Here is a 72,089-nt window from a genome sequence, read left to right as displayed (position 1 = left end):
AAATAAGATGAGCAGAAGCTTTTGAAGAATTGATCACTGCCTCCTTCTAGACACACTTCTTTCAGTTGATTGCCAGGATACTTCTCTCTCCAACAATTTTACATATGTTTAATAGCTAAGTGTATGAATTAAACTCAAGAAAAATATTTTCCATTAAGTTAAAACATTTAAAATCACTGCTTTCTTTTGCATTTTATTTTACTTCTCTCAAGTTTAAAAAATGACTTACTAGATTATAAATTTAATAAATATTCTGTATAACACTCTTCAAGAATACAAAATTTAACTGTGCTCATGTATGAATATTTACAGTTGGTAATTGTTAAATTTGTCCAAGTTTCATTATGACTTTTGCAGTAAACAATGATAATGTGTCAAATAGTTTTCTTAATATCATTGTTGTTTAATTTTGAAAGAAAATTTCATGTTATCAAAGATAGTATCATAAAGGTAGAATTGTTTAAATCTCCAAATAGGATCTCTAATCAAGCCCACTGTATTCAAATGATTTAGAATTCATTTGACTCTCATCTTTAACATGAAAGAGACGTTTTTATCTATCATTCAAACAAATTTTGGGGAGAGGTCATGAGAAGTACATCTTTAGGTTGTTCTCTACCTCTCCTTTTACTCTTCTGAAAGGATATAGTTAACAAGAATGTAATTTAATGATGTCAGAAATCAATTTTTTTAAAGTTGTCTATTCAGTAGATTCTGGCAAATATTCTGGCAGATTCACTCTTTCTACTTCCTTTGTGCCTAAACTTCATTCCTCTTTACTGATCATGTGGTACTCAACGGGCAGACACAATTCTGTTGCCTCTATGTTTATTTTCTTTTCTAGAACTGATACCACTTTGTAGATAAATATCCTCTCTCATGTTGGATTCGGTGCTATAATAGGAATAAGAAGAACTGTGAATGGGTGCTAAAAAAAAAGTGAACATGTGATTAAACAAATAAAGAAGTATTCCACATTAAGCATACTTTCTCATGATTCCAAAAAAGAATTTCTAAAAAATAACATTTTAAAATTTCATTACCTTTTTTTTTTTTTTTACATTGAACTCTATATTAATCAGATTCTACCTGGGAACATCTAGAAAATATAGACCCATAAGAGTGAATGACAGTAAAAGATGAAGAAAAAACTGAACAAAACCCTTTTTTATAAGATTGTATTTTGTTCTTTGACCAACAGAGGGATTGAGAGTAGTGAAGGGAACAAGCAGATGAACCACACTTGAACAAATGAGTATAAATACCAAACCTAAAAGTTGAGGTTGTAGATCATATGGCTATTTTGAAAAGTAGCATCTACAGACAGAGGGAAGAACAAGCGCAAAGGACCTGAGGTAGACTCACGCCTCATGCATTAGAATAGTAGTAAGGAGGCCAAGCTGAATGGAGCAGACTGACCAGGAGCTGTGCAGGACATGAAATGTGAGAGAGGGGAGAGGATGAGCATAGATCATTGTTAGAACTGTGCCTTTTACTCATGCTGAATAATACGCATTGTTTTTCCTCATGATCATAGGACATTTGAAAACTTGAATTCTCCTTGACCACAAAGAAAATACAGTAAAGCTTTTCTAGACCACAATTTCTGATCACAGTCCAGAAGTTTAGAATTCAACAGTAGATTTAAAAACACTTAACTGTCTGTAAATAGAGAACCATTTCCTATCTAACAACTGGATCAAAAAGGAAATTAACTCAAATTTAAATATCTAGAAAGCAATGAAAAGAATAGTAAAAATAACTTGTATGGGTCACAACTAAATCTACAATAAGAAAATAAATGATTTTAATAATTTATTATTTATAAATAATATGTTTTAATGATTTAGTATTTTAAAATAAAAATCTATAAAATATGGGTTAATGATTCAATTTAGGAAAAATATAAAATGAAAAATAGAAGTCAGGAATTGATTAAAAAATCTAAAATAATGAATAAAAAATCAGGGCAAAAATAACAAAGTTTTTTTTTTAATCTGTTTCTTAATAACAGTAAAACATACAAAAACCTGGAAAATATAAATAAAAAGAAAATAAAAACACAACATTCAATATTGTATAGATTTTTCCACATTTAGAATTCTACAAATATAATTTATTAAGAAACATATGTAGAACCAAAAATCTTATAAGAAGAGTAATTTAAACTATAAATCTAATTAAATAGCTCCAGAAAACTGTATTTCAATCAAGAAATATAAAAGAAAACCTGGACATTGGTTAAAAATAAAATAACTTATTGGAATATAAATCAATCACAAAGAGACATGATTTCACTGCAATTTTTAGATAAAATTCTTTCAATTTCCACTTAGAAAAATGATTTGTCTATAGTAGCTAAGAAGTCATGGTCGAATTCTGAGAATTATACAGAGTGAACTGCACCAAATCATTCGTATGTGCAGGGACAGCCATTAGCAGTTAGACTTAGTTTTCTTGACAAATCACACAGCAATATCCTACTGGATATTTGGAAGAGGAAAAAAAGGAAAATTGATGGTTGATAAACAATCAAAAATGTCTAGTTCATCATGTAAAATAAGGATTAAAAATTGTCATGCAAAATGTAAAACAATAAGCAATATGAAGTATAAGTGTAGGAGAGCGTTTGAATAAATTTGTAGTGCTAGAGACCTTCCTAGTATTTCTTTGCAATCAAATCTTTTTTCTAGTTATACGTAAACAATTTGTTTTCTACCTGCTTAATTTCACATCTAAATGTTTCAGTTATATCATCATTATCCTTTTCAAGAAAATAATGTGAGTGACAATTCAATTCTTTTACCTGATACAGACTAAATTTGCTAATATTTTTCATTGTGGGTATTTGATATCTGGCTAGACATTTTGGTCACTGACAAACCATATTTAATTTCCTCTGAATTTAAAACAATTAGAAAACAAAAAAATGTTCCCTAAAAATGGGCATAAGTGTACTGTGTTTTATGAATTGTAAAATACATTTGTTTCTAAAATTTTAACATTTTGGAAATCAGGATGAGTTTTTAAAATATAATGTATCATATTTTAATTAGGAGAATTGCTTTCTTTCATTATAGAAGCTTAAATGATGTATCCTACAGTTGATTAGCATATATCTTTATTTTCCATGTAAGAAAAAATCATCAGTGACCTGAAATTTGGATATTTTATAAAACATCAAGAAGACCATCAGAAGTTATATAGAATGATGCTTTGATTTGCAGAAATTAACATTTATGAAGAAATAATTAAAGTAGATATAGAATAAACTATTAAGACTATAAATTGCTCTTTAAGCACTGCTTTCACAGTTTTGTATGTGTTTTTTTCAATGCCATGGAATTGTGTTTTTTTTTATTTCCATTAATTCTTCTTTAACCATAACTGAAGTATATACTAAATTTTTCAAATATATGGAAGTTTTAATATAGCTGTTTGCTATTGACTTCTAATTTGTTTTTGTTGTAAAAGAGAATGGACTATCTGTGATAATAATTCTCCAAGATTATTTATTGATTATTTATTAATTATTTAAGATTATTATTTATTGTAAGGCCATAGTTATTTTTTGTACATGTTACTCCATGTACTCTTTAGAAAACTGAATATTTTTCCATTGTTAGATGTATAACTATCTGTGCATTAGCTAAAACATTGACTTTGTTATTAATTTTTCAACATATTTTTTAATTGTTATCTGCTTGACCTATCAATTTCTGAAAAAAGTGTATTGAAATCTCACACAAGGATGTTAGGTTTTCCAGTATTTTCTTGTAATATCCTTTATTTTTGTTTTAATTATTTTGATATAATTTTTAGATGTCTATACTTTAAAATTGTTAGAACTTTTAGATAAATTCAACTTTTGATCAAAATATTTTTACCATGTTCTCAATGATGCCTTTTTATCTAAGGCTATTAGTTTGAAAGTAAAACAGTTTTATTTATATTTATTTCTTCAACATGTATTACAATACTGAACTAATCATAAAAACTCAAGATATTTTTGTCAAAGGAAGATTAGACATATTTATTATTTATATTTAAAAGACTGATTTTTAAGTGACTCTGAACTCAATGTAAGATAATCATCTTTCAAGTGAACATAAGAATATTTCGCAGCATTGAAACACTTAGCCATTGATTAGTCAGGATACCTTATTTCAACCTGATTTTTGGCATTTTAAGCACTATTACTTTAAAGACTTGGATTTTGACTCCTTGCTTTATTATCAGCTTCTTCTCCCCTAGCCTTTGTAACTGGTCTTTTGAATGTTAACTTAGTATATTTTAAGATGTTCTGTTTAAGGACCCTAGATTAACATTTTTAAGATTGCCCTCCGTGAACTAATTTCATACTCTTGGTTCAACTTTACCCCCTTGCAGTATTTCTTGTCTAGTCTACATATAGCTGTTTTGCTGGCAAATCGACATACAGAGAGAATTTCCAGTTAGTTCTTTGCTGCCACCTCTTGGATTGTGAACACTATGATTAGTGTAAGCTTAAGTGATATTTTTTCTAGTTACAGACAGGTTACTCATTTGGAACCAGGAGTTTAAAGTGGACCACTATAAAATAAAAATACTGTTAACAGCAACAGGTTTCACTAGTAATTAATACTTCTAGAAGTATTGCTAAATTATCTTGTGTGGCTAGAAATAGCCATGCGGAAAGAATGGGTAGAGAGACTGTTTGTCTAAGGGTATGATATGTATGGTCACATTTCACAGGTATGCAAATTAGGTATAACTTTGTAATTGGAATAATAAGAATAACAGAAAGATATATACTAAGAAAATTGAAATAAATGGCAATTTAACCAAGTGAGCTTGGTTTGTTTATGTCTTCAGACCATTACTGTGATCTTCTCTAGGTTTATTTTCATTTGCTTTGCAGGGCAATGAGCTTTGGATAAATGCTTGCTTATTCTTAACTGATACAACTACTTTACTTGAAAAATCTTTCAAAATAATTTTCACATAGCCAACGATAGCTAGTCATTATTTGTATGAATCTGTGGCTGACTTGCAATACTCTTATAAATGTAAGTATCACTTAAGTCCACCATCAATCCTCTCAGCTATACCGGCCTTTAAAAAAAATATTTCACTTTTTCCAGTGACTGGTTAGTAAGAAAAATACAGCTATTGAATGTGTGTTTAACAGGATGAATAGGAGAGCTGGTATTAGAGAGAGTGTAATTGAAATGTAAGTAATTGAAGGATAACAAAAATCACTGGTAAAGGCTTTTTATCATTCCAGTGAAGAGTTCAGTCTAGCCTTCAATTGCTTCCTATAATTTCTGTTTATAAGAATTCACTTGCTCGTTTTCTCATAGGAAACATTTGTGATGCCAGAATTACAACCTGAGCTTACAGCACTATGACATCTTCAAGCTCTTCAAGGTTTGTCAAGCACAGTAATTATATTTCCTAGAAGTCTCTCACCTCTCATACCCATGTACCTTAATCATACACACAGTGGAACTCTGTAAAGTGTGCAGGCCTGCAATAAAAGGACTGTGTTTAAATACTGCCTTTAAGGCAAAAAGATATGTCTGAGATTTTGAAAATAGGATAACCATAATTTTGTATGCTTTAGTTTTTTTCAACTATCATGAAACCTAACAAAGGGATTTTCTGCATGGATTGCTGTAGCTCAAAAAATCTATTTGAAGGCTTTAATCAGTTAAGCATATTTTAACTGAGTTCTGAAAACTTTCTATATATCATTTTGAAATATTGTATGTTTTCTGTTACTGAATGGATCAGAATTATTTTTATATAGTGAAGTTAGCAATAGAGAATTACAAGTACTTCTAACTGAACTTTGTGATGCTTTCAATGCAAAAGATGCTGTTCAGAAATGCTTTAAAACCAGTATATCTGAAATTTTGTTAAAAATTATAAAATTAATTAGAAAAATAATTAATAGAATTTAATTCCTCTTTAAATTAACAACTATACTCTCTGTTTTGAATGGTGTGTATATTGGGAATATAAAAATGTGAAGGCAATTGGATATGGAGCTTCCATTTGTGACAAGAAACATAAGAGAATTTATAAAGCAAACAGCATCTGAGTGACCATTTGGTCACTTTGTAAACGTTAGTTTCTAAAATATAATGTAAACATATACAAAGATATGCACAGATATAATTTAGTATTAAAGTATTTGGGAAACTGCTTCTAAATATTTATTTTATTGTCTGTTTTATTTTTAGTAATAAAAATAACCTATATAATGAAGATAAGAATACAATATAGAATTTTAATTTAAAGATGTTAATAATATAAAAGTAAACATTTTTGCTCTGTGAAAGACAGTTAAGAGAATGAAAAGACAAGCCACAAACTGAGAGAAAATATTTGCAAAATAAACGTGACAAAGCATCATATACAAAATATACAAAGAATATTTAAAACTCAACAATAAAAAAATCCAGTTAAATAATGGGCAAAACATCTGAACAGACACTTTATCAAAGAAGATATACAGATGGAAAATAGGTATACAGAAAGATTCAACATCACTTGTCATTAAAGAAATGCAAACTAAAACAACAGAGAGGTACTATCACACACCTAAAAGAATGGTTGAAATTAAAAAAACTGACAGTCTCAACTACTGGTGAGGATGAAGAGCAGCCAGAACTCTCACACAGTGATAGCTGGAATGCAAAATTGTACAACCACTTTAGAAGACAGACTAGAAGTTTCTTATAAATCTTAAACACAATCTTAACATACGGTCCAGCAATCTTGTTCCCATATTTACCCAACAGATTTGAAAACATGCTCACACAAAAACCTGAACGTGAATGTCTATAGCAGCTTTATTCATTATTGGCCCAAACTGGAAGCAACCAAGATGTCCTTCAAAGAGAATGGATATACAAATTGGAAACTGTGGTACATCCATACAATGGAATATTATTATGCAATAAAAAGAAATGAGCTTTCAAGGCACAAGTAATGTATATTACTAAGTGAAAGCAACCAGTATGAAAAAGCTACTTACTATACGATTCGATTTATATGACATTCTAGAAAACACAAAATGATCCAAGCAATAAACAGATCATTGTTGCCCAGAGTTGCAGGTGGGGTTTGAATAGATGAAGCACAACAGAGGATATTTTAGGGCAGGAAAACTATTCTGTATGACACCAGAATGGTGAATTAATGACACTATGCATGTCAAACGCATTGAATTTTACAGCACAAAGATTGAACCTTAATGTAAGCAAATAAAAAAATTAAGTGGTCAGTAATTTCCAAGATGGAATGCAGACTGTGACAAAATAATCTAAATGAATTATAAATGTGTGAAATAATCAAACTTAAATGGGTAGTAACTCTGTAAATGAATGAAGATGGTAAGATTAAAAATGAATAAAACCGTACGTAAGCATTGTATTTGGTAAAGTGTTTTAATATGGGGGTATGACAATTCTGAAATCATTGTACATGAATACATATTAGAATTCAATAATGAAATAAACGGATGGCAGGTGTTAGGAGACAGGTTTCTCACTGTTGGAGTGGGTAGTTTCTGACAAGTAGGGTGACAAAGCTAGAATGATCCACATGTTAATGGATTAGAGTTGAAGATAGTATGAACTCATGGTTAGCTTAATGCAGACACAAATGGATACATATAGAAATATTTATTTCTATCTTGGATGGAATCCTTGCATAGAAAAAAGATATTAGGTAAAAACTAAGACTATCTGAATAATGTATGAAGTTTAGTTAATAATAATGTATCAATATTAATTCATTAGTTGTGATTAATTACCATACTAATGTAATATGTTAATATAGGGAAAACTGAATACGGATTTTATAGGAAATATTTGTACTATCATTGCAACTTTTCTGTAAAAATAAAACTACTCTAAAGTAAAAGTTTATTCTTAAACTATTTAATCTCCACTTCAACCCACACATGTTATTATATACTTCCTGTTAGTAACAAATCTTCAAATTTTGGTGTATTCTTCCACTCATTTTTTTCATTTCATATAAATTTAAGCAAACATCAATGCTTAATTCTTTTGGGAAAAATACATTTTGTATCTACAAATATATCGATTGTGAAGTCTATTTTTATATACTAAGCAATCTCATATTGTTTTCTTATATATGTTTAGGCATAGAGTTTCAGTGGATGCATTTCCAGCAATTAAAACTTCATTAATTTTGATTCAAAATTCAAAAATTTTAGTAATTCACCCTAAAAGTTACCCTGCTTCTGCATGATTTTCACTGATGCCTTGCTCATATTGGCAATTGTGCACTCACCATTTTCAAGATCTGAAATAGAGGTAACTCCCTCACTACTGCTTTATGCTCAAGAAAGTATAATTCTCCTGCATAACAGTGGGTTCTTTACCTGAGATACATTACTGAGAGTGCCAATCTAAAATGACTGAGGGATCATCTTCCTCCCTGACATAGTTGATACCATCATTATCTTGAAATCAGTTTATATTTGGTGGTCAGAATATGTGATGGTATATTATACCATCATCAGCTGAAGAGAAAACCAAGGTGAATCATTTTGCTCAGTTAAATTTAAGTATTTATGTGATAACATATAGGAAAACCAAAAGTCAAAGAAATTACATAAATTTGTTATGAGAAATGAAACAGGATCATAGTCAAAGGTATGACTGACACCTGACTCATGAGTGATAAGGGACAATGAAATTTATAAACATGTAAAATATGGATTATCTATATGGTATAGTGAAGCAATTAGTACTTAAATTTTCCTTAGATAGGAAAAGAAATATTATACAAAATAAATTAAAAAGTACAAACAGCCTAAATATTTTAAGAAAAAAATAGAAGGGAATTCTTAGATTATTTAATCTTCAATTAACTCTAACATGCATACATGATTCATTTACTTATGACCCGTTAAAGAATTTTTACCATACTCATGCTTTCCCATTGAACAAAATCTAAATTTCTTAGCCAAGTTTTTTTTTAACACGCGATTAAAATTTTTCTCTGAAAATATTTCTCTGCTTGGATCCTGACCTTCCAGATACAGAGAAAAATATACTCCAAATAGAAGATTGTACAAAGTTACAGATCCCACTTTTAGGTGAATCTTCAGTCTATGAAATGAAAATGAAGAAATCATCCTCATAGATCCAAAAATCCAAGAGATACTGATAGCTTATGCAATGCTTAACATATACTGATGTGACATTTTGCCAGTATTTGCATCATTTATTTATTTTTGCCATTGTAATAGACACAGACACTGAATACATATGATTTCTAGTCCGAATTTCCTATCTTAAGTCCTGTGTTTACAGTTTTTTCCTAGTCAGTGGTTAACTGAAACTAGGTTGAAAGTGGAATTTAGTTCATTAGGCTCTAAAGGGGTTCTTTGGGATGTTAAACACATTCTCTATCTTGACTGTGGTAGTAGATGACCCAATGCATACATCTGTCAGAACTAATCAGTGCATTTTTGTGTGTAAATTTACCTCAATAAAGTTAATTTAAAAATTACAAAAATAGAACAGTCATGCCATAAAGTAACAATTATCATTAGCTATCTGATAAGCAGTAAGCTCTTAGTTATACGCCATATAATTGATAAAAAAAATTCCTGCTTGTAGGTGCTGATGAATTCTTTCACATGACTCTCTTAATTGTGAATTGAAGTATAATTTAAGGATAGACTAAAGCTTATAAAATAAGGGATCATCATTCATCTATTTTCTATATGTCTATTGTTTTTCTGATTTTTTAAAAAATTTATTTTGTTGAAGTATAGTTGATTTACAATGTGTTAATTTCTACTGTACAGGAAAGTGATTCAGTTATACATATATATACATTCTTGTTCATATTCTTTTCCGCTATGGTTTATCACAGGGTATTGAATATAGTTCCCTGTACTATATAGTAAGACTTTATAATAACTACATAATAGTTTGCATCTACTAATCCCAAACTCCCAATCCATCCCTCCCCTACCCCCCCTCCCTGCAACCACAAGTCTGTTCTGTACCTCTGTGAGTCTGTTTATGTTTTGTAGATAAGTTCATTTGTATTCTTTTTTAGATTCCACATATAAGAGATATCATATGGTATTTGTCTTTCTCTTTCTGACTTACTTCACGTAGTATGATAATCTGTAGGGCCATTCACGTTGCTGCAAATGGCATTTCTTCATTCTTTTTTATGGCTGAGTAGTATTCCATTGTATATATATAACACATCTTTTGTCTATTGTTAATTAATCTCTCTCTAGTTTCCAGGAATTGCCATCAATATACTTAATGAAATTCTATTGTTTTGATATTTTTTCAAAATATGTCATCTTATTAGATAAGCAGATACAGTGATGGTGACACATAGCATTGTTTTTGCTGACTTATAAAGCCACACATATGGATGATGTATCCCACTGCCAAGTAAGTTTAGAAAATAATTATTTAAATTTGCAAGAGAATTCTCTACTCTAGAACTTCTAGTCTTTAATATACTCATGTATTTCATGATTCATTAGAAGGAAAATATACTATGCAGTGTTTACCATTTTTTGAAAACAATAGTTTTTTTGTATAATATTTCTTTGGCCTTCTGTTTTATGAAATAAGTTTTGGGGAAAACTGATATGAATATTTCCATTTCTCCAAGGCACAGTCATGTTTCTATATATTTTTCATTACTGATGAGGAATGCAGTGAAATTCCCCAATGGCAATTTCTCTCTCCCACTTTAAACAGGACTCTTTGGTAAAAGAGAACAGAATGCGCTAAGTGGTTTATGAGTCTTAGAGAGCACCCACTATGATTTAATAAATGGTAGCTTATATCAGTTAAACTAGCTTGAATGCAAAGCCCCACCCCTGCTAACTATTCTCAAAAAAGTAACTGTTATATATAATACAAATTTTCCCTATAAGTGAACTTCAGCCTTTCCCAATGTATGCAAGCAATAACCCTACAGCTTTTCATTTTTCTATAGGCATGGTTATCTCCTTGTTTCCTCTGAACCAAGACACAGAAACACTTTGTTGTTTTAGTTTAGCATGATCAGTAATTTTATATGCTCTTCTGGATACCTGTGCTTCTATCTAACTTTACTGTATAATTATAAATACTTTCTAGAGCATTACTATTAGTAACAACTACTAATGAGGGAATTAGATATGACTAATGAGGTCTTTCTCCTTGTATTTATGCTCTTAGAAGACATTTTCCTCTTTGATGATGATATAGCTATATATTTCATTTTGGAAAATGTCTGCTTGAAATTTAGCTATGCAGGTTAACACCTTTCATGATCTTAGATGTGAAAATATGTATATATTTATTATACACATTATTCATATATAATATATTTATATTATATATAATGTTATATATTATATTCATATATATTTCATTATATATTTACTCATTACATGTATATACGATGAAATGAGGAAAAGAACAAGTATTACGTATTGTAGTCATAGGAGTAGGCCATAAGCAAGAAATAACTGATTTTGATGGTGACAGTCAAATGATTCTATTGTCTCCCTGCATTAAAAAAAAGCAAAAAGAAAAAGAGTTCATCTTCCTGCATGGTTAGTTATCCATTACTCTTCAGGTTCCTAAACAGAATGATATTGAAAAAAGAAAGAAAAAAGCCTAACCAATGATCAGAATATAGGTGTCTCAGTTTACCATATTTTCAGTAATAAGATAAATGATGCAAAGTTGAATTTTTGTTGGGTGTTTGAGATTAATACATGTGTGTACTTTGGCGGTGCTGCTGGACACTTGGTAACAATATGTCTTACATTTTCAGAAAAAGAAAAAAGGTCAAAATATCTCATTGTTATTTTGGGCACATTCAGATAGTATGCAGAAAGGTATTACTGGCTTAAGTTAATATTTGTATTTCTATATAATGAACTATGTAGAAATAAATGATACATGCCTTTTATCTGTCTCCAAAAATTAATGTAAATTGGTCCTTTATCACCACACACTTGAGAATAAAACCATTTATACCATGTTAATGTATTTTTTCAATAAGAAGCTCTTTATATGTATTGTGTAGAAATATTCTCAAAGTAATTTGTCTACTTAAATATGTTCCCATGAGCCTAAGTATAAATGTCTAGTTCTTTATTCATGAAAAGAAATGGATCTCCTTAACAGGGTTAACTGATTATGATGTGACTGCAATTCTAAAATGCACAGTGTTACATTTATACATTTATGTGTATAGATATGTTTGCCTTCAAATATCTCATGCATGAATAAGCTAAATTTTAAAATAATACTAACATACAACAATAAAATTATACTGTTAATGATTTTAAATAAAAACTTTTTAATAAAACCTTTTTCAAGGAAGGATGCAACAGGCTATAGAATCATAGAATCAACTTGCAGTAAGTTAAGCAAATAAAATTTGTTCTATAAGCAATACATTGTAGTATTATTTAAGACTGTATATTTTCATAATATTCTATGTGTCCATTGATATAAATATATTTGTTCTTATTTGTGTAACAATCCATCAAGATAAGTATTGTTAACATTGCTTTACAGAAGCATGAAACTAAATTTTAAAAAGGATAAGTAGTTGTTCAAGGTTATAAGAGTCGTGTTAGTGCAAGGAAGCAAAAATGTGAGGTATAACTATACTTCAGTTTAAAAAAAAATGTGAGGTATGCCTCATTCTTAAGTGCATACAGGTTCCATTGTGTACCTTTTCATATTTTTCCTCTGTGGAATGTAGAGTGTTTACAACATGATATAATATTAATAAATGATATAATATTCTGTACCAGGCACTGTTCTAATTTTCTTCCATGTATTAGCTGATATAATCTCAGTAACAACCCTATGGATTAGGAACTATTATTACTTCCAATTTATGGATGAGGAAACTGATGGCTGGAGGAACTAACCTGAGTAACTTGCTAAAGTTCTTACCACAGTTAATTAATAGAATGGGGATTTTTCCCTGGCATCCTATACTTGAAAGTGAGTCTAGATAATATCACAACTCTGCTTCAGAATGATCTAGATGGGTGTGAGGACTTTCGGCCCCTTTTTTTACCTGCTTCATACTACCAAGTGAGAATTTACACTTCGTGATGACTAATTTTGTTTCATCTTGGCCACATAAGGTTGCAAAGATAGTACAGATAATTACCTCATGTCCCTTACCCAGTTTCTCCCATTGTTAACATATTACATTGGCACAGAAGATTTGTTGAAACTGAGAAATTGAAATTGGTAAATGTGTCAGCTAGGTGGCAACTGCAAGACTTTGGCAATGCCCTTCATCTATATATGCTCTAAATATGCATCCTATATATGGTACTCTTTTTCCCATAACCAGGATTTTGTGGTCAAGTAATCAAGATGCGGAAATGGCAGCAGAATCATTCACTACACTACTTGTGATCCACTATCAAAAATTTTGTTTCTTGTCCTTGTGACTTTATGTTCTGCTGGTCTAGAGGTCTTAGTTCCAATGGGAGGAATGCTTCCAACAGTAGACACACAATGATTGAACTGGCAATTAAGAGAGCCACCTGGCCACTTTGGGCTCCTCATGCCTCTGAATCAAGAGAAGAATGGAGTTACAAATAATGGCTTGGGTGACTGATCCTGAATACTAAGAGGAAACTGGGCTGCTATTATACAATGGAGGTCAGGAAGAGTATACCTGGAATAAAAGGGATCACTTAGAGCATCTCTTAGTACTACCATGTCCTGTAATTAAGGCAATGGAAAACTAAGGCAACCCAATCCAGGCAGGACTACTATTGAACCAGACCCTTCAGTAATGAAGGTTTGGGTCACCCCAACAATCAAAGATCCATAACTGGCTTAGGTGCTTGTTGAAAACCAAGTGAATATGGAATGAGTAGTGGAATAAGGTAGTTATAAATACCAGCTACAATGAGATGACCAATTGAGGAAATGAGGGATGTAATTCTGTAATTTTTATGAGTAGATTTTCCTTATTTCATTATGAATATGTGTGCATAATATATATTTCAAAAATTTTATTCCCTCTCTTGTCTACTTATCATTTAAATAAGATGTATTAATAATACTTAACTTTTTATCACATTATTTAATTTACAGAATTGTAAAGAAGAGTGAACGTCACCCAAGGACTTTGCATCTGCTTCTGGGGAAAGGGTTAACAAGTTTTTGGTTGTATGCAGGATAGGTATGTCATGTTAGGTGGAAGTATGACTCTGTTATTGTCTTCTTTTGGTGATTAAGTGTGTTTAAGGATATGTGTATGAATGCCAAGTTGACAAGGAGGGAATGGTGATGGTTAGTTTTATGTGTCAACTTGACTAACCTATAGTATCCAGTTATTCTATTAGACATTAATCTAGGTATTGTTGTGAAGGTATTTTGTGGATATGGATACCATCTATAATCAGTTGACTTTAAGTAGGTTATCTTCAATAATGGTGGGCCTCATTCAATCAGTCGAAAGTCCTTAGAGAAAAACTGAGGTTTCCCTGAGGATAAAATATAACTGATTTTCCCCATTCAGGAAATCACAGGATAAGAGTATCCTCAGCTATTAAAATTCCTGAGACCTTGGTCAGGTTTGCAGCCTTTTCCTGATCATTTGGATCGATAGGAAATGAAATGTTTGAGAGGAAAAGGAAAGGAGCATGAGTGGAAACTACAATGAGGAAACTTTAAGCTTACTCTACCTTATTCATAATCTAGGAACACACCTAATTAGCCCAGGGGTCTTTGAATATACCTTTGGAAGGTATTGGCATACATTTGGATTAAACTCAGACTTTTCAAAATAAGCCCTAAATTTTAGTAAAGAATTTCTTTGTCCTCAAGACTGCAATATCAGCTCTCAGCCAAGAGTTTCCAGCCTGCCCTGTGGTTTTGGATTTGCCAACCCCTAAACCTCAACCCCTACAATCACATAAGTATTCGTATGTCCCCTTCTGGCTCTGTTTCTATGACTCATTTACTCCCAGGTTGGAGACGAACACAACTAATTATGTCTCTTAGAAGAATCATATCTTCCTTTTGACAAGTACTCAGCAAACAATAGAATGGTATGTCAATTATTATTTCATGCTGAAACTGACTAAATAGCCTCTATATTTCTTAGGGAACTAATCATATCAATAATCTCAATAAACTTTTTAAACCACAGGCTGACAATTTCTGGTATTCATGCACCTTCAAGTAAACCAAAAATTGTCAATTACAAGCTATAATTCTCAGTTTTATTATCTTAAAGGTTGTAATATGTCTCAAATTGATTGCTATTAATAGTAGTAATATTGTTTGTAAAGTGCTTTAAAAGTCCCTTCCTTATGTGAGACATTATGGATTAATCTATACCAGTTACTATCATAAAGTAAAATTATATAAACAAACATACCAATATAGTACTACACAAAATAATACTTAATTGTATAATGCTGAAGTGTGATACACTTGAGCTGTATTCAGCAATGATTAAAATCAAATAGTTATAATAACAATAAAAAGACAACTTTTAAGATGCTCCAAAAACTGTTTTATAAACAGAGGCTCACACTAGTAGCAACTTAATTATTTAAAGCTATGCAAGTGGATTAATTAGGAAAGAGTATCAGGACATAAGTTGGTGTCAAAGAGAGTGACTGGAGACATGGGCTTTCAGTTGCCAAAAGACAACTGGCTAAAACTCAAAGGACTAATTAAAATTTCAGCTCCAAATAAAAATGGTACTACAGCAGAACATTAGTCAACCATGGCAAGACACTCCACAAACAAACATAGAAATACACAAGAAAATAGAGTGCCCTTGGCCTCATTGTTCTTCACTTAACAAAGAACAAAGTGTCCCTGAGAGAAATGTATTGACTAAACATGCCCCAACCTTTTCATAACTCAATCCTCTTAAGGTGTTAATCTACCAGAAAATAAATACATGTTTGTGTTTGTGAATGAATGTTAATGCTAATGACCATAGTGAAAATTGTAATTACATGTGCTTTGCCTAAGCTTTCCTCTTAAAGGAGTTGTGCTTGTGGAAATAATTATTCACCAATCTGATTTGAAACTGAAAGATGGCAGATGGTCAGCTCATGGTTAATATGATACTGACAGATTATCTACCTGAGGAAAATGTTGTATTTCCTAATATTGTAAGACAAATTAAATATTTTTGAGAAGAGAATTTGAGAACAAAATGTATATTTTTAATACACAGAATCATTTAAAAATGGCCACAAACAATGGCCATGTCTTTCCATTTTATATAGCTTTCATAGTACACATAATTCAAATGAGTACAATTCTTAAAAATAAGCAATCCACAAAATTTTTAAGAAAGATTTTGCATAAAGGGCTTAACTATGGTACAATTTGGTGCTAACAATCCACTAAGGGATTGAACATTGTGAAACTTAATCCAATTTAATAACATTACAATTAAAAATGTGACTGGGGATTTGGGAATCAAAAGAAAAAGGTATGATTAATGCATTTAGAGATTTTGATTATGATCAATGATCATATACCTGGTGGTTGAAGGTTATTTTCAATCAAAATATTATGTGACACACAAACTTACATATAGATTTCTGATTTCATGCTCTCTGTTGAAAGATTATATCTTTTCTTCTCTGAGAGTATTCAGTGTTGTTAAAATAAGCTGGGCAAAGAAAGAATGCAGATATGACCTGGTTAAGTAGAAGTTATACATAATGGTGATTTAGGTTTAACTTACTCTGTAAAAGAAAACACATTGTCATATATCATGGAATCTGCAATATTATCTAGCTTAAGACATATTAAATTAATTATCATTAATGAAAGGAAAAAATGTAATTAGAATTGTAAATTTTCACAGATTTTTAATATCCAGTATGATTTAATACAATTTAAAATGTAAAAAGAGAGCATCTTAGAATTGATAAAATACAATTTTTATATCACAAATAAATTAGTTATAAATATTTATAAAGAAACATGAGTGTCATTGGGGCACATAAGCCACAATCACCTAACTGGAATATTTGTGTTTCTTTCCCTTTTTATTTTCTCTGAGTTAATACAACTTGCCTTGAGTTAATGATGCCAAAGTTCCTAAGTGTTATGGGCTAAATCGTGTCTCCCCAAAAGATGTTGAAGTTCTAGATTCCCAGTACCTGAGTGTAAAATTTTCTTGAAATATCGTCTTTGTAGATGATCAAGTCAAGATGAGGTCATTAGGGTGGGCCCTAATCTAATATGACTTTTTATAAAATATTTTAATAAAAATTTTTAATAAAAATTTAAAATAAATTTTAAATAAAAATTTTATAAAATTTATAAAATAAAAATTTCCCCTTACGAAGGGGAAATTTGGACACTTGAAACAGATGCACACAGGGAGAACTCTACGTGAAGATGAAGGCAAAGACTGGAGTGACGTATCTACACATCAAAGAATGACAAAGACTCAGCAAATCACCAAAGTTAGAAAGACATGAAATAAATTCCCTCATACAGCTCTCAGAAGTAAGTAAGACTGCTGACACTTTGATTTCAGACTTCTATCCTCCAGAACTGTTAGACAATAAATTGTTTAGCCACCCAGTTTGTGGTGTTTTGTTACGGCTGCACTGGAAAATTAACAGACTAAGATAACTTAGAAATACTTTAGCAATATATGCTTGGTGCTATTGTTTGAATAACAGAGATAACAATTACAATTTGTTTCTTATTACTCCAGTTAGGAGAGTAACTTATTCGGAACCCAATATCTCCAGCGTTTTTATACATTGCCTGCTATTGACTGTTACTCTCCTCCTACAGCATGATTATGTATTTAAAGTTATGAATAAAGGATCTGAGAAATTAATATTTACTACTACTAAGCAGGCAAATAAAAAATGAGAATCTAAAATCATGTTTCCTTAAATTGGCTAATATTTATCATAGTGAAAGTTTCCGTTAATGCCTCATGCTGCATACTGCAATAATTTTACTTATTTTAATATGTATGTGTCTCTGTGTATGCACAGAGTGTGAGTGTGTGTGTGTGTTTGTATGTGTTTCTGTGTTGAGGAATGTGGGGATTTTCAGGTTTCCTTCTTCTACTGTATCTTTTTGTTTTGTTTTGGTTTGGTTTTGGTTTTCCTTTCCCTCACAGGGCCTACTCTTCAGATCTTCATTAGTTGGCATTTAAAAAAAAATCACATGTTGACTAAATTAGTCAGAGTTAGATGATTTGTGCATCTTAAAAGAACAGCTGTGGCTTAAACTTAGTTTTTATCTGTTTACACATAGAGAGTATAAGGGAGGAAAGACTTTTCTGCTAGGTTCTGAACCCGCCCAGGTTCTGTAGGGGAGGAAAAATAATTTTCCTTCTCACCTTCTGAGTTTTTTGGCTGAGACCCCTGTGATAAAGACAGGTTAACAAGAGAAAAACAAACAGCAGTTTGTTAACATGTATACCTCATGTATATATGGGAGCTACCCAGGGAAAATGAGTAATTCAAAGAGACAGCTTAGAATTCCAGCTTATATAGCATCTTCAACAAAAAATAAATTTGTGGAGAAATGACAGGACAGAGGGAAGCAGTTTTAGATCTCCAAGTGTTGAGATAAAAGCTAGTTAATAAAGTTTGTTATGTAGATTCCTCTGGTGCCTTCTCCAAGCTGACAGTGTCTGATGGGGTGATTAACTTTTGTCCTTTCTGATAGAAATGGGAAGAGGGACAGCTTTGAAAATGTATGTCCTGCTTTTAAGCAGATAGGGGAATGCAAGGAGGGTTTTTTTTGTTTTTCATCTCCTCATAATAATTCCTATGTCAAAAATCGCCTATTTGTGCTTAGCTCTTTGGTGCCAACCAACCAAGAGCTCCCAGATTCCTCAGAATTACTCCCCGAATGGAGGCCGCCAACCGCCTGCTCAGCCCGCATCTGTGGGTCTCCTACTCTTACCTCTCTCTCTGGGCTTCGGTTTCCACCGCGACTCCGTGGAAGTGGCATATTCTACTATCTTCAATTCAATAGCTGAGTCTAGAAAATAAGCAACAAGCAAATTAACAGAATGGATATACAAATTTATTATTTTTTAATATTGCATGCACAGGGAGTTTCATAGGAAAGAAAATAATAAGTAAATACCCAAAAAAGTGGTGACATTTGAGAGCTTATACATCATTTTAATAGGGGAAGGGGGATATGGGAAACTTGAAAGTAAAAGAGGAGAGTAAAAGGTTTCTTTGTAAAGATAACTTGGCCCTTTCTAAGGACTTTTTGTTTCTCTTTCTTTCGTGTTAGGGCTTTATAGTTTCCAGCTGGGCCATGGCTTGGGCGAGGGCTCCAGAGTGGTTAAAAAGCTGCCTGGCGGCTGCAGGGAAACACTCAGACAGAAACCCTGACCCCAGGGAAGCGCAGAGGCGTGCCCCAAAGGCCCCTGGGCTGCAGAGGCTCTTAGTCGCTTGCTGGTGAGCCTTTTTAACAGATGCTCCCCCCCAGCCTAGAGCCAGCAGCCTGCAGAGGTTAGTTAATTGGTCGCCCATCTTCTAGATGAGTTTCACCCTCTCACCTAGAAAGTCGCTTTCCCGGACGGCACTGAGCCTGGCGTCTGTGCGAATCCGGGGCGCTGCAGATCCCAAAGGGCCTGGTTCAGCTTCTTTTCCAGGAGCGGGGCGGCTTCCATGGCGTCAGCGTTTTACCCCGCTCATCCTGGGACGGCTTCTATACTTTCTGGAAGATGTCGTGGCCCCCTCGCTGGTTTTCATTTTCAAGAGACGCTGGCGCCCTCAGGCTTCTCCTCAGCCAGCTTCGGGGAGTGGCCCGCGCCCTCCAGAGCCACGGAGTCGCGGTGGAAACCGAAGCCCAGAGAGAGGTAAGCGTAGGAGGCCCACAGATGCGGGCTGAGCAGGCGGTTGGCGGCCTCCGTTCGGGGAATAATTCTGAGGAATCTGGGAGCTCTTGGTTGGTTGGCACCAAAGAGCTAAGCACAAAAACGGAGTTGCCTGGTGCCTGAGGCAGAGAAGGGCCGAGAAGATTGTCTCCGAGGTCGTGACGGGAAAGGAGGTAGGAGGCTGGAAGAAAGGGAGCCGCGGGGTCTGTTCCATCCTAACAGCGCTGAAGTAAGAGAGGCGTCCCAAATGTGCAGGACCCTCCAGCACGTTGCCTTTCTTTTTTTCTTTTTTTTTTCCCCTTCAGAACAAAGAGTTGTCTCACACTGTGGGTAAACTGGAGCCTGTGGGAAGTGGGGGAGAAGGTGGAAGTGTGACGTTGGAGAACCCTGAGGGTTGCGGGGAGGATGCAGAGGATCTGCCCTGTGGGCCAGGCCAGGCCAGGCTGGGTAGAGGCTCACTTTTTGGAAAAGGTGAAGAGGCAGGGGCCAGATTCGCCACTTTCCACTCCTCTCTCCCACCCCCCACGGCATTAAATGAACAAAAAGCAACTCTGTAGCACAAAATATACAAGGAGGGCCTTCCCCCAAGCCCTGGACTGTGCAGAGTGGGAGGGGCAGCTCTGGAGGACAGGGTTGGGGCCTCCAGCTTTTGATACCACCCCAGGCCCTTTCCCAACACCATGGGGCCAGGACGGGCAGCTCCGACCAGGAAACAAAATGCCAGCTTCCTCTGAAGTGTGTGTGGGACTCCTGGGTCAAAATTTTCCTGTTCTTCTCAGACCCCAGAGCTTTCTCAGGGACAACTGGCCTGAGCTTCTAGAATAGATGGGAGGTGTGATAGTTTGTGCTTAAGTTTGTCTGGGTGTGGTGTACACTTGTAGTCTACTGTCCTGAGATTAGTAAGAGTCAATCTTCCCCAGGTGGATGAAACTCCTGGGGAGGGGATTTAGAACAATTGAGCTCCCTCTGGAGGATCTGTTCTTAGGCAGATCAGGAGAGATAAGAGAACGTCCCTCCTGACATTGACTGTAATTCAGATGCCTTCAGCTCAAAATGTTACCAACCAGGGTTCTTGGCCTTCCCCAATCAATAGAAATTGACTAGAGGCCAGACAAGCTATTCAGGCACGGCTTTATTGGCGCCCCTGCTACAGCAGGGGGAGTGAGAACAAACAACAGGTTTCCTTGCTTGCTTGCTCCCTGAGGGGGGGCAAGCTTGTTCCTTACATGGGGTGAGGGTAGGGGTGTGTCCAGGGATCCATCGGGCCAGAGGGGCGGCTTAGGTGTTTCGCCCACCCCTTAGGTGGTGTTGTGTGCAGGGGGCATGCGCAGTACCCTGTTTTTGCTCCAGGCTCTTCAAAAGTGGCAGTTGGATTTTTGGGTCTCTTTGTATCTTTTGGGTCCAGAATTTGCCCCGACTGCTGCAGGTAGTTATTTTTAGTCCCTTATAGTTTCTTTGTATGTTGTTGCTGGAGGAGAGGTGTTTCCAGGTGCAAGCATTGCAGCACTGCAGAAAAGGGGCCCAGGTCCCAGCCTGTCTCAAAAATAATATATCAAAGTGGCATATTTGGGGATGGCAAGTCTTGACCTGCTTCTAGGTGATGTAGTTCTAGAGAAAATATCAGCAATACACTAAGTCAAAATCAACATATGAAAAATATCAAAAATGTTATGGAGGACCATTTATATAATGTATAACTACTATCGTAACGCCAAGGTTTTTTAAAAAAAAATTAACGTCAATATTTTCAGAACCTATACCACAAATATCAGTATTTTGTTGCAAATAATTCATTTCAGAAATAAATTTGAAGCAATGGAGAGATCCAGTCAAATGCCTCAGTGATGAATTAAAGGATTACATTTCTAACTTTTTCCCTTGATAAGCACAATGGTATATGTTTATAATGCCTTAAACGTGTGCTATGTCAAAAATATGCTATAATTTGAGCTACATTTTTGAGCATTTAAATTTTGTTATGAAATTTAAAAACTGTTTCAAACTTTGTGGTATTTTTCAAGATTAGCGTACCATGATAAGAACTGCTTTGGAGGGAGCTCTACTTCCAGAATAGCTGTGTGAGGAGCTCTTTCGCCCTCATCTCAGCAGAATAGCCATCACAGATGAAAATTATAAAAGACATGACCATTTAAAGTTTCTGCAAATTCTCCTAAAAACATACAGAAATTTTTTTTTTCAAAAAAGTCTAGATCTCATGGCACTTGGGGTGCAGTTCTTCTCCCAGCTCCCAGTTAAGGGCTATTATATCTCTCTGGGAGGGTCAGGCTGCCATCATTTTTCATACTTCCCCACCACTGGCTGTTTGGGGAAGGGTGGATTTGCAGAGGTTAAACTTCAGTCAGGTGCAGCTGATAAACCGAGGGCTCCTTTCTTCCATCCAGCCTAACTTTAGGGTGAGGGTGAGGCAGGTGGAGCAGGATGAGAATAGTTTGGCCCCAATTTCCCTCTCCGCAGCTCTCTTATATTGCAGAGATTCCTGAAAGAGGCAGGTGGAGAAGATCAGAGGTAACCACCCCTATTGCACACCCTGTTTAAAGTGGAGCAGTCATTCCAAGGAAAGTGGGCCACTCTTCTCACCCCCAGCTCCATAGCAGAAATTCAGAGATTTTTTTTTTTTTAACTCAGGAAGAGAGGCAAGCTGTAAGAACAGAGAACAACAAAGCTCTTCTCAGGAGAGCTATTTTTATTTGGGACATAGTTTGGGAAAGTTCTAGCCTAAGGATGCTATATTAAAAAACAAAAAACACAGTGGAGATTTTGATGGTAACACATTAAGATAAAGCTGGTGGTTGCATGAAAGGAGTGAAATAAATCACAAGCCAGCTAATTTACCAAAGAGAACTAAGGAAAGGGACAGCTAAGAATTAGCTGACAGCTGGCAAATAGTGGAGCCTAATGGTTGGATGTGATACCAAAAGAAGCAGAGAGCATAACAAAGATCAGGGAAAGAGACAGAGAGCTCTGCTAAAATTTACACTGTCATTCCATGAGTACTGTGTGCATGTACGAAACTGTACTCTCTGAGGTTTGGCATCTTCAGAGGCTTTATACTGTGGGGGAAATAGATTTAGCTAATGTAGTCCATCCAAGTCAAGAAATAACAAACAAGCCCCAAAGAGAGGGGTATCAATGTCCAGAGTCAGATGCCACCGTTGCAGCTGCTCCTATGAGATTTTTGACTTGCTCTTGCCACTGGACTCTCACTGCTAATGCCAGTCCCTCAATGATGCCATCACACCATTAAAATACCATTGCTTCCATTGTAAATAATTTCTGAACCCAGTTTTCACCTACCTACATTCTAAAGGTATTGCAGTTGGCCAAACATGGTTTAAATAATTATTTGTAATATTTTAAAAAGATTTATTGATATTTCCCAAGTGATCAATTACCAAAGATAAATTTATCAATTTGAGGGTGAAGATATAGCAAAACATTATAATATATTAAACATTACTCCCTCCCTTAAACATAACAGATACTTTATAAGCACTATTGATGGTGCAGCAGCTCTCTTTTCATTAAAAAAAATATATATAATTCCAGTATTTAATTACAAAAACCCTAAAATGTTGCTAGCTACCACAGAATAAAGCAAAATGACGGCAAGGTCCCTAAAAACTAATTACGAAAAAAAATTTAAAACACAACTGGAAATTTTGTATTTATATTCAGTATCTCAATATTTGAGGATATTTTTGAGAGTAGAAACCAGTGACTGCGTATTGGAACTATAATTTGTAGCCTTGAGAGAATTGGGAGTATTTAAAAATATCAAATCTTTGGGAGAATCTTTCATTTGTTATAGTTTTTTGAAGCTCTTTTTCCAGGTACCATTACCAAAGGATAAAGAAACACAGTTCAAATGACAGCCACTTCACAAGGCTTTGTAAAACTTGTGAAAAGTATATTTCAAAAGAAAGAAAAACTCAAGTTATCCCATAAGTACATACCAGTGTGTTCTGTTGCTATTTTTGTTGTCTCCCCAAGTTAGAAGTTTAGGAAGGGAGCCCGAATTGAAATGGGTTACTAGTTTTGGTTATAATTCAAGGGGTTTTATAATCAAAATTAAATGAGATTAGAATCTTTAACTGCAACCTATAAGGCTCTAAAGCAAATGTCTGTATTATTAAAATAGAAATTAAAAAATGATTGCTAGTAACTACTTATGACATTCAAAATTCAAACATTTTTTCCCTTATATCTTTCCATCTTTCTAAACTGGAATGAATAAAATATTTTGAGTTTTTTTGTCATAAATATTTCATGTACAACTTTATTATTTGATAATTTTCTTTTAATTTTTTAAATGTCATCATAAGTGTCACATGGAAACATATAAACTTTTGATTAAATGTATTTTCTTCTAGAAATTAATGAAAGCTTCAAGACTTTTATTCCTAGGATTGTAATATTGATGAAACAGAAAATTTAGTCCCACAATATTAAAAAGGGGCATCAACTTGATTAATTCACTTTAAAAAACTGAAAATGTCTCCCAAGATTAAATATCTTTTCTGAGTTGAATTTTTATTTCAATTTCCATTGTGGATTTTTATCTATTAAATAGCCTTAACTCTCAGACTTTGGTTTTCTAACCATCATTTTACGATCTTACAAATATGTATTTATTAGTAAATTATAGTTTGGAAGTCTACAATGAGTAAAAGGGGAAACAAGTATTCTATTTTCAACTGTAACCTATTACGTATTTTTTTTTCTTTTTTTTTTTAACATCTTTATTGGAGTATAATTGCTTTACAATGGTGTGTTAGTTTCTGCTTTATAACAAAGTGAATCAGCTATACATATACATATATCCCCATATCTCTTCCCTCTTGCGTCTCCCTCCCTCCCACCCTCCCTATCCCACCCCTCTAGGTGGTCACAAAGCACCGAGCTGATCTCCCTGTGCTATGCGGCTGCTTCCCACTAGCTATCTATTTTACGTTTGGTAGTGTATATATGTCCATGCCACTCTCTCACTTTGTCCCAACTTCCCCTTCCCCGTATCCTCAAGTCCATTCTCTAGTAGGTCTGCATCTTTATTCCCGTCTTGCCCCTAGGTTCTTCATGACCATTTTTTTTTTTTTTCAGATTCCATATATATGTGTTAGCATACGGTATTTGTTTTTCTCTTTCTGACTTACTTCACTCTGTATGACAGTCTCTAGGTCCATCCACCTCACTATGAATAACTCAGTTTTGTTCCTTTTTATGGCTGAGTAATATTCCATGGTATATATGTGCCACATCTTCTTTATCCATTCATCTGTCAGTGGACACTTAGGTTGCTTCCATGTCCTGGCTATTGTAAATAGAACTGCAATGAACATTTTGGTACATGACTCTTTTTGAATTATGGTTTTCTCTGGGTATATGCCCAGTAGTGGGATTGCTGGGTCGTATGGTAGTTCCATTTTTAGTTTTTTAAGGAATCTCCGTACTGTTCTCCATAGTGGCTGTATCAATTTACATTCCCACCAACAGTGCAAGAGGGTTCCCTTTTCACCACACCTTCTCCAGCGTTTATTGTTTGTAGATTTTTTGATGATGGCCATTCTGACTGGTGTGAGATGATATCTCATTGTAGTTTTGAATTGCATTTCTCTCATGATTAATGATGTTCTTTCATGTGTCTGTTGGCAATCTGTATATCTTCTTTGGAGAAATGTCTATTTAGGTCTTTCTGCCCATTTTTGGATTGGGTTGTTTGTTTTTTTGATATTGAGCTGCATGAGCTGCTTGTAAATTTTGGAGATTAATCCTTTGTCAGTTGCTTCATTTGCAAATATTTTCTTCCATTCTGAGGGTTGTCTTTTTGTCTTTTTTATGGTTTCCTTTGCTGTGCAAAAGCTTTTACGTTTCATTATGTCCCATTTGTTTATTTTTGTTTTTATTTCTATTTCTCTGGGAGGTGGGTCAAAAAGGATCTTGCTGTGATTTATGTCATAGAGTGTGCTGCCCATGTTTTCCTCTAAGAGTTTGATGGTGTCTGGCCTTACATTTAGGTTTTTAATCCATTTTGAGTTTATTTTTGTGTATGTTGTTAGGGAGTGTTCTAATTTCATTCTTTTACATGTAACTGTCCAGTTTTCCCAGCACCACTTATTGAAGATGCTGTCTTTTCTCCACTGTATGGGCTTGTCTCCTTTATCAAAGATAAGGTGACCATATGTGCGTGGGTTTATCTCTGTGCTTTGTATCCTGTTCCATTGATCTATATTTCTGCCAGTATCATACTGTCTTGATTACTGTAGCTTTGTAGTATAGTCTGAAGTCAGGGAGCCTGATTCCTCCAGCTCCGTTTTTCTTTCTCAAGATTGCTTTGGCTATTTGGGGTCTTTTGTGTTTCCATATAAATTGTGAAATTTTTTGTTCTAGTTCTGTGAAAAATGCCATTGGTAGTTTGATAGGGATAGCATTGAATCTGTAGATTGTTTTGGGTAGTAGAGTCATTTTCACAGTGTTGATTCTTCCAATCCAGGAACACGGTATATCTCTCCATCTATTTGTATCATCTTTAATTTCTTTCATCAGTGTCTTATAATTTTCTGCATACAGGTCTTTTGTCTCCTTAGGTAGGTTTATTCCTAGATATGTTATTCTTTTTGTTGCAATGGTAAATGGGAGTGTTTTCTTAATTTCACTTTCAGATTTTTCCTCATTAGTGTATAGGAATGCAAGACCTATTATGTATTTATTGCAAACGGCTAGTAGATTACAATTTAAACTAGTCCTAACTGTTGATGAAAGATGTGTTTCATTCCTTGTAATGTTGGCTTTGTTTGGTGTCAAAAGTACTAAGACAGCAAATTTTCAAGCCCTAACGTACCAGAAAGACAGAACTACCTTTGAAGTGGTTTTCAGAAGCCAGTAAGAGCACCTACAGAACCTTGTACTATGTTCTTGGCTTGCATACCAAACACTGAGTAAAAGATTTGATTTCTGGTGTTTCATTCCTCCTACAATAACAGCCCTTGCCACTATTAATATAAAAAAGACTTCCGAAGTGAATCTATTAAAACTATATAGTCTCACAACAGAAATAACTTTTAAAGAGTTATAGTAGATTCTCTTTCTCATGGTTATTTCATAGGACTAGACTATATACCTTTGTTGTTTAAAGTAACAAGCTTCAAAGTACTTTATATTTTGGAAAGGACAGCGTGTAATAGGTGCCCCCATGTGTAACAAGGTGATCAAAATGAATTAAGATGATAAAGTGTTAGAAAAACATGATAGTATTTCATTTCTTACTTTTTTCTAGTTTTATTGAGATATAATTGACGTAACGTTGTACAAGTTTAAGGTGCACAACAGAAGGGTTTGATATATGTATATATTGCTCAGTGATAGCCACAATTAGTTGCCTTAACATCCATCACCTCACATAGTTACAAATTTTTTTGTCCTGTGATGAGAACTTTAAGGTCTACTCTGTTAGCAAATGTAAAATATACAACACAGTATTGTTAACTAGAACTTATAACTGGAAGTTTTTACCTCTTGGAAACTTTCGCCCAATTCCCCCACCTTTGTGGTAGCCACAAATCTGATCTCTGTTTCTGTGATTTTGAGTTTTTTAGATTCCACATATAAGTGATATTATACAATGTTTGTCTTTCTCTCTATGACTTATTTCACTTAGCATAATGCCATCAAAGTCCTATTATAAATAATGCTGCCATGAACGTGGGGGTGCACATATTTATTTGGATAGTGATTTTGTTTGCTTTGGGTATATATCTAGAAGTAGAATTGCTGGATCATATGCTAGATCCATTTTTGGAAGAGACTTGTGTTTAAATAAATATTGATAAAGAAAATGTCATAAGTCAAGAGAAAGTAGTGGGAACCGTGCGAACTAGAGAATGCAGGTGCAATCCAAACTGTAAACAATTTTCAGTATCAGCCCATTGTTCACTCATGGCAATGTGGGCCCAGTGTTGACAGATTTTTCTTCTTTATTTTTCTCTTAAGAGAAACTGGTTTTGTGGAATTTTATGTTGATTTACCAATTCTTCAACTGTTAAATGATGGATCACTTTTTAACAATTTTTTAATGGTATGACACACAAAACCACATGAGGGCCAAGTTGCTACCATGGATTAGCAATTTGTAATCTCCGGGTTACACACTTCAGACATATAAAGCTGCTCTTTTGATTATTTTTGTGTTGAAGTATAGCCAATCTACAGTATCGTGCTAGTTTCAGGTGTATAGCAACGTGATTCAGTTTTATATCTATATATATAGATAGATAGATATAGATATATAGATAGATTCTTTTTTAAATTAATTTTTATTGGGGTATAGTTGCATTACAACGTGTTAGTTTCTTGCTGTACAGCAAAGTGAATCAGTCATACGTATAGATATATCTACTCTTTTATTTTTATTTTATTTTATATTTTTAAATTTTTATTGGAGTATAGTTGCTTTATAATGTTTTGTTAGTTTCTACTGTACAGCAAAGTGAATCAGCTATATGTATACATATATCCCCTCTTTTTTGGATTTCCTTCCCATTTAGGTCACCACAGAGCACTGAGTAGAGCTCCCTGTGCTCTACAGTAGGTTCTCATTAGTTATCTATTTTATACATAGCAGTGTATATATGTCAATCCCAGTCTCCCAGTTCATCCCACTCCCCCACCCCCTTGGTGTCCATATGTTTGTTTTCTGTGTCTGTGTATCTATTTCTGCTTTGTGCATGAGTTGGTATCATTTTTCTAGATTCCACATATAAGCGATATTATACAATATTTGTTTTTCTCTTTCTGACTTCACTCTGTATGACAGCCTCTAGGTTCATATATTCTTTTTTTTTTTTTTTTTTCAATTTGTTTCCATTATAGGTTGTTACAAGATGTCAAACATAGTTCCCTGTGCTATATGGCAAATCCTTGTTGTCTGTCCATTTTATGATTTTATGTAGGAGTATGGGATTGACAGATACATACTACCATAATTTATCCTTCTCCCACCCCTCCTCCCCTTTGGTAACCATGAGTTTGTTGTCCATGTCTGTGAGTTTGTCTCTGTTTTATAAGTTCATTTGTACAACTTTCTAGATTCCACATATAAGTGATGTCATATGGTATTTGTCTTTCTCTTTTTGACTTACTTCATTTAGTATGATAATCTCTAGGTCCATCCATGTTGCTGCAAAAGGCATTATTTCATCCTTTATTATGGCCAAGTAATATTCCATTGCGTGTGTGCATATATATGTATATGTATATATATATATAAAGTTACTGTCTAACAGCCTTTTGTTTCAACTTGAAGGACTTCCTTTAGCATTTCTCATAGGGCAAATCTAGTTATAATGGACTCCCTCAGCTTTCGTTTATCAGGGAAAGTCTTAATTTTTCCTTCATTTTTGAAAGTTTCTTCTGGATACAGTATTCTCAGTTGACATATTTTTTTCCCCAACATGATATATGTATATATCATCCTACTGCATTTCTGCTGAGAAATTGCTTATAATCTTATAGAAAATAGCTTTTATGTGATGAGTCACTTTTCTGTTGCTGCTTTCAAGATTCTGTATTTGATTTTGACAGTTTGATTATAATATTTCTTGGTGCCTAACTGGTTTATCCTTCTTATAGTTAATATGGCTTTTGTATTTGTGTATTGAATTATTTCCTCAAATTTGGGACTTTTTGGCCATTGTTTTGTCAAATATGCTCTCTACTCCTCTCTCTCTCTCTTTCCTTTTTTTGGATTCCCATGCTATGTATATTGTTCCATCTAATAGTGTCCCATAAGTCCCTTGGGCTCTTTTCACTTTTCTTTATTATTTTTTTCTATTTGCTCCTCTGACTTGATGATTTCAAATGATCAGTCTCCAAATCCACTAATTTTCTCTTCTGTCTGATAAAGTCTGTTGTTTAACACCTCTAATAAATTTTTTAATTCATTTATTGTATTTTTTACTCCAAAATTTATCTTTTTTTGTCATTTCCATCTCTTTTTGATATTCTAATTTTGTTCTTAAATCGTTGTACTAATTTTGTTTACTTGTCTGTCTCCTTTTTTGTTTTGGTCATTGAGTAAATTTAAGACAATGTTTTCACGTCTTTGTCTAGTTAGTTAGAAGCCTGAATTTCTTTAGGGTTAGTTTCTGGAGATTTATTTTGTTACTTTGAATGTTACTGTTTTTTTTTTTGTACCTTGTGATTTTTATTGAGATTTGGGAACTTGAAAAACTAGCCATTTCTCCCAGTTTTAATGGAATGGCTTTATGTAGAGGAAGACCTTCACTAATCAGACAGTCCCTGCCCATAATCTCATACCCCAATTTTTCCATGGAACTGCAGACTCCCTGCAGCTCCAACAATACCTTCCATTGCTTTTAGCAGCCTCCAGTCTGATATCCAAAATATGCCACCACTCTCATCAGTGTTCTTAGTCAAGCAAGCAAGAAAGAAATCCCTCAATCAACCCCTTAGACAGGCCAGAATGTTATAAGAAAGCTCCATCCTTTTCCTTCTGTCCCAAGGTAGAAGTTGAGATTTGAGCTGTTTCCTCCTAACCACACAGAGCTGTAGCATGAAGGAGGTTGGGAAAGGGTTGCAAAATGCCACAAACTTCCTGCCAGTTTGAGTGCAGCTTCTTTGTTGGGTGTTCACTTGTTTGGTGCAGCTTCTTAACTGTTTTCTAGAGTTCTCAGAAAACCATTTTGGTCTGTAAATTGTTGTTTATTCAGTGCCATCTTGCTGAACTTGAGATCTGTAATGTTTTTGTTTAAACATATTTAAAATATGATTTTACATTTGTTCTTATGTAGTTGAGATTTTTGTCTTAAATAGAACCTTTAAAAGAGTCTTTCAGCCTGTTTGTTGCTATCATTTAGAAATGCAAAATTTTATTTTAATTTTTCCTATAATCTTGCTAAACTTATTAATTGTAATAATTTATCTACAGATTTTTTGAGGGAGTATTTCTATCTACAGACTCAACGTCTGTAAGCATTTTTTTTCTCTCTTTTTATTCCTTATGCATTATTTCTTTTAGTTTTTATACTATACTGACTGTGACCACTTTTAAATTTTTGAGGAGAAATAGTTATATGATACATCCTTGAATGATTTATCATCTCAAAGATAAAACTTTCAATATCTTACCATAAATTATGATGCTTGCTCTAGGGTTTTTATATTTAACACTAATTATAGGAAGGAAATCCTACCATGATTCCTTTTTTTTTTGGTCTAGCATGAAAGATGTTACATTTTATAAAATACCTTATATGTATCTATTAGGAATGTGTTTCTTCTTTATCCTATTATACTGTATAGCAAATTACTTTCATTTCTTGAATATATCCAACTTGGTTTTGGTGTATTATACCTTTAATTTTTTAACAGACTTTTTACACTTAAAAATAGCTTATTACTTTCCTTTCTTACAACGTTAATGTCAGGATTTTGTATCAAGATTATGCTTGACCTCATAAAACAAGTAGTTTTTCACTCATTTTTAATTTTTTTTGTGTTTCTCAGTAATTTTACGTAAAATAGTGTTATTTCATCAGTAGAAGTTCAGTGTTACTGCTAAATTCATCACAGCAAAGAATATTTGGTGGGGGGGATTTTAAAAATTTATTTATTTATTTGTTTTTATTTTTGGCTGTGTTGGGTCTTCATTGCTGCGCACAGGCTTTCTCTAGTTGCAGCGAGCGGGGGCTACTCTTTGTTGTGGTGCGTGGGCTTTTTGTTGCAGTGGCTTCTGTTGTTGCAGAGCATGGGCTCTAGGCGCATGGGCTTCAGTAGTTGTGGCACATGGGCTCAGTAGTTGTGGCTTGTGGGGTTAGTTGCTCTGCGGCACGTAGGATCTTCCCGGGCCAGGGATCGAACCTGTGACCCCTGCCTTGGCAGGTAGATTCTTAACTACTGTGCCACCAGGGAAGCCCGGTGAGGGGGATTTTTAACTGTAGATTTAATTCTTTTAGTAGCTAAATTTTTAATCATATATTCTATTTCCAAATACATTCCATTCACTATTTCTTTTAAAATATAGTGATGTAAAGCTTCCTTATTCATCTTCTTTTTTTGTTTAGTATTTGTGATTCTCTCTTTCCTCTTAATTTTTTTAAGTTTTTATTTTGAAATCATTGTAGATTCACATACATTGGTAAGAAATAATACAGAGGGATCCTGCATATCCTTCACCCAGTTTACCCTAATTAATGGTAACATCTTGCAACTGGGGTAATATTTTAAAAATAGATCATTGTGTTTTTATTGTCTGCATTTGTGTACACATTTCTGCCATTAACTCAAGGTCTTTACCTGCTTTGGAATTGGGGAGGAAGAAGTGGACAGAGGTAGAGAATCCAGTAGCATTGTTAAGCTAGGAATGAAATAAAAAGAAGTAGTTATTGACTTGACACTAACATCATAAATAGAACTTCAAAGCAAGACATAATCTTGAAAGTTTTTACCTAAAAAAATGGATTTACAGTTGACCGTTGAACACATGGGTTTGAACTGTGTGAGTCCACTTATATGTGGATATTTTTCAGTAGTAAATACTACAGTACTACAGGGTCCTGGTTGGTTGAATCCTATGATACGCGGATATGAAGGGCCGACCATAAGTAATATGCAGATTAACCTTTGCATTTTTCAAGGGTCAATTGTATTAAATTTACTAATTATTAATAATATATTAGAATCAAATTTAATGACCTAACATAAACATTTAATAAGAAAATTTCTCAAAAAACAGAAAGTGGGAGGGAGCTGCTATGCCCTTTCTGGCCCAAGAAATAGGGGGGAAAAAGGAACAGAATTAGGAAAGACAGATTGATAAGTATATGCTTTCCACTCTCTTGCTTTTAGTTGAAAGAAAGTTTTAGATGAATTGAAGGGAACACAGAGAATAGGAGATTTTTGCATCACCCTATAACCTGGATCTACAAAGAAATAGCATTTTATTCTTAAAAGTAACATAGGATAGCTTCTTCATAGTTTGTCAAAGTAAATTTGGCAGTATAGGATAATTGTGTATATGAAGGCAACTATTAAATCCTTTTCTGAAGTCACCATCAAATTCTCCTTTGGCATGAATTAGACCCCAAATTTCCCAGATACTTCCAATTGATGTTATAGAGATTAGTGGAAATGAAAAGCACCAGAAGTGCCATGAGACCTGCTAAAATGAGGATTGAATTAGACTGAAAAAAGTGACTTGCTAGAACATGGGTAAGAGCTGATTAGCACATAGAACACGTGACGGCTAAGGTGAGGCCAAATCAGCCACAGATTACGTTAGACCTGGATAGAGATACAAGACCACAGATTTTACAATTTAGCAGTAAACCCCTGCAGAGGGCTTGTAATTGAGATCACTTATGCCTTAGTGTTTACCAGTTCACAGAGCTTATCACTCCAGTGACTCCACAAGAGACCAGGCAACATGAGGAATCTGCTGAGGTTTTCTTTCTCTTATGCTGCTAATAGGACATAAAAATCAATATTTCACACCACCTTGGAGAGGCACAGAGAGACAGAGATACAACTCTGAGAGAATAAACAGTGCTAAGCTTAACCTTTAAAAAATAAACATATTTAATGGATTAGAGTAAAATTAAGTATCTTCACTGCCCCCTGAGTAGACCTTAAAGATGAGATCAGTTACGCATAGTATAAAGGAACTTTTTATTTGCAGTTGTGGTATATCATGTGTATATGTTTAATCCAGGTATGCACCTATTGCCCTGTATTTTCTCTTACTGCTCCACAGCTCATATGTCCCAAAATAGTTCCTTCACTCACTCCCTCACGTGCTCACTAATTGTCTTTTTTTTTTTTTTTTTTTCTTTTTTTCCGGCTGTGCCTCACGGTATGCAGGATCTTAGTTCCCCAACCAGGGATCAAGCCTGTGCCCCCTGCAGTGGAAGCGTGGAGTCCTAACCACTGGACCCCCAGGGAATTCCCTCACTAATTGTTTTTTGACTTTTATTTGTACAGTACTTCTTTTTTGATCTTTTCTTATACAAAGCATCACATATTCTTCAAAATCAAGGGCCTCTCTCCTCCACAAAGACTTCACTACTGACTTCAACCCATAAAATTTTTCCACTTTTCTGAAATATTGTCTGTGGTTACTGTTACTTAGTTTAACGTATAATTACAAAAAGCTTCATATATTTCACAGTTCTTTTTTCTCTCCCATCTAGCTCATATAAAGTACACATAATAGTGCCTGGTACTTGGTAAGAAAACAATAAATTTTAGAAAGAAGTATTTTCTTATGAAAAGTAGTGTCCAGTGTCATGTCTTAGAGATTCTCTGGGTTTCCCATAGTGTCTAGTAGTCTGACTCCACCTATTTAAATAAATATTATTGTGTTTCATATATTTTCATAAATTAATTTCTTTACCTAGTTTCACAGAATTTTGAGGAACTGTAAAATGTATGAAATGTGTGAAGTCTTTAAAACTAGGAATTGCTGCACAAGACGTCACATGCTGTTAGATTTATTTACTGTCTTAACATTGGTGTCATCATTATGAACACTCAAAAGATTCATGCTATTCGATTACGCAGCCATATTGTAAAATTATTCCTTTTAAAAATATTATGAAGTAAGCAAAGGAAAAAGTGATTTAAAAATAATTAAAAACTTCAACCAATTAATAATTTTACTTTGTCAGCTTGACACCAAAGTAGTTAATACAAGTTTTTACTTTATTGTCTGACTGATGTATAGTCAGGGTAATAAGTACTGTCTGGTTTCTTCTCTGTGTAACTGAGAAACTTACAACTGTGGTTAATTCACTGTTAACCTTGTGTGTTTCTGCACAGTTAATCATGAAGGCAGAGGAGATATGTGTGACTGAGAAGAGACAGAAAGGGAGGATAATGGAATTTATGATCCTTTAATAATGCATATTTCCCACATCATTCTTTCTCCTATTTGCCTCATATTAGCACTGAAGAAAAAAAGATATATATCATAGCTTTATAAAATATACCACCTTTTAATACATATAAGCACAATAATATTAGTTTGTCATTTTATAATTTTGTTTTTTACAAATGTTCTTATTCCTTTTACCCCATCTTCTAAGTCAGAGAATGTTTTTAAAGTGAAAAAAAAAATAGAATATATGTCTTTTAAATTTAATCTTCAATCACCTCACTTGGTATGCAATAAAAAATTATGCAATAAGAAAGTTTATTGACATGCTTTGAGATGAGTCATATTCATTTTGGTTTTATTTCTAAATAATTACACTTTTTTTTTCACAGACATATTCATAAGAGTGAATAATGTGTGCTTTCTATGGAATATAAGTTTGAACCCATTTGTTATGCTGAAGAATTTATTATTTAGTATCAGTTTAATTAAAAGTCAGAATGTTGATTTAGGTCACAAAGTAGGGATTTTAAATTAGATGCTGTTGTAAAATGCAAGATAATTTCCCTTCAGTCAATATTTTTTATTTTTTAACACTTTCTTCAGTTTCATAAGTGGTAGAGATATTGATTATACATATATTTTAATGATAAATAATTCTCTGCAAATACAATACATATATCTATATCTGTATCTCTATCTATCTAATGCGTGTATGTATAGTTAGAAATTGTTCCCCCAAAGTGACATCCCACTACTAAGAGAAAAGATAAGACCTTAAAAGTATTTTTTATAGTCAAAAAGGATGTACTCTTTCATGGTATTTGTTAAACTCAATATGTCTCTTGCCATTTTAGTAGAAAAATAGATTGATAATTAAAATAATCTCATTTTATGAGTTCCTTGTTTTTTTCCCTTTGGCAATGAGACCAAAATAGTTAAAATTTACTTTCTTAAAGAAGGACTATAAATATTATTTTAAATGAATCTCAATATTTTAAATACATCCAAGACTGTTCTGGTTAAAGAGATGAGTTCATCATAGTTGTGCATGTTCATTTTCCTGTAGAATAATTTCTTAAGAAATATGATTAGAATTTACCCAGCATAAATTATTTGTACTCATCTCATTACTTGCTACTTTTGGTGGCTGACAGGTCTCAATAAATCAACAGTTATGTAGCTCTAAATTTTCTAATATCTGATTGCATGTAAATGATTAATATATTCTGCTTTATCTACAATATTTAGATTAAATATAAAATATCTTGATTAGATAGGTTTTATTAAAATAAGACCAGAAATATTAATACGAATGCTTAAATAAATGCATTTGGAAAGCATGCTCACTGACATATAAGAAGGATGTTTCTTAATATAAACGCAAATAGCAGAGAATTTTAAATGCCTTTTTGAAAAGCAATATTAATAATCTGAGCTTTAATTTTTTACTTTTCACCTCTTGGGCTCATGCTTTTTATTGAGAATACAGATTTGGTTTGAGAAACCAAGAATTAATGCAATTGTGAAGAATGTAGAGCTCTTTTATTTTTATTTTTTAATGTAAAAATATATTTTTTTATTTTTTATTATGTAAAAACCAAATATCTTGGAAAAACAGGAGAGGATGAGTCCCCACATAATATTTTGCTGGTAGTATAAAGTATTACCTGACCAAATTTGAATTATGTATTAGAAGCCTTTATTTAACTCTCAAACAATTCATTTTAACTACCTGGTCAAGACTTTTCCCTAGAAGTAATGCTAGAAATAATCAGACATACAAGCTAAGGTTTGTTTTCAAGGCTGATCATCAGACTGTTATTTATGAGAATGAAAATTCTGGAGGAAACAAAATAGCGAACAATATAGAATTAAAAAAACATTTATAAAATTTTTAAAAGTTACTTTCCATTTACAGTTACTACAAAATATTGGCTATATTCCCTGTGTTGCACAATACATCCTTGAGCCTTACACTCAATAGTTTGTACTGCCCACTTCCCTGCCCTATATTACCCTTCCCCACCCTCCCCACTGGTAACCACTAGTTTCTTCTCTCTGAGTCTGCTTCTTTTTTGTTATATTCACATAAATGCATATATACATATGCATATATATATACACACACACACACACACACACACACATGCATTGATGAAAATAATTCTTAGAAAGAAATATACAAAATATTAGTATCAGAATTAAGGTTACTTTTTAAAATTAAATTTAATGTACAAATATATTAAGAACACATTGTGAGTTCCACAGTGCTCATAAACTCATCCCATACTCTCTCCTCTCTCCTCTTATAGCTCAATTTACAGATATTGAAAAGGGCTACATCAAAAATGGTCACAGTTTTAAATTCAAGTAGTATACAATCATACTCTTAACCTACAATTGAGGTTAAAGAAACATTGTAAAATATGAAAATATAATAAGACTTATGTGGTGAGGCATTTTAATTTGAATATGAGATATCAACTGCTTGGATTCAGTGTTTGGAAAGAAAAATTACAGGGCTAGCCTGTCAGAAATTAATTGATGAAGAAATTCATAGAAGAGTATTTATCATAAAGAATAGATGAACTGAGGTACAAATAAAAACTTTGGCCTTGATGGGGAGAAATGATTCTAACTTTGTACTTGAAGGTGTACACTGGACCAGAGAATGGAATGTAAAGCTTCTCATCAGCACATGATGAAACACAATTGAAAAATGCTGGCTTCCCGAATTGTTATGGAGAAGGTGTCAGATAAGGTAAGTTCCAAAAAAACAGGTCTCATACTTAATTATTTGTAATATATGAAGATTTCATATTATGTGCAATTATACATTTTATACTTTTTCAGTTTGTTTCTTATTTTCAGTTATTTGCTCAATACAAAATAAGGTATCTGAAAAATGTGGATATATATATATATATATATAAATATATATATATAAATTAATGTAATCTTTGATCATAGCATTATTCACAAAATAATTCATATAGCTATTCACAAAGGAGTAGAGGGAGTCATAGGAACAGTTTTGTGAGGAAGATTGAAGATTATAGGAGATGTTTTTTATTTCTTCTGATTCTTTCTTTTAATGGTACACAAAAAAAGACTCAATACATAAAATGTGCTGAGAAGAAAATCCCTAAAATGTTTTTAAAAAAGTTTTCCACAAATACACTACTCCTGTTTCTCAACCATTAACATAGATGACTTTATGCTCATTTAGTCATCTCTACAATCACTTTTTTAGCTAAACATTTGTGTTTTTTTATCTTCTTTTTCTTTGGAGAAACTATCCAGAGGGAGCCCAGATGTTGGACTTAGAAGAAAATAAAAGCACCTATTATAAATATGTTCTCAAAATATGAGTACTATAGTACTAGTATAATACAAAGTATTATAGATATATTCAAAGAAACCGTATTTAATATTTAAAGGAAAGTTTTATGCATTGAGTCAAGAAATTAATAATATCAGCAAAAGATAAAAGAATTACACTAAAAAATGAAAATTCTAAAATTGAAAGTTAAATAACTAAAATAAAAAATTGACTGTGGGGCTTCCCTGGTGGTGCAATGTTTAAGAATCTGCCTGCCAATGCAGGGGACACAGGTTTGAGCCCTGGTCCGGGAAGATCCACATGCCGCAGAGCAACTAAGCCTGTATGCCACAACTACTGAGCCTGTGCTCTAGAGCCCGTGAGCCACAACTACTGAAGCCCACGCATCTAGAACCTGAGCTCCACAACAAGAGAAGCCACCACAATGAGAAGCCTCTGCGCCGCAACTAGAGAAAGCTGTGCGCAGCAACAAAGACCCAATGCAGCCAAAAATAAAGAATAAATAAATTTATTTTAAAAATAAATTGACTGTAGGTGCTCACCAGCACATTACAGGTGGCAGAAGGAACAATTGGTAAACTTGAAGACAGGTCAAAAGAGATTATCCAATCTGAAGAACAGTAAAATTTAAGATAGTTTCTCAGAGAACTGTTGTACACATGGCAAAGCACACATAATGGATAGACCAGAGAAGAGAGAAAGAGAGGTACTGAAAAATATTTCAAGACATAATGACTGAAAACTTTCTAAATTCAAAGAAAACATTAATCTACACATCTAAGAAGGTCAACAAACACCACAGAGAATAAACATAAGAGAGTCACAACTAGACAGCACAAACTGTTGAGAGCCAAAGACAAAGAGAAAATCTTGAAAGCAAGAAGAGCAAAACAATTCATTATGTGTAGCAAACCACAGTAAGATTAGCAGCCGACTTCTCATCAGACATATTGCGGAATTCCTTTGAGGCCTCATATTAGTAAATAGTAAAGCAGATGTACAGATTTTGTGGTCATCATTTAGACTAGATAAATACCATTTTTCCAGAGTTCAGTCAATGTCACAAAATGCCTTACTTTCTTGGTCTCTGGAACCAAATCTTTAGAAGAAGACTGGCTTGCTTGGATCTGAGTGTAAGCCAGAACTTGAGGAAATAGACAATCCAAAGATTAAGTGAGAATACCAAGGTTGGTAACCTAAAGAAACTAATATAAACAATTTGGTTTCAGATATAGCTGGTGAGCCAGAGTACCAGGGCATGGAAGAAATACATAGGCAGAAACCTGTTTCAGTCATTAGAATAGATGAATGAGAAGATCATTTGGAAAGACTTGGAAGTAGCATAAATGCCCCATGATTAGATATATTTTTTTTTTTTACTAAAGCACAATGCACAGTACACAATGCACATATGCTGGATCATTTCAGTGGTCAGAGTTGTAGTGGTAACAATGACCTAATCCTTTACTAATAGTAAATAAAGGGGAATTTTCTTGAAAGACTGGCATTTCAGCAGAGAGTAGAGAAGAATAGGAAGGGCAAAATAAATATAATCTTCAAAAGACTGGGATGTGCTGTGATGTTATTAAATATCATAGACAAGCTAAAAAGTGTAAGAAGTCTTTTAAAATGTTGGATATTACAAGGTAACTGCCAAGAAAGCAGTCAAAGTGCTAGGAATATAATCCAGAATTTAAAGGGAAAGTTTTGAAAGAGTATGAGCAAATGTAGACCCACAGTAGATATATTTCTGACTCAAGAAATTTGGGAAGACTTAAACCAATTTTGAAAGATCTACTTGAAAAGATGTGGGGTTTTTAGGTAAGTACTTTCATAGGTCATAAAGATGTGGGGAGTGAAATAATTTGATGGCAGAAAATTATGAAAAATAGAAGGGGTTTAGGACAGATGCAGGAATGAAGACCAACATGAGCAGCATTTTAAATTCTTACACAAGAAGGGAAGCAGTGTAGACTACACAGTTTTTTGTTTTAGATTCCATATATATGTGTTAGCATACGGTATTTGTTTTTCTCTTTCTGACTTACTTCACTCTGTATGACAGACGTAGATCCATCCACCTCACTACAAATAACTCAATTTTGTTTTTTTATGGCTGAGTAATATTCCATTGTATGTATGTGCCACATCTTCTTTATCCATTCATCTGTTGATGGATATTTAAGTTGGTTCCATGTCCTGGCTATTGAAAATAGCTGCAATGAACATTGGACTACACAGTTCTTTGAGACTTTTTAGGAAAGGAGTAAAGAAACAAAAATTTGACTGTTTATTAAAAGAAATATATGCACTCTAATATAAAAATAACTAGCTGTATTAATGTGAATATTTTTGGATTATATGGAAATGTATTTCTTGAGAATAAGAAATTTGAGGTAGTAGAAATCATTTGTCCTCTACTATTACGATTTGTAATACATCCCAAAACTTGCAGTAATGGCTGGAAATTTGCCTCTTTGCCTTACTATTATTTAAATGTACATTGGTCATTAGGTAAACTGTGGACATTCACTTAGAGTCCACATTAGAATAATCCCAAATTGTATTATTTGACCTAGATGTTTTAAATATTAGAGTGGACTTGTACTTTTACAGTTGTGATGGGTAAGCAGGTAGAAGATTTCTGTCAAATCAAAATCATTCTATAGACATATTTTGTCTGTGACACATGCAAAGCTCAAGTGCCAGATTTGGGTCTTGAACATTGAGATGTACACTTTGCATTTTCACCATCTCATTATTTTGACAGGGTGTCTGGGAGAGCTGGGATACACTAGCTGTAATAGGAGTTGTGAATGTTGGCAGTGTAAGCACCCAAACACATAACTCCAGAAAACTTTCTTGGATCATAATAGTCTGAGAATTCCAGCAGGTTATGACTCATCAATTAGAGAGTTTGCCTTATAAGTAAGGAAAATAAGGCACCAGTGTAATATTGCTATTTTGGGTGGATCTCACTGTAAGCCTTATGGCTACTCATAATTAAATATTTATGTGTGTGTATATATATATATATATATATATATATATACATGTGTCAAATATAAATGTAGGTAATTACTAGAGCAAGCTTGACATTGAATAATTGAACTCCTGTGAGAATACTGTGGTTTTTTTAGACTTCAGCCCCATGGTGACTGACATTTTGCCTCCATTTTATTTGCTGCAAACAGTGTGGGGACTATTAAAATTGTGGGGTAATGAATTCCCTTTGGTTTCTCTCTCTCCCCCATGAATGCCTCCCATGCTTTTCCGGTTGCTTCCTGACCAGTCTCCAGATGCCAGTGGCCAAGTTTTAGCTCCCTTGCCCTTCTTCTTCGAAAACGGCTTCATCCAAGCTAGCCTTCTGCAATCAGCCTTATTTCCTGATACCATCTTCTCACGAGAATATAATTTTAATTCCTTATCTTAACTAAGATTCATTTAATTAAACATGTCTGCATGTTAAATAAAATGAAAGCCAGTCACACTCATTTTAGTAAGACCAACCTCACCAAAATAATCACAGTGAGGAAGGTGTGTATTCATGGAAGGAATTAATATCTTTATAGAAGCATTTCAGGTCACAAGGCAGGCAATCCATGGAGATAGTGTGATGTGCATTTGTGCAGATGGTGGGGGAAGTCTGTGCCTCACTTTTTTACCCATGTATGCCAGCACCTGTTTCATGTGGGAGTAAAATATTCCATGGCTTAAGTATGACAATCCCAATTTTGGAATAGCACTGTGTTGCCTTTACTGTACTGCTGAGTTTTTTTCTTTGTTCTGTGTTCTTGGAAAAGTCTCCAGGGCTTATAGTCCTCTCTTTGCAAAGCCTCTTCTCCACTTTCCCAAGAGTAGGCGCATTGGCTTCTTCTGTTTTGTGATCCAGCTCTTAGCGGGGTGCAGGCTTCAGGATGTGCTCGTAAATACCTGCTCAATGAAGAAAGGAAATTTAGCTGAGTGACTGACATATTTATTTAGAAGGACTTTTTAAAACCCCTGAAGAAAACGTGTATAACTTTGTCAGAAGCTCAGCTGAGCTGGAGAGAGCTAAATTCTCAGGTATTCAAGTAGCTGATCAAAGCAACAAACCCCAAATGAAAGTAACTATCAAACCTTTAATAACTTACTCGATAGTATACGCAAGATGCTAAAACCGGAGATTGTGCCTACTAGATCTGATCATTACCCCCTGCCCAAGAGCATAGGAGGTTCAGCAGCTGAGGGGCAGGTGCATTAGCACCTCACTGTCCAGGGAACTCTGAACCATGACTCCTGTAGTTTTATGGACCCTGGGGCAGGGGTAAGGAGACTCTAGAGGCTAGGAGGGGAAAAGTACTGAGTACTAAGTCAGAGAAAGGAAGAAATGTATCTTCAACACTTCCCCCTCCTCTCCCACCTCATAAAGGTGCCTGTGGAGGCCCCAATAAATAGACCTAGGAATTAAAGTGCCTAGGCTAAAAATGCAGATTATGCGTACAGGGTGCAGGCGGAACCCACGCGGGCTCGCAGGGCCAACTAAGGGACGACTGTATGTACCAATACACAGAGGGCCCTGAAACCTTGACTGCAAGTCTCGTGAGACTCTAATCCACTCGCTGTGCACCACATCTGACATTGGGATGTTTTCCCCATGAAGCCCGTCACGTAAAGTCTTTGTGGTAGTCTATGGTCGGGCCTGGAAAACCACACATAGATTTTTAACCAGTATTCAGGTTCCTCAAACTTAAAGTGAATTACTAAAAATCTGCATAAATGCTTTAGGGGTTGTTTGGGGGGGGGTGCCTTTCTTTAACCTTTCTTCTCTGTAGAGAAAATTATAAAACATTTTGTTGACTATGAACATTTTTTTCTACCAATATACAAGGAAGATGACATATATTTTAAATAAACAATGTACATGTTTCTTTCTGAAACAGCTCACGTAAATAGCATCCACAATCTTTTACATTATTTTAAGGAAACAAAGAAAACCTCGTTTTATAGAATTGCAACACTGAGGGTTCTGTAGCAAGCCATTTTCTCTTTTAATGGTCCTTATTTATGCCAAAACACATGCAGTGTTTATTTATCTAGGCATGACACCTCTCATAATCTCTCTTCTCCCTAATTTTGAAAACGAAATATAACATCTTTTCTTTACAAGTTAATTGTGTAGAAAAAATGGTACTACATTCCTGAAGACTAGAAAAGAGCATTTAGGGAGACATGTACTGCTTTAAATATTTTGAAGAGCATCTGGAATAATCTCAGACTTAGTCACTCTTCACAGTTTTCTAACTCTCAAGATGATGCACAGTATACATCTAATAAATAGTCACGAATGCATAAATGAATGAATGAGCTCCTTCGTTTTGCTGGTTTTGGTGCCCATTATGAATCTCTCCAGGGAGCGACTTTGCACTGGCATCCACTGCTGTTATCATATAATTCTGCATGCTCTTCTCATTCTCTGCTCTGGTTGTAGTTGCAAGTATTAATACAATATCCTGTGTAAAAGAGGAAAGAGACTTAGCAGTTATACAAAAAGCTAGTATGTAGCACACAGACTATTTCCACATAGGAAGAAACTTATATTTGTTAAAACATATAGAGGAAGATGGCTCTAGAGCTGAATTTCAGCTGTATCATTTCATTTTTACTGCACAGGGAACTGAAAAAAAAAAAAACCCACATAATTATTTTTCTCAAATGTGTTTGGGATGATTAAATAAATAGTAACAGAATTCCTGGTGAAGTTAGAATTATAACTACTAAAGTATGGCACAGACACACTCTAGTCAAAAACCTCAGCATGTACAGCAAGGTGATGGTAGTTAATAATACTGGATTGTATACTTGAAATTTGCTAAGAGAGTAGAGCTTAAGCATATTCACCAGAAAAAAAAAAAACAAAAAAAGAAAAAAAAGAAACCGTGTGGTAATGGATATATTAATTGACTTATTTGTGGTAATCATTTCACAATTGCGTACATGGTATATCAAATTATCACATGTACATGTTAAATGTATACAATTTTATTTGTTAATTAACCTCAATAAAGCCAGAAAAAAAAAATAAGGGAAACTTAGTGTGGACTATATGGGAACTTTCCTGCTTCCACTTCTATGCTGATTCTCCTGATGTTATAGGTGTTGAGTTCCATGGGGGAAAATGGCACAGGTTGAGGCGGCACTTCCTTTGGTTTTAGACTCTTGCTTATACCATTGCAGTTAGTGATTAAAGGCTTAACTCTAATTTTTGGCTTGTTGCTTTAATTGGCTGCTCTGATACCTAGCAGCTCAGCTCTTCCAGCTCAGCTGAGTGCCTGATAATAATCACAGGTGTATTCAAAACCTCCTTTGTGCAAAGTGAAAACTATTTTATCTCATTTAATACTCACACCCTCCTGCAGAATAAGATGTATCCTTCTGTATTGTTTTACAGTTGAATCTACTTAACACCACAGGATGCCTAAAGATTCAGGGCACCTGAATAATATTTGAGGTCCTGGTTTTGAGGCTGTGTCTGTGTTATTGTACCCTCCCTAAGTTTTAGCCTTAATCCCAGGCAGTGGTCACAGCTTTGTTCAGCCTCATTTCATAGGTAAGAAGTCCTATCCCAGTTTCTTGCAGTGAGCCTGCATGACAGGTTAAACATTTCTTATTCCATTTATTAAGGCATCTAGTTCTTGGCTACCTCTGTTTGCTTTTGGGCCATCAGCTCAACAGCTCTGAGTTTCATTTCAACTTACTTGTATTTCTTTCTGGTTTTGGTGGAAGTGTTTTTCTTGCTTTTGAAAATGGATATGTCTTTATAATTTTCTTTTATGTATTTGTTTTCCATTGGAATGCATTTATAGTTATTGGTCAGTAATTTTTTTCTATCTTTTTATATTTAATAGTGATTATTTTTTGACTATAGTTATCAGAAATACAACCTCTATATAATTGAAGTTTTGTTGAGTTGAGAATTAAAAGCAACCAGTAGATTTTACACATAATTTTTAATGAAGAATAATTAACCAATATTTTTGACTAAAGCAGTTGCATCTTTATTCTGATTACATGACTATAAATGTCAATTTTCTGTATCACTTACCTACATTTTTTCTAGTCCCACCCACCTACATTTCAAGTAAATTAATGTAATATTTATAAAAGTGGTTATTATTCAAATATATCTTTCTAGATTTTATAACTTTAAGAGTTTGATAACAAAACAAGAGTCTTTGGAGAAAATATGGAATTTTAGAATACAATGGACCTTCTTATGGATTGTTTTATCTAATTTCTGCTCATTCTGTTAATTCTCATATTCTTAGAGTACATTATTCTCTACTACACTTCAATCAAGTGCATTCCAACTAAATTTGAGTATATATAAGCACATAATTAGAAAAAAATAAGTAAACACTATCTTTAAATTATAATGCTATACATTATTTTAAATCCCCAAATAGATTAAACTACATATATAAAGGATTGTGGCGCTAATGTTTTTTTAACTCAAAATTCTTGAATATCAGTTTTTGAGAATATTTAAACTGATAATAATAACCTTTAAAAAATTTTAGGGCACTGTTCTCAGTGAAAGAAGTCAGACATAAAAGAATACATATTATATGATTTCACTTATATGAACTAACCAGAAAAGACAAATCTACAGAGACAGAAAAATAGAGTAATAGTTACCTAGGGAGTGGGGTGGGCACAAATTTTCTTTTTAGGATACGCGAATGTTTTAAAATTTGATCTTGGTAAAATGTAGTGATGGTTTTAGAATTCTTTAAATAGACTAAATTCATTGAGTTTTCAAAACATGGTTATTTTGATAGAAAAATTTGATATAAAATAGTTTGACCAAAAAAAAAAAGAAAACATGATCTGTGGCTTTAAAGTCAGATAGAGTTAAATTTAAGTCATAGCTTCATCATCAATTGGCTGTCTGACTTTGAACAACTTATTTAACTTCTCTGTGCCTTAGTTTTTCTCATCTATGAAGTGGGGTAATAGTACCTACTCCACAGTGTTGAATTAGAGTTAACTGAGATAAGGTAGGTAAAACATGTAGCATCTTTTCTAGCAAATAGTAAGGATTTAGTTAATGGTAAAAGATCTGCTTGAGATATTTTGGCATGTCTTGCTCTAGGAAAATAAAATTGGTCTCTTGGACCCACATCAATTTTTTTTTTTCTGTAACAAACATGGGGAACTAGAACTACCCTGCCCCCACCATGAAATCTTGCATAATGTATTTCTCATTCAAGTGCCAGCATTGTTTCCTCAGTTAAAAAAATTTTTTCTGCCTCTTTAAGATCAAAATTGCACACAGGTTTGAATATTAACATAAGGAAGGTTGGGATTTAATGTTCTTTGTTGCTGTTGTTGATGTCTTACAGAAAGGAGACAGCAGTAGTATCCCATTAAAACTTGACTGTGATTTGACTTGTTCAATACCTCTACACACCTCTTTGTGAATACATTTGATGTAAGGGTTCCATGAGAAATGAAAAGTGCTGAGGCTCTAATTTAAAAATTTTGTTTCTCTTGGGCTAACAGGCACCACAGTTAATTTCAACTACTGGCAGTAAACAACTCCAATGTGAGGGCTATTAAGCTGCAATCATTTTAACAAAGTTTCCTGGGTGACAGAGCCTATGGCGCCAGCAACTCATTGAAAAGACTGAAGCCACAAATACTAAGAAAGTCTAACTGAGCCCTAAGGATTAATGAGATATATTAATGCAATTCAGAGGAGCAAAACTTCATAGCCTGTTTAACTGGATGTGATTTTATTAAATATGCCATTAAATTTGAAAGCAAGGCATTAGATAGTCTTTGTCCCTATATCTGTGTGTCTCTGAATTAAAAATGAAGAAACATATTCAGTTGTACAATCTCAGAATATTCTAATGTGAAAAAAGTGATGTTCTTTTCCCTTGATGTTTCCACTGCTGTTTCTCTTATAAAAACCCAAAGGGGTTTTGTAATACAGACACTGAACTGATTCAGATATGGTAATGCTGTATTTCAATACTTTTTATCCTTTGTGTACTCAGAAATATTAAAAATCAAACACTTCTAAGCACTTTTTTCCTTACTCCCACAAGGATACTTTAAATTGTTTTGTGGTTTCTAGGCAAGGTAATGTTGTGGCTGCTTCATGCCATAGCCTTAGGCTGCAAATGCTCTGAGTCCTCCAATTTTATCCTTCAAAACTGTTCAGACTGTCTCAGTGGTTTGTTGAGCAGTAGCACTGGCTCTCACATTCAGTATCAGCCATGTGAACATCCCCAATAATTAGCAATCCTTCCACTTTTAAATAGTGCATTGCCTGTGACACTTAGGATATGCAGATCTTACTTTGCGTTAAGTACAAATACTTCTGCTAAAGCTTTTCCAAAGACTGTAATGATTCAGAATTCAAAAGTCAGACAATGAGAAAAAAAGAAGTTGAGACTGAACTCATTATTGATTATATGCTATCCTAGTGGTAACTGGTATCAATTTGATAAACTGAGATCGTTTATATTTGATCATTATTGATATTTTTTTCTGAACATGTTTTACAAGGTTCACTTTTTGGAGTATTCCATTGGAGTATTACCTTTTAGATTTTCCTGTTTCTCAAACCGTTTATAACACTTGGTTTGCATATTACCTTAGAATACATACATAAGTTAGAGTTAGAAGAATTGTCCTTCACCATCAGTGTGCATATTATGGTGACAGTGAAGATAATGATGAAGATTTATTGTTTACTTTATTTTTAATTACACTTAAAAGATTATTTTAGAGCTGTTTTAGGCTTATAACAAAGCTGAGAGGAAGGCACAGAGATTTCCTCTGTAACCCCTGCCCCCATGCATGCGTAGCCTCCCAGTTATCAAAAGCACGTGCGAGATGGTACGTTTTTATGAGGGATGAACCTACATTGACACATCATAATCACTCAAAGTCCATAGTTTACCTTAGAATTCACTCTTGGTGTTGTATATTCTGTAAGTTTTGACAAATGTATAATGACATATGTCCATCAATATAATTTCATACAGAGTATTTTCACTGCACGAAAAAGCCTATGCTCTGCCTATTCATTGCCTTTCACCAGTGTTTACTTTTTACCAGACTGTAAACTATGAATTTTCAATGAACTGTCTTATTTAAACCTTATAGCAAACTCCCTAGCTGCAGTTAATGGGCCAGGAGGATTTACTTCATCTGAACCAGTCCAAGCAGATTCTTTCATTTGGATATTTGGAATTGGTGTGGGACAAATTGCAGGAGCAAAGGATAAAATCTAGTGGGGCTGCCACCAGATGCTGTGGCCTCCTTATGTTTTTCCTGTGTGCAAGGAGAATTAAATAATGGATGCTGGGGGAAAATAATTAGGCAATCGTAGAAGAGAAGCAAAAATAAAATGCATTAAGAGAAAATAGCCTGAGTTCTGGATTTCTGATGATTTTCTAGTTCCTGCCATTTATGAGACTCTACTGTACTTGAATTATACAAGATATTTCAGTATATGCTTTCTTTCCTTACATTAGCTTGAATTCTGTTATCTGCAGTCCACAAAACTTTGACTGAAGCTAATATTTTGATCTACTGTTTCATACGTACATAAAATCATAAATACAGCACTTCTCCCATCATTTCAAATTACTGACCTTTGTGTCGCAATGTAGATTTCAGTTAATCAGCGCAACCAAGAGTTATGAGAACAAGAACAACAAAACGAAAATGGTCAGTATACCTAGAATATATTCATTGTTCATTAATGCATTGGGGATCTTGAATAAATCACCACTTTTTGTATGTTAGTTTCTTAAACTGTCCAAGTAGATCAGATTACATAAGTAGTTGCAATTATGCCTAGGCTTGTCTGACGATTACACAAAGGTGTTTTAAGAATTTCCTGAAGGGGCTAAGTGGGTAAGGAAAGTGAGTGGGTGGGGTCTTTTGTCCTTTGAAAAGCCCTGTTTTTACACACACACATTCACACACACTCTCACACACTCACACACACATGAACTTACACATAAACATGTACTTGTAAATTCTGTGTGAAAAAAATTTATTGCTTTAATAAAATTTAAAAACCATTGACTTTGTAAATCTAAAATATTTTGTTACTAACATTCTGTGATATTAAGAGCATAGATACATATAACCAAGTGCAGTGTACATATAACCCATATGATTGGGAAGAGAAGTTATAAGGAACAAAACAGAGGCCAGTCCTCACCAGTGGGAATCTTTAAGCCTAAACCTCTTCGTTTCAGTTAGGAACAGGCTTTGAAATTAGAAACAGAAATCCAAGAGTAGCTGGAGAGTTTGTTCAGGTCTTGAAGAAGTGTAAATTATCTAAGATCTGTGACCAGGAGTAGTTCTGAAAATAAAAAATGTTCTGTTTCTTTTGACTTCAATATATTTTTCTTCCAACTAAGACCCAGAGTTACCTGGCCATGAAAATGTATACTTTCTTCATAGATTTTAAAGGGCAATGCAAACAGTGATAAAAAGAAAGTAAAAGTAGCTGCAGAGTATTTTACAGTTAAGATAGCAAGTGCTTCTGTAAGATAATTGGATACTGAACAAATAGAAAAGTGTCTCTTTTCCCTTTCAAACTTAATACTATTAAAAATAATTAATACAACAACTAGAACAACGAGAATGGTATAGGTCATTAAGAGAATGAGTTATCCAAAGGAAAAAAATGATAGTATGGAGAGACAACATGATGGAAGACAGAATAGGAAGCTCCAGGAATCAGTTCCTTCACCAAAACAGCTATTGAGCTGGTAAGAACTGCCTGAAGAGAATTAAGAGAAGGAGAAGACAAGCCACAGACTGAGAGAAAATATTTGCGAAAGATTCATCTAATAAAGTACTTATCCAAAATATACAAAGAACTCTTAAAACTTAATAAGAAAACCTAATTAAGAAATGGACCAAAGACCTTAACAGACTTCTCACCAAAAAAGATGTACAGATGGCAAGTAAGCATATGAAAAGATGCTCCATGTCCTATGTCATCAGGAAAATGCAAATTAAAACGAGATACCACTACATACCTAGTAGAATGGCCAAAATCTAGAACACCAATATCACAAAATGATGGCAAGGATATGGAGCGACAGGATCTCTTCTTCATTGCTGGTAGAATGCAAAATGGTATAGTCACTTTGGAAGACAGTTTGGCAGATTCTTACAAAATTAAACATATTTTACCAGATAATCCAGAATTTGTTCCCCTTGATATTTTTATCCAAAGGAATTGAAAACGTATGTCCACACAGAAACCTGCACATGGATGTTTATAGCAGCGTTATTTATAGTTAACAAAACTTGGAAGCAGCTAAAGGTGTCCTTCAGTAGGTAAATGCATAAATAAACTGCATGGAATATGGAATATTATTTATCAGTAAAACAAAATGTGCTAGCAATCTATCAAAAGACATGAAGGAACCTTAAATGCATAATAGTATGTTTAAAAAGCCAATCTGTAAAGGCTTTCGTAATAACATGATTCCAAGTATATGATAGTATGGAAAAGGCAAAACTACAGAGACTGTAGAAAGATCAGGGGTTGGGCATTAGGGGATGAATAATAGAGCACAGAAGATTTTTATGGCAGTGAAAATACACCGTATGATACTATAATGATGGATTCATTGCATTATACATTTGTCCAAACCCACAGAATTTACAAGAGTGAACCCTAATGTAAACTATAGAATTTAGGTTTATGATGTGTCAATGTAGGTTCATCTGTTTTAACAGTGTACTGCTCTGTTGCACGATGTTGCTAAGACAAAAGTCTCTGCATGTGTGGGGGTAGGAGGTAATGGGAAATCTCTGTACCTTCCTCTTCATTTTGCTGTGAACCTAAAACTGCTCTAAAATTATAAAGATTTTCTTAAAAAAAGAAAATAAAGATTATTGGTATAGATAACTACTTAAGTAAATATAAACACTAGTATATTTTATTTTTGATATGTAACTCCTCTTTTTTGTTTCCTGTATTGTTTTAAAGCAAGTGCATATAACAATAAATATGTTACTGCACAAAAATAGAGTGGTATAATTTGTGACAAATAACAACTAACAACATAAAGAGGGTAGCAGAATTGGATAGGAGCAGCGTTAATGTATTCTATTAAAGATACTTTGGTATCAATTCAAAATAAGTTGTTATAAAGTTAAAATGTGAACTGTAATCTCCATGGTAACCACTAAGAAAATAACTCAAAAATATAAAGTAAAGGAAATGAAGAGGTGATTAAAATGGTACACTGGAAAAAATTTTTAAAACTTCAAAAGAAGGCAATATTGGAAAAATTAAAGAATAAAAATATGTTAGATATATGTAACAATAATAAATGGCAGAAGCAATTACTCCATTATTAGTAATTACTTTAAATATAAACAGATTAAACTTACCAATTAATTTACAGATATTGTAAGAATGGAAGAAAACAACAACCATGATCCGACCAAGTGATGCTTGCAAGAGACTAACATTCAACCAAAAGATACAAAGAGGATAAAAGTGAAAGAATGGAAAAAGATATTTCATACAAATAGTAACCAAAAATGAACCAGGATGGCTTTACTACTCTCAGAAAATATCAATTTTAAGACAAAAAAATTTAGAAAAGGTAAAGAGGTACATTTTATATTGATGACAGAGTCAGTTCATCAAGAAGGGTTATCAAACATAAACATACACACATCTAACAGTAAAGCCTCAAAATATTTGAAGTAAAAATTCACAGAATTGAAGGGAAAAACAGACACTTCTCAATAATAGTTGGAGACTTTAAACCCCACCATCAATAATGCATAAAACATCTTGAGTGAAGATCAATAAGGAAATAGAGAACTTGAACAATACTCTAAAAACAACTAGACCTAATAATATACAGAAACCTAACAACCGATTACACATTCCTGTTAACTACACATGGAACATTTTCCAGAATAAAGCAAATTTTAGGCCATCAAATAATTTTCAATAAACTTAAAAAGATTGAAGTAATAGAAAGTTCCATGTCTTGATTGCAATGGAATAAAGCTAGAAAGAAATAAAAGAAAGGAAACTGGAAAATTTACAAATATGTGGAAATTAAACAGCATACTCTTAACCAACCAATAGGTCAAAGAAGAATCACTAAGGAAACTGTAATATACTTTGAAATGAATAAAAATGAAAATACATCATACCAAAACTTATGGGATGCAGCAAACTACTACTCAGAGGACATCTATAGCTTTTATATATTTATTATTATTTATTTATATATATTTATACTTATTTATATTTATTATCTATATTAATAAGAAGAAAGATCTCAAATTAGCAACCTGCCTTTATACCTAAAGAGGTAGAAATATAAGGGCAAACCAACATAAAGTCATCAGAAGGAAGAAAATAATAAATATTGCAGTAGAGATAAATGAAATAGAGAATAGAAAACAATAGAATCAATGAAACCAAAAGTTATTTCTTTAAAGATTATTAAAATGAACAAATGTTTAGCCAAACTCACTAATGAAGAGAGAGAGAGAGAGAGACACCCAAATAACTAAAATCGGATATGAAAAAAGGAATATTACTCTCCATTTTACAGAAACTAAAAGGATCATAAGAGAATACTATAATCTGTTATAAACCAACAGATTATATATTCAAGGTAAAATGGACACATTTCTTGACATACATCCCAATTGCCTTTTAGCAGAAATGGAGAAGTCAATCCTCAAATTCACGTGGAGCTGCAGTGGGCCTCCAATAGCTAAAACAATATTGAAAAAGAAAAAAAAAAATTGGAGGAATTATGCTTCCGGATTTAGAAACTCACAACAAAGCTAAAGTAAGCAGAACAGTGTTATACTGGTATAAAGATAGACATGTAGACCAGTTGAATGGACTTGACAGTACAGAACTAAACCCAAATATGTATCACTAATTGATGAGTCACCAAGCCCATTCAGTGGAGAAAGAATAGTCTTGTCAACATATGATGCTGGGACAACTGGATATCTACATGCAAAAGAATGAAGTTGGACCCCTATATCACTCCATATACAGTAATTAATTGAAAGTGCATCAACAACCTAAGAGCTAAAATTCTTGAAAACTATTAGAAAAAATAGGAGTAATCTTTATGACCTCCGATTTGGCAATGAATTCTTGATTTGGCAATGAAAGCATGAGCAACTAAAGAAAAAAAATAGAAAAAAAATTGGACATTAAAGGACTTGATAACATTTTAGCGAGATGGACAAGGGAAAAGGAAGAGTCAAATTTGACCCCAACATTTTAAGGGGTTTACTCTTTGTGTTCTACACTCTATGAGTCTTAACAAATAATGACATGTTACCACCATTATAATATCATATAGAATAGTTTCACTGCCCTAAAATTCCCCTGTGCTTAACCTATTCATCCTTCTCTGCCTGCTCCGAAACCAAGACAATCTGTTCTTTTTACTATCTCTGTAGTTTTGCCTTTTCCAGAATGCTTTGTAACTGGAATCATATGGTATGTAGCCTTTTCAGATTCACTTCTTTCAGTTAGCAGTTTGCATTTAAGTTTCCTCCATGCATTTTAGGTCACTTTTAAGAGCTCTTTCTATATTATAGTTTTAGTTCAGTGGCTGTCATCTGTGCTTCAAAGAGTTGTGTCCATATATTATTTATTATTTATGAATTTATTGACTTTGTTTTAGTATCTTTGGCTAACCAACAGTTTTCAAAATATTTTTAGAGTCAATTAGATCAAATTAATATCTAGATTTATCTAAGTTGCTTAAGGTTCTCAAACAACTATGTGAAATTTCTTAGAGTTTACTAAAATTATTTAACATGTTTAACATTTGTTTAATCTAATTGAAAATTTTTGTAAATGTAGTAATACAATGATCAAAATTAATATTTTCCTAAATGTACCAGGCTTACCTATAACATAATTTATCACTTTCTCATTAATTATGCCCAGTTTTGTCAAATATCAAATTTATATGCATATGAAAAATTATTTCTGTAATCTTAAAGGGGAAAGGCTAAATGATAAATAACTGAAAAATATATATGGAAAATTAAAAATCAAAGACAGGTAGAATCAGACAAATCACCAAATAGATAATTTTAGATAATCAATCCAGTGAATTATTGATTCAGCTTTTTACATTTAGATATTATGTTTCACTGACCAGTTTCCCTTTGCCTTCATAGAGAGTATTATAACTGAAAGTCATTTGCCTACACTGGTAACTAAATAAAAGTTCTAGTGCTACACCTGGAAAAGACTAGAGGAGAGAGATGTGGAATTGAGGGGCACAATATTCTCATAAAGATAAATTTATAAATACATTTATGAAAATATCTTCCAGAATGTAGTTAATATAAAAAAATCTTATGATCATGTCTACTTATAAAAAACTATATGTTGAGCAAGAATGTTGTAAAAATAATCAAAAATTTTTTGATTAGTATCATTGCCATACCTAAATTTGCCACATGCTTTTCAATCCTTTTCTCTTTATGCCCCCGAATCTTTAGCAGCAGTAGCAAGCCAACCTAGATAGATTGAACATTCTTTTACATTGCATGACGAAGAAAAAATGAAAACTAATTAGCCAAAACCAACATGTTAACATAAAATAAGTTTAGAGAAATGTTCATTCAACTAATGGGCCATTTTCAAATTAGTACAAATTGAAGAATTACTGAACTAACTGGCGAGAATGAACTTGGATCAATGAAAGTTGCTCTAACAATCCCATAAACATAAACTCATAGCACTTAAGTGGAAAGGAATTCATAAGGATGCAGGGGAGTACCACAAAATAAGACAGCCAATAAAAAAGATATTATAAATCTTTTATAAATTTGTATTTACCTAAAAAAAAGACATGAAATATATAAACCAAATTCCACAAACTGAAAGAGCCACAAAAAAGTGGTGATATATTTTAAAAGGATTTAATCAGAAACTGATAAGTAAAGCTGTCAGTTTTTCTAAGGATTCAGAGGATTTAAACAGTATAATAAATACAATTAATTTAAAATATATTTTAGAAGCTTTTGTCCAAAAATCGTTACAAATTGAGCACCTACAGAATCAATGAAGTAAACTATAAAACAAGACACACTATCTGAAAGACATATTCTCTGACTAAAAATGCAGTATAATAAGAAAGTAACTATTAAGCAAAGTCTAAATACGTCATGGATTAATACAAAATTACTGGACACTGAAATATTTAGCAATGAATGATGGGGGAGACATTATATAATATAAAAACTTGTGTATTACAACATAAGTGGAACATTAAAAAATTTTATAGGGGCTTCCCTGGTGGCGCAGTGGTTGAGAATCTGCCTGCCAGTGCAGGGGACACGGGTTCGAGCCCTGGTCTGGGAAGATCCCACATGCCACGGAGCAGCTGGGCCCGTGAGCCACAACTACTGAGCCTGTGCATCTGGAGCCTGTGCTCCGCAACAAGAGAGGCCGCGACAGTGAGAGGCCCGCGCACCGCGATGAAGAGTGGTCCCCGCTTGCCGCAACTAGAGAAAGCCCTCGCACAGAAACGAAGACCCAACACAGCTAAAAATAAATAAATAATAAAAAATAATAAAAATAAAGGAATTCCTTGAAAACAAACAAACATTCACTAATCATTTAAAAAAATTTATAATTATAATTTTAAATCCATTAATTTAAAAAATATTTAAAATGAGTTCAGTTTTTAAATCATAGGTTATTAAATAATAGCTGTATTAACCTTTTGTAAATAAAAGGCAGTAATAAAATATTGAAATGGAATAAAATAAGGCTCAAAAATATCAAAAGATGATTTTAGGAAACAACAAATAAAATAGACATTCATGTAGCAAGACAAGAGTGATCAAAAACAAAGAGAAGACAAAAATAAACAATATTATGAGTAATATGCCCACATAACAGGCAAGGGATTAACATCCACAATAAAAAATCTAATAAAATATGTGAGGAACTACAACTCAATCAAAAATTGAGCAAAGGAAAAAGGTAGGAAATCTATATGGGGAATAAAAACCTTTTGAAAAAAAGGAACTCTTGAAGTGCTTGTGGGAGGGTAAATTTTTTGTAAAACCATCTTACCACCTTGGAGTGCTGCTTTGCAGTTGTGCAAATCTCCATATACTGATTCAAATTACAAATATATGCTAGAGACATTTGGTGGATTTAAATAAGGAAACATATAAGGATAATCATTTCAGTTTTTTGGTAATTGTAAACCTTTAAAAGGAATCTAAGAATCCATTAGTATGGGACTGGTTAAATTTTTAGATATTTATTCATTATAGATAGTTTTCAAAGCTAATATTGTCCCATGAAAAACAAGTTTCAAGAAAATATAGTTTTTGGAAATTTAATTCAAAATTAAAATATTGTATATGTTATTCATATATATACATATATATATATTTGTCTACACACACACACACACACACACACACACACACACACACACACAGAGATTAAATGGCTTTATGCATCCAAATTCATGATAGTGGTTGGCTTTAAGGAGAGATGCAAAGGAATAGGATTATGAAGACAAAGTGTAGGAAAATATTTTTTCCATTAAAATAATCTATATCATATGATTCTTTCTGTATGACATTCTGTAAAAGGCAAAACTGTAGATAGTAAAAAGATCATTGGTTGCCAGGGGTTAGGGAGAGAGAGAGGGATGAATAGCTGAACCATAGAAGATTTTTAGGGCAGTGGAAATACTCTGTATGATACTATGATGGTGAATACATGCTATCCCTATGGCTATTCAAACCTATAGAAAGTATCAATACAACCCCAAGAGTGAAACCTGATGTAAACTATGACTGATGATAATGATGTGTCAACATAGGTTCAAATCTCTGTACCTTCCTCTCAATTTTACTGTGAACCTAATAAACCTACTCTAAAAAAAGGTTCTTAAAATTTTTGAAAAATGTAAATTATCTAGGATGATGTAAGATTTGGTTTATAATTTTGAATAGCATGATTGCTTCGAGTGAAGTAGAGAGTAAATCAGATGATTACTTCTGGTATTGACCATAACGTCCATCAAGCCTTATAAGAAGGAAAATTCTAAAGCTCTTGACAGCAGTTGTACAACTTTCTGATCTTGATGTTTACTAAGCTTGCTGCCTGAGATGTTGTCTCTCCCCAGATAGTAAGGGATCTGCAATGAGCATTTACCCTGGTTTATTATCCTGCAACTGACTTTTGCTGATTCCAGTGCTTGCCCTTTGGCTAGGGCCTGCTTTACTCACATCTGCATTCTGTGGTCAGATGGTACATATGGATATGTATTGTCATGAAGCTAAGCAGAGGAAAACAACCTGGGATAAATAGCCAAGTCTGAGACTTAAAGGACAGTTCTTAGGATAAACTTACTCTGATACTCACATTACAGATATCATAAAGATTATAAAAAGTAATTAGGCACCACTTCTGCTAATGGCTATTGTTGGTGTGTGTGTTTAACAGCTTTGTCTACAGGTGAATTATAGCACTGTTTGCATGTTTATCAGTGCCTGTTTTCTATCAGTCTGTTGAAGCAGCCTCCACTTCACGTTTGTATTCCTCTCTATATGGTACTTGTTATGTTGTTTTACCTTAAGCCAAAAAATAAATTTAAAAAAAGTCCAAATTACAAGTTGAGGACACCTGATTTGTTATCTTGGTGTTCTAAGGGTTTTTTTTAGTAGTTTGTTAATAATATGCCAATCTCAAGTAGAGTGTGATCCAAGACTTCAGTGATCTGGGTAAACCTGGATGTATGCAACAGGGAAAATAAAACCCCACAGAAGGGCTATGATAGGAGATAGAGCCAGAGGCAATCTCACGGTTTACTGTCTTCTCTTAACTGTTGTACTACGCCACTATAAATGCACTATATAAGAATGGTATTTTTCATAATCTGCAATATTTAAGAATAGTAATTTCATGTTTTTTCTGCTGTGTGCATACCTAATTCCTGCATTACTATGAATTTTTCTTTTAAAAACTCAACTACCTTCTTTTTTGCTTCATATAGCATTCTTTATTTGTCCTTTTCATTATTTTGACGGTCCTATAGAGTAATGCAATCATAAGAAAAATGTATAGCTTAAAATCGTAGTTTGTCATTGGAAAACTAGCCTGAGACACATAATAAGAGAATTCTCAGTAGGAACTTAGATGAACTGAGGGAGGCTTCTGCTTAGCTGACAATATTTAGGTTGTTGTCTGTTTTGTAATTTAAATTCCTCCTGCAGTTCTCTAAAGGACAGTAATTTAGATATATCATTTAAACTTCTACTGTCACACTGTCTTCCCACAGTTATTCAAGTTGAAGTGAAGAATTACTCCCCAGCTATTCTTAACCTGATATTTTATCAAATGAAGGAATATATGGATTGTTCTAGGGAGCATTTAAATAATAAATGAAAAGAATTCCAGATGCATACATTGTCCTTTAAAGTTAGAAAGGTTTCCTTTCTCAAAGGAGCAATTAAGATGCCAAGGCCTCTCCATGTTGACTTATTAGTGTCACCAAAAGGAAGTAAATTGCTGGACAAATACAAAGAAAATAGACATATGGTCCTCATGTGAATTATTCATGCTCAGTAGATGTATTAGTTTCTGTTGAAATGTAAAGAACTATATATAGAAACACACACACATACTGCCACACTCAACACTTTAATAAATATTATTTGCCTATAAAGTATTTTATACTAGTACAGTTATGAATAAAAAAGAATTTAGGAATCTTAAGAAGGACCAGTCTGGCTCTCACTGGTAAGAATAGGAACTTGAAATAAAAGTAATCTGTGCACTCATCCAATCCATCACTCAGATTTCCAGCTGATAGTTCTATAAGGTTTTCTCTTATACCTTATCTTTTCTTTCTCCTCCTTTAATATAGAACAGTTAGTAAATTAATAATAAGAACCAAAATAAGCATCATCAATCAATTTTTAAAAATCTTTGTTATTAACTAATTTATTATCTTCCATCTTATTCCCTCAGGAAACATTTTTTTCCCAGAAACTTTGGAAAAGATAATAGCGATTTTTCATCAGACTAACACAGTTCATAAGACCTGATGATTAAATCCTACTTCGTCTTTTTTCAAATAGAGCAACTAAATTGTATGTTATATTGTATCCATTATCAGTTTCTTCAGAGAAGTATCAGGTATCCTTGAAAACAATTCAGGCTTTGAAGTCTAATGTACCTGATTTAGAGTCTCAGTTCTCTCAATGTCTGCCCACATGAACATAGGCAATAATTTCCGATCTTTAACTTCTTCAACTAGATTTTGGAGGAGAAAATCTTTTTTTATGTTTATAATTTCATTTATTATTGAGGTATAATTGACATAACATATTAGTTTCAGATATACAAAATAATATTTCAATATTTGTATACATTGTGGAACGATCAACATAATATTGATAAGTCTAGTTAACATTTGTCACCTTATATAGTTAACCCCCCAAATTTTTTTTCCTGTGATGAGAACTTTCAAGATTTACTCTCTAGCAACTTTCAAATATGTAATACAGTATTATTAACTATGGTCACCATCCTATACATTACTTCACCATGACTTATTTACTTTATAACTGAGAGTTTGTATCTTGACCCCCTTAACCCATTTGTAATTTAAATTCCTCCTGCAGTTCTCTAAAGGACAGTAATTTAGATGTATCATTTAAACTGTTACTGTCACACTGTCTTCCCACAATTATTCAAGTTGAAGTGAAAAATTACTTACCCGTCAGCCTCTGGCAATTGCCAGTCTGTTCTATGTATCTATGAGTTTTTTGTTTGTGTTTTTGTTTTCAGATTCCACATATAAGTGAGATCATACAGTACTTGTCTTTCTCTGTCTGACTTATTTCACTTAGCATAATTCCCTCAAAGTCCATCCATGTTGTTGCAAATGGCAAGATTTCATTCTTTTTATGGCCGAATAGTATTATATTGTATATGTATATGCCAAAATGTCTTTATCCATTCCTCCATCGATGGACACTTAGGTTGTTTCCAGGTCTTGGCTATTGTAAATAATGCTGCGATGAACATGGGGCATAGATCTTTTTAAGTTAGTGTTTTTATTTTCTTCAGATAAATACCCAGGAGTGGAATTGCTGGATCATTCTATGGTAGTTATATTTTTAATTTTTTGAGGAATCTTTGTACTGTTTTCTATAGTGGCTGCACCAATTTACATTCCCACCAGTGGTGCACAAGGAGTTCCCTTTTTCTCTACATCCTCACCAACACTTGTTATTTCCTGTCATCTTGATAACTGCAGTTCTAAAAGGTGTGAGGTAATATCTCATTGTGGTTTTGACTTGCATTTCCCTGAGGATTGGTGATGTTGAGCAGCTTTTCATGTACCTGTTGGCCATCTGTATGTCTTTTTTGGAAAAATATCTATTCAGATCTTCTGCCTATTTTTTAATCGAATTGTTGTTGTTGTTGTTTTGCTGTTAGGTTGTATGAGTTCTTTGTATATTTTGGATGTTAACCCCTTACCAGATACATAATTTGCAAAAATTTTCTCCCACTTGGCAGGTTGCTTTTTCCTTTTATTGATAGTTTTCTTTGCTGTGCAGAAGCTTTTTAGTATGAGGTAGTACTGCTTGTCTATTTTTCTTTTGTTGCTTTTGCTTTTGATGTCAGATTAAAAAATCATTGCCAAGGCCTATGTCAAGAAGCTTACTGCCTATGTTTTCTTCTAGCAATTTTATGTTTTCAGGTCTTACATTTAAGTCTTTAATCCATTTTGAGTTAATTTTTGTGTATGGTGTAAGATAGTCACCCAGTTTCATTCTCTTGCGTGTAGCTGTCTAGTTTTCCCAACACCATTTATTAAAGAGACAGTGCTTTTCTCCATTGTACATTCTTGATTCCTTTGTCATAAATTAATTGACCACATATGTGTGGGTAAAAAATCTTAAAGCATTCTTTACGTTTATGTGATAATTATTAATAATAAAATAAGTTAATCAGCTGATAAAAGTAAGCAATCCCAATAGTTCATAATATCATTATTGCTTTCTTTTTATTATTTTCACTTCAGTCATTGTCTTTTTTTCTCCTGTGAATAGAGTTATTTGTTTGGTTTAGTCAAATATTTAATTAAGAACCCTCCTTACCATGGACAATTTCCCCAACTCTTTATGACCTGGTGTCCCTATAATAGGACAATTTTAATACCTCTCTCACATTAGGACTAATATACCCACTTTGCCTGAAATATGATTGGCTATATTGTCTGACTTATTTATTGAAAATATATTAACAAATGATTATATATGATGTCACCTCTTTCCTAGGTACTTGGATCTCTCTGTTAAAATAGAGACCTTCTGGATCATTCAAATGGTAGGAATTTCAGAGTTATTCCTTTGAAGGTCTTTTTAAATTTTCCTTTGTGTAGTGAAAGTCCTAACTAGTCATTTTTAGTTAATATCTCATATTGCTGAAAAAAATACATAAGCAGCTAGCTAGTGAGGTTATCTCCCACAAAGATCTCTTCCATCTCTGGGACTGATGATTCAAATGGGACATAAAGGTGTTGGTACATTTGTGTTACCACTAAAATGTTTAAATTTTGTCTCAAAATTTATCTCATGGGGTTTATTCACATGTTGACGTTTTGTTTGTTAATGCCCTAAATTGTCCCTGAAAAGTTGTGTCTAATGTATGGCAGGATTACAGGACACTAAAACACTACTACTACCTTTGCCTTTAAAGGAGTTGATAATGCAGTTGATTATTTTAGTTAAGACTATTGTGAGAATAGTATTGGATAATATTGTGTTGGCTAAAAAGTTCATTTGGGTTTTTCTGTAACATCTTATGGAAAACCCAAATGAGCTTTTTGGCCAACCCAATAAATATTCATGTTTAAATTTGGAAATTATTAACCTTAATTAAAAATTCATTCAATTTTATTCTTCCTAAATTGTTATAGTATATGAAAACTTGATATTGGTCAGTGTTTAAACATTGGTGTTGCATAAATATATCTGTAAAAAATATATTTATTTCTCAATCTTGTAAAATGCAAAAAATGCCTTCTAGATTGTACACCGCCATCATCAAATAGAGTTGGGACTCAAAAGTTTTAATAGTATTGCACAGTATATTCCTAAATCTATTGATACAGTTCATAGGCATATGATAGCATTTAAGTTATGTCATACCAATCTTTTATGTGCTGAATAAAATTTGGCTAGGAGAATGTGTTACAGTTTTCTATTATAATTGTGGATTTGTGAATTTCGTATAAGTTTGTGGGTTTTATCTGTATTTTTTCTTTATAATTTGACTGTATTTTAGTTACATATATATATGACTCTTTTAAAATATTACTTGTGTACCCTGACTTTTCTTAGTATGTATTTTTCTACTTGATATTTTTGTCTGAAGTTAATTTTTTATTATAAATATTGAGGCACAAGAATTTTCTTGGGAGGGAGATTCCTCTTTTTCAGGTTTATCTTCTATCCATTAATTTCTACTTATTCTGTGAAGGTATGCTGAGTTTTATTACTTAAAACAGTACATAGATACAAGGGACGTGCTCTCATTTTTAATAGATGAGATTATAGTGACTATAGGGATATATTACAGTTATTATCACCTTAAGTTGTGTTTTTTGTTTGCTGTGCTTTTTGTTACTTTTTCCAATTGCTTAATTTTGTAGGATTGATAAAGTCCTTTTTATATAGACTTTTTTCTTTAATGGTTTATAAAATACACATATTAGTTTTTCCATAGCATATTTAATATTTTAGCATGAATATGTTAATTTCTAATTAAAATTAATTAGAATCTTTGGCCTCTTGTAGAATAAGAAATAAAGTCAGAGGGCAAAGATTTCTCTTTGAACTTCTCTTTTCCTTTTCTATATTATTTATATCTATACTTTCCAGTTTGCTTTGAATGGAAGATTTGTACTATTATTGATTGATTAATTTAATGTTTACAATAAATATTATTTGTACCTTCTGATTTGCAATATGAATTTCTTTGTTCACCCTAGCTTCCCCCTCCTTTTCTTTATTTCTGGATTAATTTTTCTACTGAATTAGTTTTTAATAGTAATGAATGATAGTCTTTAGTAATCCATTTACTCAGGATCTCTAGATAGTACATTTCTGCATCATTTCCCCAAAATGTTGACAGTGTACTCTTTCACTTGAACAACAGTAGAGAGTAACTGAATGCCAATTTACCATTATTTTCCATTCACTCTGAAGCTATGACTCCAGTGTTTACTGATTCATTCCTGCTTATAACATATCTGCTATTAATTTGATTGTTGTACTTTTGTAGATCAGTCTTTTCTCTTTGATTTTCATATTTGTCTTTATATTTGATGTTTAACTTCACTATGCAATGGTTAAGTGGTGATTTTTCTAAAATTAACTTACCTCTGCTAATGTAACCTGATAATGCTTTCAATCTGAGGATTCACATATTATTTAGTGTTAAAAAATATTTAGTCATAATATTCCTTTATCTTTAAGTAGTCTCCGAATGTTCCTTTATCCTCATTGTCAGTATTCCCTCCCTCGATAACTTCTTTGAACTATGTGGTGGAGCTACTCATTCTAGCCACAGTTATTTCTCTTCATGCTTCATTTCACACTATGTTTATTCTGCAATTCACTAAATCTTTTTTCAGCTGTGTTGTGTCTAATATTTATTCTGTTTGTCAACTGTATGTGAATTTTTATGTGAACATCTGAATATTTTCATTTCTCAGATTTTTTTTCATACTTATCATTTCTTATTTGTATATTTTCTATTGCTATTTAATGAATTACCAAACTTTACTGGCTGAAAAAAACCACACTTTCATTGTCACAGCTTCTGTGAACCAGGAGTCCTGTTATGGCTTAGCTGGACACTGCTCCAGGTCTTAAAATGCTATGGTCAAGGTGTGGGCCAGCCTGCATTTTCTTTTGGTAACTTGACTGGGGAAGAATATGATTCCAAGTTCATTTAGGTTACTGTCAGGATTCATTTCCTTGTGACTCTATAACTGAGGCCCCCAGATTCTTCTTACTGACCATTGACTTGTGGGCTCCACAAGGTTCTGGAAGCTGCCCACAAGGATCTCACAGAGATCCTTTCACAACATGGAAGCTTACTTCTTCAAGGCCAGCAGGAGAATACCTCTATCTCTATCTTTCTCTCCCCAGTGGCTAGGAGTCTTACATAACAAACACAGTCATGGGAGTGACATCCCATTATCATTGTCAAGTTCTATTGATTAGAAGCAAGTTACAGATTCCACCTGTACTCCAGGAAGTATACTAAGTGTGACTCATTGAGGGTCACCTATTATGTGTTCACCACATTATTTAATAAATTTCTTTATTCATTGCATGTTTTCTACCCTTCATACTTTTAGACATCCTCAACAGTATTCATGGTCCTCTGGGGAATGCCACATAATATATCTATCCATCGATGTTTAATATCCTTAATTTTTTGCGTTTTCTGTTAAAAAAGGTAATGCTTGTTTGAAAGCTTATGAGCTCTGTAATTTTTATTTGAAAGTTCATGTTATATGAGATTATTTTTCTTCATTGTATTTCATCCTCTTGCATGATATTTCATTTGAATCTTTGCTGTCATCTATGTCGCAGATTCCTGACGTGGGTTTTATGTTAGGAAACTCAGAGTTTTGTACTACATGAAGAACAGTCTACCCACCCAAACTAACTTATCTGTGAGGCACAGGTGGCATAGTGCCTAGAGCCTACAATATTCTAGGGGCCTAGCGAAATGTTTTCATTTTAATATCTTTTAAAATCAGCAGAAAAATGAATATAATAAGAAGAAATATATAGCAATGCATTTAGCCTGGCTTATATTCATTTTTATACTAACACAGTCGTAATATATAAGTTCTAATATATATTTATATTTTACTGAGGAAGGGACCCGCAAAGACAGAATTCCTAGAACTCTTAACAGCCGTGATACTGTCCCACTGGACATTTTAGCCATATATAGTATTGGCTTATACTCTTCTCATTTCCAGAAGGTGAAAAATCAGTGTTCTTTGGTACTTGCAGATCTGTTTCGTTGAACTATTTTAGAACCCCATTCACTTGCTCAGTCCTGGGTCACAGTTTCTATCATCATTTAAGAAATCCAGATCTGACTTCCTGTCTCTCATGGGGCTTGCTTTAATACCTCTGTCTGTGTATGCCTGTGTAGGCTGATCCTTATTTTCTGTTTTCCAGTGTCACTGGCTTTTTCTATCCATGACTATCCATTTCTTCTCAGACCCATTATATTAGTTACTGTCTCTTATTTTTTTTTCAAGTGTAGCTATTTGCTTTGTGATGTATAGTTAAATCTCTTTTATCTGGCATTTCTTTGAATTAGGAGAAAATGTGGGTCACTGTGCTTTTGTTCACTCTGCCATCTTGACAAGTAATCTCATTTGTCTTCAAAAGGAAACAGTTTTACAGGCTTGCTTGTGTCCAAAATAGTATTAAAATCATTTAAAAAGTTATTAGTGACTTCCAAATTTCCAAACTAAATGATGTTTTCAAAGTCATTATCTTCAATGATGTTTTTACAGATTTTTATTATTTAACCTGACTTTAGCACAAGAAGACTCTGAATACAAAATTTTTAAATAAATCAATGACATCTCACACATCTTGTCTGACAAAATAAAGCTTCTGTGTTCTCTGTTTCCCCTCTCTTACTACCTAAATTAGTGTGCTGGATCTTCAACATTAGCCACCCTAGATCCATTTACTGCTCTTATGTATCTGTTTTTGAGCCAGGAGACTGTCCTATGTACAAAACTGACCCTCTTGCCCTCGATCATCTGATTGAATTTAGCCAGTGATAGGTGCTAGTAGAAGATTGAAGAGAGGAAGTACTCAAAGCATTTATTCCCTAATCTCCTTCTCTGCTATTATATGAATTGTTAGTGGTTGTATTCTAAGGCATCTATTATTTTCCAGCAGCCATTGCCTGTAATTTTAGCTATTGCTCTCTCCATGTTCTGGCAAAGGCATCCCTCTAAGACCTCCTCATTCTTTGTTGGTGTGCCTTAATCCTATCCATACTTTTATAGATGGTCTCTTCATTAAACTCTCTCAATGACCCCATTTACATATGACATTTGTTTCTAGCTTAAAACTATAATTTGTATTATATGGGAGTTTATGTTACATGGGGGTTACAACAAAGCTTTAACCTTAGACTTCTCTTAGTATGTTTAGAAGATAACTTGATAATCTTCTTTATAGCCATAACTTCAACTCTCATCAGGAAGTGGGCAACTTATATAGGTTTACTATGCAAATGATTCTCTCTCTAGCACCTCAAATATAATATTTCTAATACTAAATGTTTGTCTATCTCCATTCATATAAAGACTTAATCTTCCTGAATTCCTTCCCTTGCTATTTGTTGCCAATATCATTCTACCAGAACTCAAACTGATTATTTCTAGCTGGACATTATAATAAAAACTGAATAATTATTTTAAAATATTTTTATTATTTAAGCTATTTTATATAAAGCTGTCAGATTAACCTTTCTAAATTATAGTTTAGATCTGCATCACATTATATGGTAGTCATTAGCATCATGTGGCTATTAAAATGTAAATTAAGATGAAATTAAAACTTATTCACACTGTCACTGTGTCAACACTTGATAGACATATGCGATCAGTACCTTCCATACTGACTGTATATTTGAATATTTCCAGCATTGCAGACAGTTTGGTTGGCTTAGGTCATCATAGTTCTCTTTTAAAAAGTAATCCATATTTTTCCATTGCCCACTGATTAATTCCAAATACTTTTGTCTGGCATTCAAGGCCACCACAGTCTTTTTATAATTTGCTTATCCTAGGTGATTAGCGAATGATAAGCTTGGAATTTTATATTAAGGTGAAGAGTATGGAGCTTTTATAATAGTAATAAGGAACAGATTCCTCAAAATCCTCTTTAAAATATTTTCTCTTTCCTTTTTTGGTGTATCCTTTCTTTGTACATTTATTCAACCTGTTATATAATGGTTACTCTGAAAGGTGTTTGGGATTTAGTGTAGTATACCATAATTTCTCTCATAGAAATGATTTAATATTTGAGTGAAGACAGGTCTTGGCACATGATCACTTAAGGTGTAGGGTGGTGATAAAAATAAATCTCAAATGTATTTAATATTGCTGCAGAATTTGCTTATTTATAAACTAGATCCTTGAGTGCCTACATGGTCTTTCTACCACCTAATTTTATAGAAGACAGTGTTTCTGGATTCCTTTAATCAGGGAGTTTCCTTATTATATAGTTGCTGCTGAGTGTGTTACCGTGTGCCCAACGCACAGTGAGGCCAAACAACACCAAAACGCCGGAATCTGAACAGAGAAAGGTTTATGCAAGGAGATGGATAGCTCATGCCTTAAAAAAAAAACCCAAACTCCTTGAAAGCTTTCAGCCAAGCCCTTCTACAGGAAAGGTGAGGGAGGGGCGTGGTTGGTTGTTGCAAACTTCTTCTTGTCAGATCCTTTGTTCTTGAGGTCAGGTCAAAGTCAGGTAAAGATGTTCCTGTAAATCTCCACCAAACAAATGTTACTCTGTTCTGACAAGAAAGGGGAAGGTCCCAAGGTACAACTTTCACCTTTCGAGGTCCAGGCCTGGCTAAGGGAAGGGGGTCCCTGCAGAGGGTGAGTGGGGGTTACTCTGCCCCAGAGCATTCGTCCAGCACCCAGTCTGGGTCCTCCCATCAGTGCCTAGGCCTGGCTGAAGAGGCAGATCTCAGTTGGTGGCTCCCTCAGGGCCAGGTCCCCAGACCCTGCCCAGCTGTCATTGCTGAGGGAACCAGGCACCCAGGACACAACTGGCCCTCAGGCTCCTCAGGCCACCCAAATGGTGGGGGCCAGGTCCCCCAGACTGTGTCCCATGCAGACTTCTGCTGCCATTAGGTCGCAGAGGAAGGGTTGGGGGAGAGGTTCACAGGGCCTGGGCCTGGCCAGTGGGCGGTTCTGGCGAGGGCTCTGGAGCCCTGCAGGACACACCCCCAGCCTGTTTCCTGGGTCCCCAAGGTCACCCGCCAGCCCGAGGCCGGGTGAGCTGGCGGGCCCCAGGGAGAAGGCCGGGATCTGCCTCTTAGCTCACTCTCCACCTGACAACCTGCTGACAGTTGGCTTAATCCCCTCTAATGGTCGCTCATTGACAGTTGCTCGCTTGGGGGCGGGGTCACTGCAGCGCCGACCAATGGCTGAATAGCCCACTAACTGTCACTCATTGACAGTTGCTTGCTTAGGGGAGGGGCCCACTGCAGCGCCGACCTGTGGCTGAGCAGGACCTCTAACATGGCTCTAACTGTTGCACATTAATGGTCTCCCGGTAACCGTTGTGGTTGGTGGCGGGGGTAACGTCTGGCAGCAATGGCAGAGTGCTAAGGGCTGCACACTGCAGTGCTCTATTACAAGTGGACCAATTTTCTTTGCTTCTCCATGAAGATAAGTGGTGGCATCTGGAAGCCGAACTCATTTATCTGATTGCTTGGTCTCATGTATAACTTTTTCTAGGTTTGTTTGTATATTGGTAGTTCACAGAAGTTATAGTAAACAGAGACTGAATTCTAGCCTGTGATAACTTTTTCTGGGAAAAACTTTAAAAAAAATTTTTATTGGAGAATAGTTGATTTACAATGCTGTGTTAGTTTCAGGTGTACAAAGTGAATCAGTTATACATATACATATAGCCACTCTTTTTTTTAGATTCTTTTACCATATGGGCCATTACAGAGTATTGAGTAGAGTTCCCTGTGCTATACAGCAGGTTCTTATTATCTATTTTATGTATAGTCGTATGTATATGTCAATCCCAGTCTACCAATTTATCCCTCCCCCCTTATCCCTTGGTAACCATAAGTTTGTTTTCTACATCTGTGACTCTAGTTCTGTTTTGTAAATAAGTTTATTTGTACCTTTTTTAGATTCCACATATAAGCAGTATTATATATTTGTCTTTCTGTGTCTGACCTACTTCACTCAGTATGACAATCTCTAGGTCCATCTATCTTGCTGCAAATGGCATTATTTTGTTCTTTTTGTTCTTATTTCACTGTATATATGTGCCACTTCTTCTTTATCCATTCCTCTGTTGATGGGGAGAAACACTTATGTTGAGATTCAGCTCCTTTTGTGTAATCACTTGGATTGGCAGGTAGAACCCGGGGTTGATATGGGATGTAGGTTGCAGATGAGAAAATAATGAAGCCTCTGGATACTTGGATGTGAAAATATGAGACCGTATCTTGTGGCAGAAGTTGAGATATTGACTGGTGTCCTAGAATGCATGCTCAGTTCTTTGACCTATAAATTTTAATAAGAGCTTTGTAGATGATACTATAAGAAAAAGGATGAACTCCTTAAAATTTTTAGTATAAAAAAATGGACTACTTACAGAGCTGTCCACAGAGTTAATGCATGACACATTTCTCTCCTAATTGCTCATTTAACTAAGTCTGAAAGTCAGATAGGAAACTTTTGACTTTAGGCTGGTTAACATAAACTTGATCCAGAATCAATTAAAAAACAAAAAACAAAACAAAACAATAGACAGTTTAACATGCTTAAATATTGGTGAAAAAATGAAACAGTGGGGTCTAAAATGAAGGGGTGAGGCAGAATCATTGTATATCTCTTTTTTCATTCTGATATTCAGCATTACTAAATCCACTTTGTTGAGCTTCTCTGGTGATGTCTGGGCAAAACTGTGACCATTTCAGGTAATTCCAGATCCATCACAGATTCTAAGATATCTTAAAGAAATCCTCTTGCAATTCAGTCTTGCTAAAAGAGTGGTGTTGGCGGTTAGTGTTAGAATGAGAATGTGGGAATCATTCCAGACTCTCTGGAGGTGGTAGTTATGTTGTTACCTAACATGAACAAGGTGTATTCATTAATTGGTCTGCTCTATACTCCTGAGTAGTAAATGAATTGGGAGACCCAAAGGTTCATATCTGTAGAGGTGCAATGTATGCAGCACTGGCTGCTGGGTAAGCAGTCAATCTGTAATTTTGCTATTCAGGAAGGCAGAGGAGTATGAGAGAGAAAGATTAGATGGGATGATAAAAGTTGTATCATCATTATAAATTTGCTGCAAGTGAGTGTAATGCCTTAGCAGATATCCAGAAGACCCCAGAAGACCTGATGCTGTCAGCAAGGGAAAATAAGATTATTTAACCATCTTGCCCTGAGGCTGCTCTTTGACTATTAGGGCTTCCAGTAACACACCATCATCCATCCCCCTGAGATACATGATGACTTCCATTGATGGCAAGGAATCCATAAAAATGCATTATTGACATTAAGCACCACTAGGGTAAAGTTGCTTAAGTTTGTACAAATATATTGGATTCCAGTTTTCACATTTTGGTGTAAATAAATAAGAATCTAGTGTAAAATCACAAAAAATCTCCATTGATTTTATTAGACATCATTATCAAAATATTCCTATATATTCAATGAAAGAACAAGGTATCTTGTCATAAAAAATAATAGATGTGACACATTGCACATAATTTTAGTTTTTGTTAATAGGAAAGGGAAACAAGATGAAGATTGCCTTTAATTGGAATATTTCAAGATAAAATTGATAAACAGTTTTAAATTCCTTATTCAATAATATACACCCAATCTGTGATTCCTTAAAAGTTTTATCCATGTATTTTAACTGCTATATCTCAAAAAACCTTAATTGTCCTAGAAAACAATGTAGTTATGTTTGAAGGAATTCAGCTTTACTCACCTTTTTTGCCTTGGCTAGTGAGTGATGCTTTTCTTTCCAGCTAATGACCTAGCCTAGGAATGAGCTTTAACACGAGCTGAAAAAAATTGCTTACTTTAAAAAATGGGGGGAAATAGCCATTTTTTAGCACAAAATATTTTTTACAATAATGCTTTGTTATTATGGGACTCCCGTGGGATACATTTTTCAACAATAGTCATGTAATGGAAGAGATGAATTCATTATGCAAAAATTAACATTACTCCTGCTGCAACACTCGACCACATACGTCCAAATTAAAAATATCTCATCACAGGTCAAAATATCCTATTTCCATCTATGTGCTTCACTTTTAACAGAAATTTATTAGGCAGAAAAGACAGATACCTGTATGTATCGGGTTGGCCAAAATGTTTATTAGGGTTTTTCTGAAAGTTGTTACAGAAAAAACTGAATGAACTTTTTGGCCAACTCAATATTTAAGATGCACTGATTAGTTATTAATGAAACTATTCTCGTTGTTTGGTACCCCAGAGATTTTCATACTCCAGGGCAATAGAGCACAATGAGATCTGAGATGAGTGGAGTATGTCTTTCTTTTGTATATAGAGAGAAAGTCTGTTAGAGCAAGTACAAAGATCTCGAATTGATTACTTTAAAATTAACTTTGCCTGCATAATCTTTGAATAACCCTGCATATTTTCAGTTTTCTAAATATTGACATTATTCACAGACAAAAAAGTTTAATATTAGAATTTTATTGTATTTTATTTTCCTGAAATTGAATGAAGCAGTGATTTGTAAATTTTTTTGTATATTTGTTTTGTTGCAAATCCAGACGATTTGTTAGAGACCTATTCATTGTTTATTATTATTATTAGTAGTAGTAGTATTAATAGCAGTAGTAGTATTGCTGCTGTTAATATTATGCTACTGCTATCTGCAGCAGAGTTAGAATGTTAGAGTACTTTATGCTTAAGGAAAATGAAATATTATATAAGAGTGAAGAAGAAATGATATACATTTACTGTATTGGGGAGGTTGGTAGAAAATTAAAAGGAAAGAAAACAAGACCATGACTAAAAGAATTTATTTTTATCTAATTGATTT

The sequence above is a fragment of the Balaenoptera borealis genome (genome assembly GCF_965194805.1).
Source record: "Balaenoptera borealis genome assembly, chromosome: 1".
Classification (NCBI taxonomy): Eukaryota; Metazoa; Chordata; class Mammalia; order Artiodactyla; family Balaenopteridae; genus Balaenoptera; species Balaenoptera borealis.
This window is presented reverse-complemented; position numbering follows the sequence as displayed.